We start from the raw sequence: 72,089 nt of genomic DNA, 5'->3' as shown, positions 1-72,089 counted from the left end.
ACACATAAAATAATGTAAATTCGTATCAAAATAAATAAAAAAATACCAATAAAAGAATATGTATTTGTATAAATATAGATATACAAAATACACATAAAATAACGTAAATTTATATAAAACTATATACAAAAATACAGAAGTATTTTAATTTGTATGAAAATAGATATACAAAATAAGGTAAATTCGTTTCAAATTCAATAAACAAAATTCAGATAAAAGAACGTATATTTGTAGAAAAAATAAATATACAAAATACACATAAAATAACGAAAATTTGTATGAAAATATATAAAAAAATAAACCAAAATAATTTCAATTTGTATGTAAATATGTAAATGTAAATGTACATATGAATAAATAAATATATACAAAACACAAAGAGAATAATGAAAAATCGTATCAAAATAAATACACAGAATATTAATAAAACAATGTAAATTTGTATGAAAATAAAGATGCAAAATAACCATTAAATAACGCATTTTTTTTATAAAAATATATATACCAAAATACACATTAAAAAAATAATTTGTATTAAATTAAATATACAAAATACACATACAATAAGGTAAATCTGTATTGATATAGATATGCAAAATACATATAAAACAATGTAAATTTGTTTCAAAATATATATAAGAATACACATAAAATAACGTAGATTTGTATAAAAATATATATACAAAATACACATAAAATGAAGTAAATACGTATAAGAAAATGTATACAAAATACACATAAAATAGTGTAAATTCGTATAAAAATAAATAAACAAAATACCAATAAAAGAACGTGTATTTGTCTAAATATAAATATACAAAATACACATAAAATAACGTAAATTTGTATAAAACTATATACAAAAATACACAGAAGTAATTAAATTCGTATGAAAATAGATATACAAAATACAGATAAAATAAGCTAAATTTGAATTGAAATGTATATACAAAATACATAAAATAATGTAAATTTGTATAAAAATATTTATAAAAATACATATAATAATGTAAATTTGTTTAAAAATATATAAACAAAACACACATTAAGTAATGTAAATACGTATCAAAAATATGTACAAAATACACATATAATCATGTAATTCGTATCAAACTTAATAAACAAAATATCAATAAAATAATGTAAATTTGTATGAGAAAACATATACAAATACATATAAAATAACGCTAATTTCCATAAAAATATATGTCCAAAAATGAACGTAACTTAAAGTAACTTGGGATTAAAATATATATACAAAACACACATTAAATAATGTAAATGGGTACATAAAATAACCTAAATTTGTATAAAACTAAAAACAAAAATACACAAAAATAATTTAAATTTGTATGAAAAGAAATATACAAAATACACATAAGATTAGGTAAATTTGTATTGAAATACATATACAAAATACACATAAAATAATGTAAACTTGAAAGAAAATATATAAACAAATACACATATAATAACGTAAATTTGTATGAAATCTATATTCAAAATACACATTAAATAATGTAAATATGTATAAAAAATATATACAAAACACAAATAGAATAATGTAAAATCGTATAAAAATATATACACAGAATATTAATAAAATAGTGTAAATTTGTATGAAAATTAAGATGCAGAATACCTATAAAATAACGCATTTTTTATAAAATTATTGATACCAAAATTCACATAAAATATTTGAATTTGTATTAAAATAAATATACAAAATGCACATACAATAAGGTAAATTTGTATTGAAATAGATATGCAAAATGCATATAAAATAATGTATATTTGTTTCAAAATATATATACGAATACACAAAAAATAACGTAGATTTCTATAAAAATACATATACAAAAAACACATAATATTAAGTATATACATATAAAAAAACGTATACAAAATACACATAAAAAATATAAATTCGTATAAATGTAAATAAACAATATACCAATAAAAGAATGTGTATTTGTATAAATATAAATATACAAAATGCACATAAAATAACGTAAGTTTATATAAAACTATATACATAAAATAACGCAAATTTCTATAAAAATATATGTAAAAAAATGAACATAAAATTAATTTGCATAAAAATATATATACAAAACACACTTTGGATAATGTAAATGAGTATAAAAATATGTATACAAAATACCTATGAAATAATCTAAATTCGTATCGAATTAAATTAAGAAAATATCAATAAAATAATGTAATTTTTGATAAAAATATCTACACAAAACACACATAAAATAACCTAAATACAAATACAAATATACATATAAAATAATTTAAAATTGAATGAAATAAATATACAAAATAAAAATAAAATAAGGTAAATTTGTAATGAAATATATGAAAAAATACACATAAAATAATATAAATTTGTATGAAAATATATATACAAATACACATTAAATAACATGAATTTGTATAAAATTTGTATCAAAATATATACTTATACACACTATAAAATAACGTAATTTTTTAATGAAAATGTATATACAAAATACACATAAAATAATTTAAATACGTAGAAAAATATATATACAAAAAACTCATAAAATAATGTAAATTTGTATGAAAATATATAAACAAATACACATAAAATAATGTAAATTTGGATAAAATATATATACAAAATGAACATTAAATAATGTAAATATGTATAAAAAAAATATACAAAATACACATAGAATAATGTTAAATCGTATCAAAATAAATAAAGAGAATATCAATAAAATTATGTAGATTTGTATGAAAATAAAGATGCAAAATATCCATATAATAACGCATATTTGCATAAAATATATATACAAAAATACATATAAAATAGTTAAATTTGTATTAAAATATATATACAAAATGCACGTACAATAAAGTAAATTTGTATTGAAATAAATATGCAAAATACACATCAATAATGTAAATTTGTATCAAAATATATTTACGAATACTCATAAAATAGAGTAAATTTCTATGAAAATATACATACAAAATAGATATACAAAATACACATATAATCAGTTAAATTTGTATTTAAATACATGTACAAAAAACACATAAAATAATGTAGATTTGTATGAAATGAAAACAAATACATTTTATATAAAATATATATACAAAATACACATAGAGTAATGTAAATTCATATCAAAATAAATACACAGAATATCAATAAAATAATGTAAATTTGTATGAAAATAAAGTTGCAAAATACAAATAAAATAAAGCATATTTTTATAAAAATACATATACAAAAATACACATAGCATAATCAAATTTGTATTAGAATTAATATACAAAATGCACATACAATAAGGTAAATTTGTATTGAAAAAATATGCAAAATACACATAAAACAATGTAAATTTGTTTCAAAATATATATACGAATACACATAAAATAACGCAGATTTCTATAGAAATATATATACAAAATACACTTGAAATAATGTAAATACGTATAAAAATATATATACAAAATACACATTAAATAATGTTAATTCGTGTCAAAATAAATAAACAAAATATCATGAAAAGAATGTGTATTTGTATGAAAATAGATATACAAAATACACATAAAATACACGTAGATTTGTTTAAAAACATATAAACAAAATACACATTATTATGATACGATTTTACATTATTCTATTTGTGTTTTGTATATATATATTTATACATATTTACATTATTTAATGAGTATTTTGTATATATATTTTATACAAATTTACGTTAATATAAGTGTATTTGTTTTTATATTTTCATTCAAATTTAAATTATTTTATGTGTATTTTGTATATGTATTTCTATACAAAATACACATAAAATAATTTAAATTTGAATGAAAATATATAAACAAATACACTTAAATTAACGTAAATTTGTATAAAATATATATACAAAATACTCATTAAATAATGTAAATATGTATAAAAATATATATATACAAAACACAAATAGAATAATATTTATTTTCATACAAATTTAATTTATTTTTGTGTATTTTTATATATAGTTTTATACAAATTTACGTTATTTTATATGTATTTTGAATATGTATTTTCATACAAATACACATTCTTTTATTGATATTTTCCTTATTTATTTTGACACGAGTTTACATTATTTAATGTGTATTTTGTATATATATTTTTATACGTATTTACATCATTTCATGTGTATTTTGTATATATATTTCTATAGAAATCTACGTTATCTTATATGTATTCGTATATATATTTTGAAAGAAATCTACACTATTTTATATGTATTTTGTATATATATTTCATTACAAATTTGCCTTATTTTATGTTTATTTTTATATCTATTTTCATTCAAATTCAAATCATTTTATGTGGGTATATTTATTTGTATTTACGTTATTTTATGTGTATTTTCTATATATATTTTCATTCAAAATTACATTATTTTATCGGTATTTTGTTCATTTATTTCGATACGAATTTAGATTATTTCATTATATATATATATATATATATATATATATATATATATATATATATATATATCTATATATATATATATATATATATATATATATATATATATATATATATATATATATATATATATATATATATATATATATATATCTATATATATATATATATATATATATATATATATATATATATATATATATATAATCTATATATATATATATATATATATATATATATATATATATATATATATTCCTACGAATATACATTCTTTTATTGGAATTATTTTTATTTATTTTGATACGAATTTACATTATTTTTATGCGTATTTTGTATATATATTTTTCTACGTATTTACATCATTTTATGTGTATTTTGTTTATATATTTTCATAAAAATTTATGTTATTTTATTGTGTGTATTCTTATCATTTTGATACAAATTTACCTTATTTTATTTGTACTTTGCATATCTATTTCAATACAAATTTACCTTATAGTATGTGTATTTTGTATATTTATTTTAATACAAATTTAATTATTTTATGTATATTTTCGTATATATTTTTTTTAAATATGAGTTATTTTATGTGTATTTTCTATATCTATTTTCATACAAATTTAATTACTTTTGTGTATTTTTGTATATACTTTTATATCAATTTACGTTATTTTATGTGTATTTTGTATATTTATATTTATACAAATACACATTTTTTTATTAGTATTTTGTTTATTTATTTCGATACGAGTTTGCATTATTTTATGTGTATTCGTATATATATTTTGAAACAAATTTACATTGTTTTGTATATTTCTTTCAATACAAATTTAAATATTTTATGTGTATTTTGGTATATATATTTTTGTAAAAAATGCGATATTTTTTGGGAATTTTGCATCTTTATTTTCATACAAATTTACATTATTTTATTGATATTCTGTGTATTTTTTTTGATACGATTTTACATTATTCTATTTGTTTTTTGTATATATTTTTTTATACACATTTAGATTATTTAATGTGTATCTTGCATATATATTTTATACAAATTTACGTTATTTTAAGTGTGTTTGTTTATATATTTTCATTCAAATTTACATTATTTGATGTGTATTTTGTATATGTATTTCAATACAAATTTACCTAATTTTACGTGTATTTTGTATATTTCTTTTCATACAAATTTAAATAATTTTTGTGTATTTTTCTATATAGTTTTATACAATATACAAAATACACATGTATTTTGTATTTCTATTTTCACACAAATTTGATTACTTTTGTGTATTTTTGCTTATAGTTTTATATAAATTTACGTTATTTTATTTGTATTTTGTATATTTATATTTATACAATACACATTCTTTTATTAGTATATTGTTTATTTATTTTGATACGAGTTTACATTATTTTATGTGTATTTTGTATACCTTTTTTTTATACGTATTTACTTCATTTTATGTGTATTTTGGATATTTATTTTCATAGAAATCTACGTTATTTTATGTGTATTCGTATATATATTTTGAAAAAAATTTACATGGTTTTATATGTATTTTGCATATCTATTTCAATACAAATTTACCTTATTGTATGTGCATTTTGTATATTTATTTTAATACAAATTCAAATATTTTATGTGTGTCTTGGTATATATATTTTTATAAAAAATGCGTTATTTTATGTGTTTTTTGCATCTTAATATTCATACAAATCTACATTATTTTATTAATATTCTGTGTATTTATTTTGATTCGATTTTAAATTATTCTATTTGTGTTTTGTATATATTTTTTTTATACATATTTACATTATTTAATGTCTATTTTGTATATATATTTTAATACAAATTTACATTATTTTAAGTGTATTTGTTTATATATTTTCATTCAAATTTACATTATTTTATGTGTATTTTGTAAATGTATTTCAATACAAATTTACCAAATTTTATGTGTATTTTGTATATTTATTTTTTTACAAATTAAAATTATTTTTGTATATTTTTTTATATAGTTTTATACAAATTTAGGTGATTTTATGTGTATATTGTATATCTATTTTCATACAAATACTCATTCTTTTATTGATATTTTGTTTATTTATTTTAACGCAAATTTACATTATTTAATATGTATTTTATATATATATATATATATATATATATATATATATATATATATATATATATATATATATATATATATATATATATATATATATCTATATATATATATATATTTATATATATATTGATATGTATTTTGTATATATATTTCTATAGAAATCTACGTTGATTTATGAGTATTCATATATAGATTTTGAAATAAATTTACAATGTTTTATGTGTATTTTGCATATTTTTTCAATACAAATTCACCTTATTGTATATGCATTTTGTATATTAATTTTAATACAAATTTAATTATGCTATATGTATTTTTGTATATGTATTTTTTATAAAAATATGCTTTATTTTATGGGTATTTTGCATTTTTATTTTCATACAAATTTACATTATTTTATTTTTATTCTGTTTATTATTTTTTTTGAAACAATTTTACATTATTCTTTGTGTATTTTGTATATCTATTTTTATACGTATTTACATAATTTTATGTGTATTCTGTATATATATTTTTATAGAAATCTACGTTATTTTATGTGTATTCGTATATATATTTTGAAACAAATTTACATTGTTTTATATGTATTTTTGCATATCTCTTTCAATACAAGTTTACCTTCTTGTATGTGCATTTTGTATATTTATTTCAATACAAATTTAAATATTTTACGTGTATTTTGGTATATATATTTTTTCTAAGAAATGCTATATTTGATGGGAATTTTGCATCTTTATTTTCATACAAATTTACATTATTTTATTAATATTCGGTGTATTTATTTTGATACGATTTCACATTATTCTATTTGTTTTTTGTATATATATTTTTTATACATATTTACATTATTTAATATGTAACTTGCATATATATTTCATACAAATTTATTATCTATTATTTATTTTCATACAAATACACATTCTTTTCATGATATTTTGTTTATTTATTTTGACACGAATTTACCTAGATATGTATTTTGTATATATATTTTTATACGTATTTACATAATTTCATGTGTATTTTGTATATATATTTCTATAGAAATCTACGTTATTTTATGTGTATTCGTATATATATTTTGAAACAAATTTACTTTGTTTTATATGTATTTTTTAATATCTCTTTCAATACATATTTACCTTACTGTATATGCATTTTGTATATTTATTTCAATACAAATTTTAATATTTTATGTGTATTTTGGTATATATATTCTTATAAAAAATGCGCTATTTTATGGGAATTTTGCATCTTTCTTTTCATACAAATTTACATTATTTTATTGATATTCTGTGTATTTATATTGATAGGATTTTACATTATTTTATTTCTTTTTTGTATATATTTTTTATACACTTTTACATTATTTTATACAAATTTACGTTATTTTAAGTGTATTTGTTTATATATTTTCATTCAAATTTACATTATTTTATGTGTATTTTGTATGTGTATTTCAATACAAATTTACCTAATTTTATGTGTATTTTGTATATTTCTTTTCATTCAAATTTTAAATATTTTTGTGTATTTTTGTATATAGTTTTATACAACTTTAGGTTATTCTATGTACGCATTTACGTTATTTAATGTGTGTTTTGTATATATATTTTTATTCAAATTTAATTTATTTTATGTGCATTTTTGTACATATATTTTTTTAAAAATTTGCGTTATTTTATGTGTATTTGTATATGTTTTCTCATACAAATTTACATTATTTCATTGCTATTTTGTTTATTTATTTTGATACGAATGAAAATAGATATACAAAATATACATAAAATAAAAAAAAATTGTATTGAAATATATATACAAAATACATAAAATAATGTAAATTTGTATCAAAATATTTTAACAGATGCGCATAAAATAACGTAAATTTGTTTTAAAATATACAAAATACACATTAAATAATGTAAATATGTATAAAAAAATATATACAAAACACAAATATAATAATATAAAATCGTATCAAAATAAATACACAGAATATTAATAAAGCAATGTAAATTTGTATGAAAATAAAGAAGCAAAATACCCATTAAATAACGCATTTTTTATAAAAATATATATAACAAAATACACATAAAATATTTAAATTTGTATTACAATAAATATACAAAATGCACATACAATAAGGTAAATTTGTATTGAAATAGATATGCAAAAAACACATAAAACAATGTAAATTTGTTTCAAAATATATATACGAATACACATAAAATAACATAGATTTCTATAAAAATATATATACAAAATACAGATATAATTAAGTAAATACGTATAAAAAATGTATACAAAATACACATCAAATAATGTAAACAAAATACCAATAAAAGAATGTGTATTTGTATAAATATAAATATACAAAATGCACATAAAATAACGTAAATTTATAAAACTATATACAAAAGTACACGGAAGTAATTAAATTTGTTTGAAAATAGATAAACAAAATACACACAAAATAAGCAAAATTTGAGTTGAAATATATATACAAAATACATAAAATAAAGTAAAGTTGTATCGAAATATTTTTAACAAATACTCATATAATAACGTAAATTTGTGTAAAAATATTTAAACAAAATACACATTATGTAATGTAAATACGTATAAAAAATATGTAAAAAATACACATATAATCATGTAATTCGTATCAAAATAAATAAAAAAAATAATGTAAATTTGTATGAGAAAACATATACAAAATACACATAAAATAACGCAAATTTCTATAAAAATATACGTACAAAAATGCACATAAAATTAATTTGCATAAAAAAATATATACAAAACACACATTAGATAATGTAAATGAGTATAAAAATATGTATACAAAATACTTATGAAATAATCTAAACTCGTATCGAGTTAAATTAAGAAAATACCAATAAAATAATATAGTTTTGGATGAAAATATATATAGAAAACACACAAAAATAACCTAAATACAAATACCAATATACACATTAAATAATTTAAAATTGAATAAAATAAATATACATAATAAACATAAAATAAGGTAAATTTGTAATGAAATATATGTAAAAATACATATAAAATAATTTAAATGTGTATGAAAAAATATATACAAACACATATAAAATAACATGAATTTGTATAAAATTTGTATCAAAATATATACGAATACACACAATAAAATAACGTAGATTTTTATGAAAATGTATATATAAAATACTCATAAAATAATTTAAATACGTAGAAAAATATATATACAAAATACACATAAAATAATATTAATTCGTAAAAAAAAATACACAAAATTCCAATAAAAGAATGTATATTTGTAGGAAAATATATATACAAAATACAAATAAAATAACTAAAATTTGTATATAAATATATAAAATTACGTAAATACAATACAAAGACACACATAAAATAATTAAAAATTGAATGAAATAAATATACAAAATAATCATAAAATAAGGTAAATTTGTAATGAAAAATATATAAAAATACACATAAAATAATATAAATTTGTATGAAATATATATACAAATACACATAAAATAACATGAATTTGTATAAAATAATGTAATTTTTTTTTAAAAATATATATAAAATAGATAAAATAAATTTGCATGAAAATAAAGATGCAAAATACCCATAAAATAACGCATTTTTTATAAAAATATATATACCAAAACACACATAAAATATTTGAATTTGTATTAAAATAAATATACGAAATGCACGCACAATAAGGTAAATTTGTATTGAAATAGATATTCAAAATACGTATAAATCAATGTAAATCTGTTTCAAAATATATATACAAATACACATAAAAAGACGCAGATTTAACTAATTATATGTGTATTTTGTATATCTATTTTCAACAAAATTGAAATTATTTTTGTTATTTTTTTTGTATAATTATTTATACAAATTTTCGCTATTTTATGTATATTTTGTAATAATATTGTATATATAATATTGTAATAAGTTAGAATTGTATTGAAATACATATACAAAATACACATAAAATAATGTAAATTTGTATGAAATTAAAACAAATTCACATAAAATAACGTACATTTGTATAAAATATATATACAAAATATACATAGAATAATGTAAAATCGTATCAAAATAATTACACAGAATATCAATAAAATAATGCAAATTTGCATAAAAATATATATACAAAATTAAATAACGTACATGCGTACAAAAATATGTATGCAAAATACCAATGAAATAATCAAAATTCGTATCGAATCAAATTAACAAAATTACAAAAAAATAATGGAGTTTTGGATGAAAATATATATAGAAAATACACATAAAATAACCTAAATACAAATACAAATATACACATAAAATAATTTAAAATTGAATGAAATAAATATACAAAATAAACATAAATAAGGTAAATTTGTAATGAAATATATGTACAAAATACACATAAAATAATATAAATTTGTATGAAAATATAAATACAAATACACATAAAATAACATGAATTAGTATAAAAATATATATACATAATAAACATTAAATAATGTATAAAAATATATATACACAATAGAGTAAATTTGTTTTGAAATAGATATGCAAAATACACATAAATAATGTAAATTTGTATCAAAATATATATACAAATACACCTAAAATAGAGTAAATTTCTATGAAAATATACATACACACAAAATATCAAATCATTTAAATAACTATATTATATATATATATATATATATATATATATATATATATATATATATATATATATATATATATATATATATATATATATATATATATATATATATATATATATATATATATATATATATATATATATATATATATATATATATATATATATATATATATATATATATATATATATATATATATATATATATATATATATATATATATATATATATATATATATATATATATATATATATCAAAATAAATAAACAAAATTCCGATAAAAAACGTATATTTGTAGGAAAATAAATACCCAAAATACACATAAATTTTTGGGAATTTTGCATCTTTATTTTCATGCAAATTTACATTATTTTATTGATATTCTGTGTATTTATTTTGATACGATTTTACATTATTCTATTTGTTTTTTGTATATATATTTTTTATACACATTTATATTATTTAATGTGTATCTTGCATATATATTTTATACAAATTTACGTTATTTTAAGTGTATATGCATTTTGTATATTTATTTCAATACAAATTTAAATATTTTATGTGTATTTTGGTATATATATTTTTATAAGAAATGCGCTATTTGATGGGAATTTTGCATCTTAATTTTCATACAAATTTACATTATTTTATTAATATTCGGTGTATATATTTTATATCTATTTACATTATTTAATGTGTATTTTGTTTATATATTTTTATACAAATCTACGTTATTATATGTGTATTTGAATATATATTTTGATACAAATTTGCATTATTTTATGTATTTTCTATATTTATTTCAATTCTAATTTAGCTTATTTTATGTGTCTTTTGTATATCTATTTTCATACAAATTTAATTATTTTTGTTTATTTTTGTATTAGTTTTATACAATTTTACGTTATTTTATGTGTATTTTGTATATTTATATTTATACAAGTACACATTCTTTTATTGGCATTTTGTTTATTTATTTTGATACGAATTACATGATTATATGTCTATTTTGTACACATTTTTTTTATACGTATTTACATTATTTAATGTGTATTTTGTTTATATATTTTCATACAAATTTACGTTATTATAAGTGTATTTGTATAAATATTTTGATACAAATTTACTTTATTTCATGTATTTTGTATATATATTTCAATTCAAATTTAGCTTATTTTGTGTGTATTTTGTATATATTTTCATACAAATTTAATTACTTCTGAGTATTTTTGTATATGGTTCTATATAAATTTACGTTATTTTATGTGTATTTTGTATATTTATATTTATATAAATATTTTTGTATATATATTTTTATGCAAATATCCGTTATTATATGGGTATTTTGCATCTTTATTTTCATACAAATCTACATTATTTAATTGATATTCTCTTTATTTATTTTGATACGATTGAACATTATTCTATGTGTATTTTGTATATATATTTTTATACATATTTACATTATTTAATGTATATTTTGTATATATATTTTATTCAAATTTACGTTAATTTATGTGTATTTGTTTATATATTTTCATACAAATTTACATAGTTTTATTCAAATTTACGTTATTTTTTGTGTATTTTGTATAAGTATTTTCATACAAATACACATTCTTTTATTGATATTTTGTTTATTTATTTTGACACGAATTAACATTATTTAATGTCTATTTTGTATATATATATATTTATACGTATTTACAGCATCTCAAGTGCATTTTGTTTATATATTTCTATAGAAATCTACGTTATTTTAGGTGTATTCGTATGTATATTTTGAAACAAATTTACATTGTCTTATGTGTTTTGCATATTTAAAAAAAAATAATTACCTTATTGTATGTGCATTTTGTATATTACTTTTAATACAAATTTAATTATTGAATGTGTATTTTTGAATATATATTTTTTAAAAAAATATGCTTAATTTTATGGGTATTTTGCACCTTTAATTTAATACAAATTTACGTTATTTTATTGATATTCTGTGTATTTATTTTGATACGATTTTACATTATTCTTTGTGTATTTTTTATATATATTTTATACAAATGTACGTTATTTTATGTGTATTTGTTTTAATTTCTTATTTTATGTGTATTTTGTACATGTATTTAAAGACAAATTTAACTAATTATATGTGTATTTTGAATACCTATTTTCATACAAATTGAAAATATTTTTGTTTATTTTTGTATATATTTTCATACAAATTCTCGTTATTTTATGTGTATTTTGTATATTTATTTTTCTACAAATATACGTTCTTTTATCTGAATTTTGTTTATTGAGTTTGATACGAGTTTACCTTATTTTGTATATCTATTTTCATACAAATTTAATTACTTCTGTGTATTTTTGTATATAGTTTTATATAAATTTACGTTATTTTATGTGTATTTTGTATATTTATATTTATACAAATACACATTCTTTGATTGGTATTTTGTTTATTTTTTTATACGAATTTACATTATTTTATGTGTATTTTGTATACATTTTTTTATACGAATTTACTTCATTTTATGTGTATTTTGTATATATATATTTTTTTTAGAAATCTACGTTATTTTATGTGTATTCGTATACATATTTTAAAACAAACTTACATTGTTTTATATGTATTTTGCATATCTATTTCAATACAAATTTACCTTATTGTATGTGTTTTTTATATATTTATTTTAATACAAATTTAATTTTTTATGTGTATTTTGGTATACATATTTTTATAAATAAAAAAAAAATGCGTTATTTTATGGGTATTTTGCCTCTTTATTTTCATACTAATTTACATTATTTTATTAATATTCTGTATATTTATTTTGATACGATTTTACATTATTCTTTTTGTGTTTTGTATATATTTTTTTACACAAATTTACGTTATTTTAAGTGTATTTATTTATGTATTTTCATTCAAATTTACATTATTTTATGTATATTTTGTATATGTATTTCCATACAAATTTACCTAATTTTATGTGTATTTTTTATATTTATTTTCATACAAATTTAAAATATTTTTGTGTATTTTTGTATATAGTTTGATAAAAATTTAGGTTATTTTATGTGTATTTTGAATATCTATTTTCATACAAATACACATTCTTTTATTGATATTTTGATTATTTATTTTGACGCGAATTTATATTATTTAATGTGTATTTTGTAGATATATTTTTATACGTATTTACATCATTTCATGTGTATTTTGTATATATATTCCTTTACAAATCAACGTTATTTTATGTGTATTCGTATATATATTTTGAAACAAATTTACACTGTTTTATGTGTATTTTTTCAATACAAATTTACCTTATTGTATGTGCACTTTGTATATTAATTTTAATACAAATTTAATTATTCTATGTGTATTTTTGTATATGTATTTTTTTTTTAAATATGCTTTATTTTATGGGTATTTTGCATCTTTGTTTTCATACAAATTTAAATTATTTTATTGATATTCTGTGTACTTATTTTGATACGGTTTTACATTATTCTATATGTATTTTGTATATATATTCTATACAAATGTACGTTATTTTATGTGTATTTGTTTTCATTTCATACAAATTTACATAATTTTATGTGTATTTTGTACATGTATTAAAATACAAATTTAACTAATTATATGTGTATTTTGTATATCTATTTTCATACAAATTGATATTATTTTTTTTGTAAATATTTTTATACAAATTTTCGTTATTTTATGTGTATTTTTGGTATTTATTTTCCTACAAATATACGTTTTTTATAGGAATTCTGTTTATTTATTTTGATACAAATTTTGATACAAATACACATTAAATAACATGAATTTGTATAAAATTTGTATCAAAATATATACTTATACACACAATAAAATAACGTATTTTTTTTATGAAAATGTATATACAAAATACACATAAAATAATTTAAATACGTAGAAAAATATTTATACAAAAAACACATAAAATAGTGTAAATTTGTATGAAAATATATTAACAAATAGAAATAAAATAATGTAAATTTGGATAAAATATATATACAAAATAAACATTAAATATTGTAAATGTGTATAAAAAAAATATATACAAAATGCACATAGAATAATGTTAAATCGTATCAAAATAAATAAACAGAATATCAATAAAATAATGTAAATTTGTATGAAAATAAAGATGCAAAATATCCATATAATAACGCATATTTGCATAAAAATATATATACAAAAATACATATAAAATAATTAAATTTGTATTAAAATAAATATACAAAATGCACATACAATAAAGTAAATTTGTATTGAAATAGATATGCAAAATACACATCAATAATGTAAATTTGTATCAAAATATATATAGGAATACTCATAAAATAGAGTAAATTTCTATGAAGTATACATACAAAATAGATATACAAAATACACATATAACTAGTTAAATTTGCATTTAAATACATGTACAAAAACACATAAAATAATGTAGATTTGTATGAAATGAAAACAAATACATTTCATATAAAATATATATACAAAATACACATAGAATAATGTAAAATCATATAAAAATAAATACACAGAATATCAAAAAAATAATGTAAATTTGTATGAAAATAAAGATGCAAAATACCCATTAAAATAAAGCATATTTTTATAAAAATACATATACAAAAATACATATAGATTAATCAAATTTGTATTAAAATAAATATACAAAATGCACATACAATAAGGTAAATTTGTATTGAAAAAATATGCAAAATACACATAAAACAATGTAAATTTGTTTTGTACATATTTTTTTATACGTATTTACATTATTTAATGTGTATTTTATTTATATATTTTCAAACAAATTTACGTTATTATATGTGTATTTGTATAAATATTTTGATACAGATTTACTGTATTTCATGTATTTTGTATATATATTTCAATTCAAATTTAGCTTATTTTGTGTGTATTTTGTATATATATTCATTCAAATTTAATTACTTCTGTGTATTTTTGTATATAGTTTTATATAAATTTACGTTATTTTATGTGTATTTTGTATATTTATATTTATACAAATACACATTCTTTTATTGGTATTTTGTTTATTTATTTTGATACGAATTTACATTATTTTACTTGTATTTTGTATACATTTTTTTTATACGTATTTACTTCATTTTATGTGTATTTTGTATATATATTATTATAGAAATCTTTTTTATGTGTATTCGTATATATATTTTGAAAAAAATTTACATTGTTTTATATGTATTTTGCATATCTATTTCAATACAAATTTACCTTATTGTATGTGATTTTTGTATATTTATTTTAATACAAATTTAATTTTTTGATGTGTATTTTGGTAAATATATTTTTATAAATAAAAAAATTAGTTATTTTATGCGTATTTTGCTTCTTTATATTCATACAAATTTGCATTATTTTATTAATATTCTGTGTATTTATTTTGATACGATTTTACATTATTCTATTTGTGTTTTGTACATATTTTTTTATACAAATTTACGTTATTTTAAGTGTATTTGTTTATGTATTTTCATTCAAATTTACATTATTTTATGTGGATTTTGTGTATGTATCTCAATACAAATTTACCTAATTTTATGTGTATTTTGTATATTTATTTTCATACAAATTTAAAATATTTTTGTGTATTTTTGTATATAGTTTGATACAAATTTAGGTTATTTTATGTGTATTTTGTATATCTATTTTCATATAAATACAGATTCTTTTATTGATATTTTGTTTATTTATTTTGATGCGAATTTACATTATTTAATGTGTATTTTGTATATATATTTTTATATGTATTTACATCATTTCATGTGTATTTTGTATAGTTTTAAACAAATTCATATTATTTAATGTGTATTTTGTATATATATATATATATATATATATATATATATATATATATATATATATATATATATATATATATATATATATATATATATATATATATATATATATATATATATATATATATATATATTTATACACATTCTTTTATTGGTATTTTGTTTATTTATTTTGATACTAATTTACATTATTTTATGTGTATTTTGTATACATTTTTTATACGTATTTACTTAATTTTATGTGTATTTTGTATGTATATTTTTATAGAAATCTACCTTATTTCATGTGTATTCGTATTTATATTTTGAAACAAATTTACATTGTTTATATGTATTTTGCATATCTATTTTTGTGTATTCTGTATTTATTTTTGTTATTCATAGAATAATGTAAAATCGTATCAAAATAAGTACACAGAATATCAATAAAATAATTTAAATTTGTATGAAAATAAAGTTGCAAAATACCCATAAGATAAAGCATATTTTTTTTAAAAAATACATATACAAAAATACACATAGAATAATTAAATTCGTATTTAAATTAATATACAAAATGCACACATACAATAAGGTAAATTTGTATTGAAAAAAAAACGCAAAATACAAATAAAACAGTGTAAATTTGTTTCAAAATATATATACGAATACACATAAAATAACGTAGATTTCTATAGCAATATATATACAAAATACACATGAAATTATGTAAATACGTATAAAAATATATATACAAAATACATATTAAGTAATGTAAATTCGTGTCAAAATAAATAAACAAAATATCATGAAAAGAATGTGTATTAGTATGAAAATAAATAATAGATAATAAATTTGTATGAAATATATATGCAAGATACACATTAAATAATGTAAATATATATATAAAAAAATATATATATATATATATATATATATATATATATATATATATATATATATATATATATATATATATATATATATATATATATATATACAAAAAACAAATAGAATAATGTAAAATCATATCAAAATAAATACACCGAATATTAATAAAATAATGTAAATTTGTATGAAAATAAAGATGCAAAATTCCCATCAAATAGCGCATTTCTTATAAAAATATAAATACCAAAATACACATAAAATATTTAAATTTGTATTGAAATAAATATACAAAATGCAGATACAATAAGGTAAACTTCTATTGAAAGAGATATGCAAAAATACATATAAAACAATGTAAATTTGTTTCAAAATATATATACGAATACACTTAAATAACGTAGATTTCTATAAAAATATATATACAAAATACACATAAAATTAGGATTTGTTTTAAAATATACAAAATACACAATAAATAATGTAAATATGTATAAAAAAATATATACAAAACACAAATAGAATAATGTAAAATCGTATGAAAATAAATACACAGAATATTAATAAAACAATGTAAATTTGTATGAAAATAAAGATGCAAAATACCCATTAAATAACGCAATTTTTTATAAAAATATATATACCAAAATACACATAAAATATTTAATTTTTTATTATAATAAATATACAAAATGCACATACAATAAGGTAAATTTGTATTGAAATAGATATGCAAAACACACATAAAACAATGTAAATTTGTTCAAAATATATCTACGAATACACATAAAATAACGTAGATTTCTATAAAAATATATATACAAAATACACATAAAATTAAGTAAATACGTATAAAAAATGTATACAAAATACACATATAATAATGTAAACAAAATACCAATAAAAGAATGTGTATTTGTATAAATATAAGTATAAAAAATGCACTTAAAATAACGTAAATTTATATAAAACTATATCAAAAATACACAGAAGTAATTAAATTTGTTTGAAAATAGATAAACAAAATACACACAAAATAAGCTAAATTTGAGTTGAAATATATATACAAAATACATAAAATAAAGTAAATTTATATCGAAATATTTTTAACAAATACTCATGTAATAACGTAAATTTGTATAAAAATATATAAACAAAATACACATTAAGTAATGTAAATACGTATAAAAAAATGTGTAAAAAATACACATATAATCATGTAATTCGTATAAAAAAAAACAATAAAATAATGAAAATTGGTATGAGAAAACATATACAAAATACACATAAAATAACGCAAATTTCTATAAAAATATATGTACAAAAATGCACATAAAACTAATTTGCATAAAAAAATATATACAAAACACATTAGATAATGTAAATGAGTATAAAAATATGTATACAAAATACCTATGAAATAATCTAAACTCGTATCGAGTTAAATTAAGAAAATACCAATAAAATAATATAGTTTTGGATGAAAATATATATAGAAAACACACAAAAATAACCTAAATACAAATACAAATATACACATTAAATAATTTAAAATTGAATAAAATAAATATACAAAATAAACATAAAATAAGGTAAATTTGTAATGAAATATTACGTTGTTGCCTATTGCGCCGGTAGGCATCTTCCCGGTGGGGCCTGATGGTCGGCCCAAGGCTTCTTCCAGGTGGGGCCTGATGGTCGCCCCAGCCCGTTCTGGCGCAGGCGAGTGTTTATAGTGTCGCCATCCTGCATTGGCTCACGCTGCCCCCCGGAACAGGTTCTTGATACGCTTGGACGTCTTCCTCTAGAGTCCGGGTTGATGGATGGTCTTCAGGACAGCATGTGGGTAGTTTTAATCCACTAGGCGGTGACTGAAAAATACGAGTGGTAGCGTGAGGATTCGAACCCGCGTCGTCCATCACGCGGCGAATATTGGTCCAGTACGCTACCAGTTCGGCCACCGCCTACCCATAATTAATTTAAATTTGTATGAAAATATATATACAAACACACATAAAATAACATGAATTTGTATAAAATTTGTATCAAAATATATACGAATACACACAATAAAATAACGTAATTTTTTATGAAAATGTATATATAAAATACACAAAATAATTTAAATACGTAGAAAAATATATATACAAAATACACATAAAATAATGTAAATTCGTAAAAAAATAAATACAGAAAATTAAAATAAAAGAATGTATATTTGTAGGAAAATATATATACAAAATACAAATAAAATAACTAAAATTTGTATAAAAATATATAAAATTACGTAAATACAAATACAAATATACATATAAAATAATTTAAAATTAAATGAAATAAATATTAAAAATAATCATAAAATAAGGTAAATTTGTAATGAAAAATATATAAAAATACACATAAAATAATATATATTTGTATGAAAATATGTATACAAATACACATAAAATAATATGAATTTGTATTAGATTTGTATCAAAATAAATACGAATACACACAATAAAATAAAGTAGATTTTTATTAAAATATATATAAAATAAATAAAATAAATTTGCATGAAAATAAAGATGCAAAATACCCATAAAATAACGCATTTTTTATAAAAATATATATACCAAAACACACATAAAATATTTGAATTTGTATTAAAATAAATATACGAAATGCACACACAATAAGGTAAATTTGTATTAAAATAGATATGCAAAATACATATAAATCAATGTAAATCTGTTTCAAAATATATATACGAATACACATAAAATAACGCAGATTTAACTAATTATATGTGTATTTTGTATATCTATTTTCAAACATATTGAAATTACTTTTGTGTTTTTTTGTATAAATTTTTATACAAATTTTCGTTATTTTATGTATATTTTGTAATAATATTGTATATATAATATTGTAATAAGTTAAAATTGTATTGAAATACATATACAAAATACACATAAAATAATGTAAATTTGTATGAAATTAAAACAAATTCACATAAAATAACGTACATTTGTATAAAATATATATACAAAATATACATAGAATAATGTAAAATCGTATCAAAATAAATACACAGAATATCAATAAAATAATGTAAATTTGCATAAAAATATATATACAAAACACACATTAAATAATGTACATGCGTATAAAAATATGTATACAAAATACCAATGAAATAATCTAAATTCGTATCGAATCAAATTAACGAAATACCAAAAAAATAATGGATTTTTGGATGAAAATATATATAGAAAATACACATAAAATAACCTAAATACAAATACAAATATACACATAAAATAATTTAAAATTGAATGAAATAAATATACAAAATAAACATAAATAAGGTAAATTTGTAATGAAATATATGTACAAAATACACATAAAATAATATAAATTTGTATGAAAATATAAATACAAATACACATAAAATAACATGAATTAGTTTAAAAATCTATATTCAAAATAAACATTAAATAATGTATAAAAATATATATACAAAATAAAGTAAATTTGTATTGAAATAGATATGCAAAATACACATAAATAATGTAAATTTGTATCAAAATATATATACGAATACACCTAAAATAGAGTAAATTTTTATGAAAATATACATACACGATACATATCAAATGATGTAAATAAGTATAAATATATATATATATATATATATATATATATATATATATATATATATATATATATATATATATATATATATATATATATATATATATATATATATATATATATATATAAAATCGTATCAAAATAAATAAACAGAATTCCAGTAAAAGAAAGTGTATTCGTATAAATATAAATATACAAAATACACATAATATATCGTAAATTTGTATAAAACTATATACAAAAATACACAGAAGTTATTAAATTTGTATGAAAATATATATACAAAATACAGCTAAAATAAGCTAAATTTGAATTGAAATGTACATACAAAATACATAAAATAATGTAAATCTGTATCAAAATATTTATACAAATACATATAATAACGTAGATTTCTTTAAAAATATATAAACAAAATACACATTAAGTAATGTATATACGTATAAAAAATATGTACAAAATACATATATAATCATGTAATTCGTATCAAAATAAATAAACAAAATAGCAATAAAATAATGTAAATTTGTATGAGAAAACATATACTAATAACGCATATTTCTATAAAAATATATGTACAAAAATGCACATAAAATAAAGTAAATTTGCATAAAAATATATATACAAAACACACACTAAATAATGTAAATGCGTACATAAAATAACCTAGATTTGTATAAAACTATATACAAAAATACACAAAAATAATTTAAATTTGTTTGTAAAGAAATATACAAAATACACATAAAATTAGGTAAATTTATATTGAAATACATATACAAAATACACATCAAATAATGTAAATTTGAATGAAAATATATAAACAAATACACTTAAAATAATGTAAATTTGAATAAAATATATATGCAAGATACACATTAAATAATGTAAATGTGTATAAAAAAATATATACAAAAAACAAATAGAATAATGTAAAATCGTATCAAATTAAATACACAGAATATCAATAAAATAATATAAATTTCTATGAAAATAAAGATGCAAAATTCCCAAAAATTATCGCAGTTTTTAAAAAAATATATATACCAAAATACACATAAAATATTTAAATTTGTATTGAAATAAATATACAAAATGCATATACAGTAAGGTAAATTTGTGTTGAAAGAGATACTCAAAAATACATATAAAACAATGTAAATTTGTTTCAAAATATATATACGAATACACATAAAATAAAGTAGATTTCTATAGAAATATATATACAAAATACATATGAAATTATGTAAATACGTATAAAAATATATATACAAAATACATATCAAATAATGTAAATTCTTGTCAAAATAAATAAACAAAATATCATGAAAAGAATGTGTATTTGTATGAAAATAGATAATAGATAATAAATTTGTATATATATATATATGCATATATATATATATATATATATATATATATATATATATATATATACAAAAAACAAATAGAATAATGTAAAATCATATCAAAATAAATAAACAATATTAATAAAATAATGTAAATTTGTAGGAAAATAAAGATGCAAAATTCACATAAAATAACGAAAATTTCTTATAAAATATATATACCAAAATACACATAAAATTTTTAAATTTGTATTGAAATATATATACAAAATGCACATAAAATAAGTTAAATTTGTATTGATATAGATATACAAAATATATATAAAACAATGTAAATTTGTTTCAAAATATATATATTCAAAATACACATAAAATAATGTAAATTTCTATAAAATATATATACAAAATACACATTAAATAATGTCAATACGTATAAAAATAAGTATACAAAATAAACATAAAATAATTCAAATTTGTGTCAAAATATATAAAAAAAATACCAATCAAATAATGTGTATTTGGATAAATATAAATATACAAAATACACATACAAAATAAACATAAAATAAGGTAGATTTGTATTAAAATATATATACAAAATGCACATACAATAATGTTAATTTATATGAAAATATATATGCAAAATACCTATAAAATATATAAATTTGTATAAAATATATATTCAAAATAAATATTAAATAATATAAAATCGTATAAAATATATATACAAAGTACATATAAAATGAAAACTAAGATGCAAAATACCTATAAAATAATGCATTTTTTAAAAAAATTATATATACCAAAATACACATAAAATATTTGAATTTGTATTAAAATAAATATACAAAATGCACATACAATAAGGTAAATTTGTATTGAAATAGATATGCAAAATACATATAAAACAATGTAAATTTGTTTCAAAATATATATACGAATACACATAAAATAACGCAGATTTCTATAAATATATATATATATACAAAATACAAATAAAATTAAGTAAATACGAATCAAAAATGTATACAAAATACACATAAAATAATGTAAATTCGTATAAATATAAATAAACAAAATACCAATAAGAGAATGTGTATTTGTATAAATATAAATATACAAAATGCACATAAAATAACGTAAATTTGTATAAAACTAAATACAAAAATATACAGAAATAATTAAATTTGTATGAAAATAGATATACAAAATACACACAAAATTAGCTAAATTTGAATTGAAATATATATACAAAATACCTAAAATAAAGTAAATTCGTTTCAAAATATTTTTAACAAATACACATATAATAACGTAAGTTTGTAAAAAAATATATAAACAAAATACACATTAAGTAATGTAAATACGTATAAAAAAATATTTACAAAATACACAAATAATCAAGTCATTCGTATCAAAATAAATAAACAAAAAACTAATTAAATAATGTAAATTTGTATGAGAAAACATATACAAAATACACATAAAATAACGTTTTAAGTTTCTATAAAAATATAAGTACAAAATGCAAATAAAATTAGCTAGCATAAAAAAATATATACAAAACACACATTAGATAATGTAAATGAGTATAAAAATATGTATACAAAATACCTATGAAATAATCTAAATTCGTATCGGGTTAAATTAAGAAAATAACAATAAAATAATGTAATTTTGGATGAAAATATATATAGAAAACACACATAAAATAACCTAAATACAAATACAAATATACACATTAAATAATTTAAAATTGAATGAAATAAATATACAAAATAAACATAAAATAAGGTAAATTTGAAATAAAATATATGTAAGAATCACATAAAATAATATAAATTTGTATGAAAATATATATACAAATACACATAAAATAACATGAATTTGTATAAAATTTCTTTCAAAATATATACGAATATACACAATAAAATAACGTAAATTTTTATGAAAATGTATATATAAAATTCACATAAAATAGTTTAAATACGTAGAAAAATATATATACAAAATACACATAAAATAATGTAAATTCGTAAAAAAATAAATACACAAAATTCCAATAACAGAATGTATATTTGTAGGAAAATATATATACAAAAAACAAATAAAATAAGTAAAATTTGTATAAAAATATATACAAAAATATACAAAAATAATTTAAATTTGTTTGAAAATAGATATGCAAAATACACATCAAGTTAGGCAAATTTGTATTGAAATACATATACAAAACTCACATAAAATAATGTAAATTTGTATGAAAATATATAAACAAATACATATAAAATAACGTAAATTTGGATAAAATATATATACAAAATATACATTAAATATTTTAAATATGTATAAAAATATATTATATTTTACATATTTTTATTGATATTTGCGTTATTTATGTGTATTTTGTTTATGATTTCTCATAGAAATTTACATTATTTTATTGGTATTTTGTCTATTTATTTTGATACGTGTTACATGATTATTTGTGTATTTTGTACATTTTTTTTATACGTATTTACATTATTTAATGTGTATTTTGTTTATATATTTTTATACAAATTTACGTTATTATATGTGTATTTGTATAAGGATTTTGATACAAATTTATATTATTTTATGTATTTTGTTTATATATTTCAATTCAAATTTAGCTTATTTTCTGTGTATTTTGTATATCTATTTATTTTAATACAAAATCAAATATTTTGTTTTTTCGTATATATATTTTTATAAAAAATGCGTTATTTTATGGGTATTTTACATCTTAATTTTCATACAAATTTACATTATTTTATTAATATTTTCTGTATTTATTTTGATACGATTTTACATTATTTTATTTGTGTTTTGTATATATTTTTTTATACATATTTACATTATTTAATGTGTTTTTTGTATATATATTTGATACATATTTACGTTATTTTAAGTTATTTTATGTGTATTTGTTTATATATTTTGACACAAATTTACAATATTTTATGGGTATTTTGTATATATATTTCAAAAGAAATTTACCTAGTTTTATGTGTATTTTGAATATCTATTTTCATACAAACTCAAATTATTTTTATGTATTTTTGCATATATTTCAATACAAATTTTAGTTATGTAATGTGTATTTTGTAAATCTATTTTCATTCAAATATATATTATATTATTGGTATTTTGTTGATTTATATTGATACGAATTTACATTATTTTATATGTACTTTGTATATATATTTTTATACGCATTTACATTATTTAATATTTATTTTGAATATATAATTTTATACATATTCATGGTATTTTATGTGTATTTGTATATATATTTTCATATAAATTTACATTATTTTATGTGTATTTTGTACATATATTTCATTACAAATTTACCTTATTTTATGTTTATTTTGTATGTGTATTTTGTACATTTATATTTATACAAATACACATTCTTTTATTGGTATTTTGTTTATTTATTTTGATTCGAATTTACATTATTTTATGTGTATTTTGTTTACATTTTTTTATACGTATTTACTTAATTTTATTTGTATTTTCTATATATATTTTTATAGAAATCTACGTTATTTTATGTGTATTCGTATATATATTTTGAAACAAATTTACATTGTTTTATATGTATTTTTGCATATCTCTCAATAGAAGTTTACCTTATTGTATGTGCATTTTGTATATTTATTTCAATACAAATTTAAATATTTTATGTGTTTTTTGGTATATATATTTTTATAAGAAATGCGCTATTTGATGGGAATTTTGCATCTTTATTTTCATAAAAATTTACATTATTTTATTAATATTCGGTGTATTTATTTTGATACGATTTTACATCATCCTATTTGTTTTTTGTATATATATTTTTGTGTATTTTTGTATATAGTTTTATACAAATTTAGGTTATTTTATGTACGCATTTACACTATTTAATGAATGTTTTGTACATATATTTTTATGCAAATTTACTTTATTTTATGTGCATTTTTGTACATATATTTTTTTAGAAATTTGCGTCATTTTATGTGTATTTGTATATGTTTTCTCATACAAATTTACATTATTTTATTGCTATTTTGTTTACTTATTTTGATACGAAAGAAAATAGATATACAAAATATACATAAAATAAACTAAATTTGTATTGAAATATATATACAAAATACATAAAATAATGTAAATTTGTATCAAAATATTTTAACAGATGCGCATAAAATAACGTAAATTTGTTTTAAAATATACAAAATACACATTAAATAATGTAAATATGTATAAAAATATATATACAAAACACTAATAGAATAATGTAAAATCGTATCAAAATAAATGCACAGAATATTAATAAAACAATGTAAATTTGTATGAAAATAAAGATGCAAAATACACATTAAATAACGCATTTTTTATAAAAATATATATACCAAAATACACATGAAAAAATTAATTTGTATTAAAATAAATATACAAAATACACATACAATAAGGTAAATCTGTATTGAAATAGATATGCAAAATACATATAAAACAATGTAAATTTGTATCAAAATATATATACAAATACACATAAAATATCGTAGATTTGTATAAAAATATGTATACAAAATACACATAAAATGAAGTAAATACGTATAAGAAAATGTATACAAAATACACATAAAATAATGTAAATTCGTATCAAAATAAATAAACAAAATACCAATAAAAGAGTGTGTATTTGTATTAATATAAATATACAAAATACACATAAAATAACGTAAATTTGTATAAAACTATATACAAAAATACATATATATATATATATATATATATATATATATATATATATATATATATATATATATATATATATATATATATATATATATATATATATATGTATAGAAAATACACATGAAATAATCTAAATTCGTATCGAAATAAATTAACAAAATACCTATAAAATAATGTAATTTTGAATGAAAATATATATAGAAAATACACATAAAATAACGTAAATACAAATAAATATATACACATAAAATGATTTGAATTTGAATGAAAATAGATATAAAAATAAACATAAAATAAGGCAAATTTGTAATGAAATATATATACAAAATACACATAAAATAAAGTAGATTTGTTTCAAAATATATATACACATAAAATAACGTAGATTTCTATAGAAATATATTTACAAAATACACATAAAATATTATAAATTTGTAAAAAACTATATACAAAAATACACAGAACAAATACACATTCTTTTATTGGTATTTTGTTTTTTTATTTTGTTTCGAATTTATATTATTTTATGTGTATTTTATTTACATTTTTTTATACGTATATACCTAATTTTATGTGTATTTTGTATATATATTTTTATAGAAATCAACGTTATTTTATGTGTATTCGTATATATATTTTGAAACAAATTTACATTGTTTTATATGTATTTTTGCATATCTCTTTCAATAGAAGTTTACGTTATTGTATGTGCATTTTGTATATTTATTTCAATACAAATTTAAATATTTTATATGTATTTTTGTATATATATTTTTATAAGAAATGCGCTATTTGATGGGAATTTTGCATCTTTATTTTCATATAAATTTACATTATTTTATTAATATTCGGTGTATTTATTTTGATACGATTTTACATTATTCTATTTGTTTTTTGTATATATATTTTTTTTATACATATTTACATTATTTAATGTGTATCTTGAATATATATTTCATACAATTATATTATCTATTATTTATTTTCATACAAATACACATTCTTTTCATGATATTTTGTTTATTTATTTTGACACGAATTTACATTACTTAATATGTATTTTATATATATTTTTTTATACATATTTACATAATTTCATGTGTATTTTGTATATATATTTCTATAGAAATCTACGTTATTTTATGTGTATTTGTATATATATTTTGAAACAAATTTACACTGTTTTATTTGTATTTTGCGTTTTTTTCAATACAAATTTACCTTATTGTATGTGTGCATTTTGTATATTAATTTTAATACAAATTTAATTATTCTATGTGTATTTTTGTATATGTATTTAAAAAAAAATATGCTTTATCTTATGGGTATTTTCCATCTTTTTTTTCATACAAATTTAAATTATTTTATTGATATTCTGTGTACTTATTTTGATACGACTTTACATTATTCTATGTATAACAAAAATAAATACAGAATACACAAAAATAGATATGCAAAATACATATAAGCAATGTAAATTTGTTTCAAAATATATATACGAATACACATGAAATAAGGTAGATTTCTATAAAAATATATATACAAAATACACATAAAATTAAGTAAATACGTATAAAAAATGTATACAAAATACACATAAAATAATGTAAATTAGTATCAAAATAAATAAACAAAATACCAATAAAAGAATGTGTATTTGTATAAATATATATATATATATATATATATATATATATATATATATATATATATATATATATATATATATATATATATATATATATATATATATATATATATATATATATATATATATACAAAATACACATTAAATAATATAAATTTGTTTAAAACTATACAAAATACACATGAAATGTTGTAAATAGGTATAAAAATATATATACAAAATACACATTAAATAATGTAAATTCGCGTCAAAATAAATAAACAAAATATCAATAAAAGAATGTGTATTTGTATGAAAATAGATATACAAAATAAACATAAAATAACCTAAATTTGTATCAAACTATATACAAAAATACACAAAAATATTTTAAATTTGTATGAAAATAAATATACAAAATACACATAAAATAAGGTAAATTTGTATTGAAATACATACACAAAATAGACATAAAATATTGTAAATTTGAATGAAAATACATAAACAAATACACTTAAAATAACGTAAATTTGTATAAAAAATTATGTACAAAACACAAATAGAATAATGTAAAATCGTATCAAAATAAATACACAGAATATTAATAAAATAATGTAAATTTGTATGAAAATAAAGAAGCAAAATACCCATAAAATAACGCATTTTTTTTATTTATAAAAATATATATACCAAAATACACATCAAAAAATTAAGTTTGTATTAAAATAAATATAAAAAAACACATACAATAAGGTAAATTTGTATTGAAATAGATATGCAAAATACATATAAAACAATGTAAATTTGTTTCAAAATATATATACGAGTACACATAAAATAACGTAGATTTCTATAAAAATATATATACAAAATACACATAAAATGAAGTAAATACATATACAAAAAATGTATACAAAATACACATAAAATAATGTAAACTCGTATCAAAATAAATAAACAAAATACCAATAAAAGAATGTGTATTTGTATAAATTTAAATATACAAAATATACATAAAATAACGTAAATTTATATGAAACTATATACAAAAATATACAGAAGTAATTAAATCTGTATGAAAATATATACAAAATACACACAAAATAAGCTAAATTTGAATTGAAATATATATACAAAATACATGAAATAAAGTAAATTTGTATCAAAATATTTATACAAATACACAAATAATATCGTAAATTTGTATGAAAATATATAAACAAAATACACTTTAAATAATGTAAATACGTATAAAAAAAATATGTACAAAATACACATATAATCATGTAATTCGTATCAAAATAAATAAACAAAATACCAATAAAATAATATAAATTTGTATGAGCAAACGTGTATGTTGCATATTTTTTCAATACAAATTTAATTATTCGATGTGTATTTTTGTATCTGTATTTTTATAAACATATGCTTTATTTTTTGGGTATTTTGCATCTTTATTTTCATACAAATTTACATTATTTTATTGATATTCTGCTCATTCATTTTTATACGAATTGACATTATTCTATGTGTATTTTGTATATATTTTTCATACAAATTTACGTTATTTTATGTGTATTTGTTTATATATTTTGACACAAATTTACAATATTTTATGGGTATTTTGTAAATACATTTCAAAAGAAATTTACCTAGTTTTATGTGTATTTTATATATATATTTTCATACAAACTCAAATTATTTCTATGTATTTTTGTACATATTTTAATACAAATTTTTGTTATGTTATGTGTATTTTGTAAATTTATTTTCATTCAAATATATATTATTTTATTGGTGTTTTGTTGATTTATATTGATACGAATTTACATTATTTTATATGTACTTTGTATATATATTTTTATACGCTTTTACATTATTTAATATTTATTTTGAATATATATTTTTATACAAATTCATGGTATTTTATATGTATTTGTATATATATTTTCATATAAATTTACATTATTTTATGTGTATTTTGTACATATATTTTATTACAAATCTACCTTATTTTATGTTTATTTTGTATGTGTATTTTGTATATTTATATTTATCCAAATACACATTCTTTTATTGGTATTTTGTTTATTTATTTTAATTCGAATTTACATTATCTTATGTGTATTTTGTATACATTTTTTTATACGTATTTACTTAATTTTATGTGTATTTTGTGTATATATTTTTATAGAAATCTACGTTTTTTTTATTTGTATTCGTATATATATTTTGAAACAAATTTACATTGTTTTATATGTATTTTTGCATATCTCTTTCAATACAAATTTACCTTATTGTATGTGCTTTTTGTATATTTATTTCAATGCAAATTAAAATATTTTATGTGTATTTTGGTATATATATTTTTATAAGAAATGCGCTATTTTATGGGAATTTTGCATCTTTATTTTCATACAAATTTACATTATTTTATTAATATTCGGTGTATTTATTTTGATACGATGTTACATTATTCTATTTTTTTCTTGTATATACTTTTTTATACATATTTACATCATTTAATGTGTATCTTGCATATATATTTTATACAAATTTATTATCTATTATCTATATTCATACAAATACACATTCTTTTCATGATATTTTGTTTATTTATTTTGACACGAATTTACATTATTTGATATGTATTTTGTATATATATTTTTATACGTATTTACATAATTTCATATATGTTTTGTATATATATTTCTATGGAAATCTACGTTATTTTATGTGTATTCGTATATATATTTTGAAACAAATTTACATTGCTTATATGTATTTTTGAATATCTCTTTTAATACAAATTTACCTTACTGTATATGCATTTTGTATATTTATTTCAATACAAATTTAAATATTTTATGTGTATTTTTGGTATATATATTTTTATAAAAAATGCGATAATTTTTGGGAATTTTGCATCTTTATTTTCATACAAATTTACATTATTTTATTGATATTCTGTGTATTTATTTTGATACGATTTTACATTATTCTATTTGTTTTTTTATATATTTTTTTATACACATTTACATTATATAATGTGTATCTTGCATATATATTTTATACAAATTTACGTTATTTTAAGTGTATTTGTTTACATATTTTCATTCAAATTTACATTTATTTTAATTCGAATTTACATTATTTTATGTGTATTTTGTATACATTTTTTATACGTATTTACTTAATTTTATGTGTATTTTATATATATATATTTTTATAGAAATCTACGTTTTTTTATTTGTATTCGTATATATATTTTGAAACAAATTTACATTGTTTTATATGTATTTTTGCATATCTCTTTCAATACAAATATACCTTATTGTATGTGCATTTTGTATATTTATGTCAATGCAAATTTAAATATTTTATGTGTATTTTGGTATATATATTTTTATAAGAAATGCGCTATTTTATGGGAATTTTGCATCTTTATTTTCATACAAATTTACATTATTTTATTAATATTCGGTGTATTTATTTTGATACGATGTTACATTATTCTATTTGTTTTTTGTATATACTTTTTTATACATATTTACATTATTTAATGTGTATCTTGCATATATATTTTATACAAATTTATTATCTATTATTTATTTTCATACAAATACACATTCTTTTCATGATATTTTGTTTATTTATTTTGACACGAATTTACATTATTTGATATGTATTTTGTATATATATTTTTATACGTATTTACATAATTTCATATGTATTTTGTATATATATATATATATATATATATATATATATATATATATATATATATATATATATATATATATATATATATATATATATATATATATATATATATATATATATATATATATATATATATATATATACATAAATATATATTTTTATTTGTATCAAACTATATACAAAAATACACAAAAATATTTTAAATTTGTATGAAAATAAATATACAAAATACACATAAAATTAGGTAAATTTGTATGGAAATACATATACAAAATTCACATAAAATAATGTAAATTTGAATGAAAATACATAAGCAAATACACTTAAAATAACGTAAATTTGTATAAAAAAATATATACAAAACATAAATAGAATAATGTAAAATCGTATCAAAATAAATACACAGAATATTAATAAAATAATGTAAATTTGTATGAAAATAAAGAGGCAAAATACCCATAAAATAACGCATTTTTTTTATTTACAAAAATATATATACCAAAATACAAATGAAAAAATTAGATTTGTATTACAAAAAATATATAAAAAACACATACAATAAGGTAAATTTGTATTGAAATAGATATGTAAAATACATATAAAGCAATGTAAATTTGTTTCAAAATATGTATACGAATACACATAAAATAACGTAGATTTCTATAAAAATATATATACAAAATACACATAAAATGAAATAAATACGTATAAAAAAATGTATACAAAATACACATAAAATAATGTAAATTCGTATCAAAATAAATAAACAAAATACCAATAAAAGAATGTGTATTTGTATAAATATAAATATACAAAATATACATAAAATAACGTAAATTTATATAAAACTATATACAAAAATACACAGAAGTAATTAAATTTGTATGAAAATATATACAAAATACACACAAAATAAGCTAAATTTGAACTGAAATATATATACAAAATACATGAAATAAAGTAAATTTGTATCAAAATATTTATACAAATACACATATAATAACGTAAATTTGTATGAAAATATATAAACAAAATACACATTAAATAATGTAAATACGTATAAAAAAATGTGTACAAAATATATATATAATCATGTATTTTGTATCAAAATAAATAAACAAAATACCAATAAAATAATATAAATTTGTATGAGTAAACGTGTATGTTGCATATTTTTTCAATACAAATCTACCTTATTATATACGTATTTTGTATATTAATTTTAATACAAATTTAATTATTCGATGTGTATTTTTGTATCTGTATTTTTATAAACATATGCTTTATTTTTTGTTTTTTTTGCATTTTTATTTTCATACAAATTTACATTATTTTATTGATATTCTGCTCATTCATTTTGATACGAATTGACATTATTCTATGTGTATTTTGTATATATTTTTCATACAAATTTACGTTATTTTATGTGTATTTGTTTATATATTTTGACACAAATTTACAATATTTTATGGGTATTTTGTAAATACATTTCAAAAGAAATTTACCTAGTTTTATGTGTATTTTGAATATCTATTTTCATACAAACTCAAATTATTTCTATGTATTTTTGTATATATTTTAATACAAATTTTAGTTATGTTATGTGTATTTTGTAAATTTATTTTCATTCAAATATATATTATTTTATGGGTGTTTTGTTGATTTATATTGATACGAATTTACATTATTTTATATGTACTTTGTATATATATTTTTATACGCTTTTACATTATTTAATATTTATTTTGAGTATATATTTTTTATACAAATTCATGGTATCTTATGTGTATTTGTATATATATTTTCATATAAATTTACATTATTTTATGTGTATTTTGTACATATATTTTATTACAAATGTACCTTATTTTATGTTTATTTTGTATAGGTATTTTGTATATTTATATTTATCCAAATACACATTCTTTTATTGGTATATTGTTTATTTATTTTAAATCGAATTTACATTATTTTATGTGTATTTTGTATACATTTTTTTATACGTATTTACTTAATTTTATGTGTATTTTGTATATATATTTTTATAGAAATCTATGTTTTTTTTATTTGTATTCGTATATATATTTTGAAACAAATTTACATTGTTTGATATGTATTTTTGCATATCTCTTTCAATACAAATTTACCTTATTGAATGTGCATTTTGTATATTTATTTCAATACAAATTTAAATATTTTATGTGTATTCTGGTATATATATTTTTATAAGAAATGCTCTATTTTATGGGAATTTTGCATCTTTATTTTCATACAAATTTACATTATTTTATTAATATTCGGTGTATTTATTTTGATACGAATTTACATTATTCTATTTTTTCTTTGTATATACTTTTTTATGCATATTTACATTATTTAATGTGTATCTTGCATATATATTTTATACATATTTATTATCTATTATCTATTTTCATACAAATACACATTCTTTTCATGATATTTTGTTTATTTATTTTGACACGAATTTACATTATTTGATATGTATTTTGTATATATATTTTTATACGTATTTACATAATTTCATATGTATTTTGTATATATATTTCTATAGAAATGTACTTTATTTTATGTGTATTCGTATATATATTTTGAACCAAATTTACATTGTTTGATATGTATTTTTGAATATCTCTTTTAATACAAATTTACCTTACTGTATATGCATTTTGTATATTTATTTCAATACAAATTTAAATACTTTATGTGTATTTTGGTATATATATTTTTATAAAAAATGCGAGAATTTTTGGGAATTTTGCATCTTTATTTTCATACAAATTTACAACATTTTATTGATATTCTGTGTATATATTCTGATACGATTTTACATTATTTTATTTGTTTTTTGTATATATTTTTTTATACACATTTACATTATTTAATGTGTATCTTGTATATATATTTTATACAAATTTACCTTATTTTAAGTGTATTTGTTTATATATTTTCATTCAAATTTACATTTATTTTAATTCGAAATTACATTATTTTATGTGTATTTTGTATACATTTTTTTATACGTATTTACCTAATTTTATGTGTATTTTGTATACATATTTTTATAGAAATCTACGTTTTTTTATTTGTATTCGTATATATATTTTGAAACAAATTTACATTGTTTTATATGTATTTTTGCATATCTCTTTCAATACAAATTTACCTTATTGTATGTGCATTTTGTATATTTATTTCAATGCAAATTTAAATATTTTATGTGTATTTTGGTATATATATTTTTATAAGAAATGCGCTATTTTATGGGAATTTTGCATCTTTATTTTCATACAAATTTACATTATTTTATTAATATTCGGTGTATTTATTTTGATACGATGTTACATTATTCTATTTGTTTTTTGTATATACTTTTTTATACATATTTACATTATTTAATGTGTATCTTGCATATATATTTTATTCAAATTTATTATCTATTATCTTTTTTCATACAAATACACATTCTTTTCATAATATTCTCTTTATCTATTTTGATACGATTTAACATTATTCTATGTGTATTTTGTATATTTTTTTTATACATATTTACATTATTTAATGTTCATTTTGTATATATATTTTAAGCAAATTTACATTATTTTATGTGTATTTGTTTATATATTTTCATACAAATTTACATTATTTTATGAGTTTTTTGTATATATATTTTTCTACGTATTCAAATTATTTTATGTGTATTTTGTATATACATTTTCATAAAAAAATTACGTTATTTTATGGTGTGTATAAGTATATATTTTGATACAAATTTTATACAAATTCATGTTATTTAATGTGTATTTATATATATATTTTCATACAAATTTATATTATTTTATGTGTATTTTTTCATACATTTCATTACAAATTTACCTTATTTTATGTTTATTTTGTATATCTATTTCATTCAATTTTAAATTATTTTATGTGTATATTTGTATTTGTATTTATGTTATTTTATGTGTATTTTGTAGATATATTTTCATCCAAAATTACATTATTTTATTGATATTTTCTTAATTTAATTCGATACGAATTTAGATTATTTCATAGGTATTTTGTATACATATTTTTATACTCATTTACATTATCTAAAGTGTGTTTTGTATATATATTTTTATGCAAATTTATTTTATGTTCATTTTTGTACATATATTTTTATAGAAATTTGCGTTATTTTATGTATATAGTTTTATATAAATTTACGTTATTTTATGTGCATTTTGTATATTTATATTTATACAAATACACATTCTTTTAGTGGTATATTGTTTATTTACATTTATACGAATTTACATTATTTTATGTGTATTTTGTACACATTTTTTTTACGTATTTACTTAATATTATTTGTGTTTTGTATATGTATTTTTATATAAAACTACATTATTTTTTGTGTATTCGTATATATATTTTGAAACAAATATACATTATTTTATATGTATTTTGCATATCTATTTCAATACAAATTTACCTTATTGTATGTGCATTTTGTATATTTATTTTAATACAAATTCAAATATTTTATGTGTATTTTGGTATCAATAATTTTATAAAAAATGCGTTATTTTAAAGGTATTTTGCATCTTAATTTTCATACAAATTTACATTATTTTATTAATATTCTGTGTATATATTTTGGTACGATTTTACATTATTCTATTTCTGTTTTGTATATATTTTTTTATACATATTTACATTATTTAATGTGTATTTTGAATATAGATTTCATACAAATTTACGTTATTATATGTGTATTTGTTTATATATTTTCTTTCAAATTTACATTATTTTATGTGTATTTTGTATATGTATTTCAATACAAATTAACCAAATCTTATGTGTATTTTGTATATTTCTTTTCATACAAATTTAAATTATTTTTGTGTATTTTTGTAAATAGTTTTATACAAATTTAGGTTATTTTATGTACGCATTTACATTATTTAATGTGTGTTTTGTATAAATATTTTTATCCAAAGTTACTTTATTTTACGTTCATTTTTGGACATATATTTTTATGGAAATTAGCGTTATTTTATATGTATTTGTATATGTTTTCTCATACAAATTTACATTATTTTATTGATATTTTGTTTATTTAGTTTGATACGAATTTTATGATTATATGTGTATTTTGTACATATTTTTTATACGTATTTACATTACTTAATGTGTGTTTTGTTTATATATTTTTAAACAAATTTACGTTATTATATGTATTTTTATAAATATTTTGATACAAATTTACATTATTGTATGTATTTTGAATATACATTTCCATTCAAATTTACCTTATATTATCTGTATTTTGTATATCTATTTTCATACGAATTTAATTACTTCTGTGTATTTTTGTATATAGTTTTATACAAATTTACGTTATTTTATGTGTATTTCGTATATTTATATTTATACAAATACACGTTCTTTTATTGGTATTTTGTTTATTTATTTTTATACGAATTTACATTATTTTATGTGTATTTGGTATACATTTTCTTATACGTATTTACTTCATTTTATGTGTATTTTGTAAATATATTTTTATACAAATGTACGTTATTTTATGTGTATTCTTATATATATTTTGAAACAAATTTACATTGTTTTATATGTATTTTGCATATCTATTTCAATACAGATTTACCTTATTGTATGTGTATTTTGTATATTTAATTTAATACAAATTATTTTTTTGATGTGTATTTTGGTATTTATATTTTTATAAAAAAAATGCGTTATTTAATGGGTATTTTGCATCTTTATTTTCATACAAATTTACATTGTTTTATTAATATTCTGTGTATTTATTTTGATACGATTTTACATTATTCTCTTTGTGTTTTGTATATATTTTTTTATACATATTTACATTATTTAATGTGTATTTTGTATATTTTAAAACAAATTTACGTTATTTTATGCTCATCTGTTAAAATATTTTGATACAAATTTACATTATTTTATGTATTTTGTATATATATTTCAATACAAATTTAGTTTATTATATGTATATTTTGTATATCTATTTTCATTCGTATCAAAATAAATAAACAAAATAGCAAAATAAAATAATGTAAATTTGTATGAGAAAACATATACAAATACACATAAAATAACGCACATTTCTAAAAAAATATATGTACAAAGATGCACATAAAATAAAGTAAATTTGCATAAAAATATATATACAAAACACACATTAAATAATGTAAATGCGTACATAAAATAACCTAAATTTGTATAAAACTATATACAAAAATACACAAAAATATTTAAAATTTGTACTGAAATACATATACAAAATACACATAAAATAATGTAAATTTGAATGAAAATATATAAACAAATACACTTAAAATAACGTAAATTTGTATAAAATATATATGCAAGATACACATTAAATAATGTAAATGTGTATAAAAAAATATATACAAAAAAGACATAGAATAATGTAAAATCATATCAATATAAATACACAGAATATCAATAAAATAATGTAAATTAGTATGAAAAGAAAGATGCAAAGTTCCCATCAAATAGCGCATTTTTTATAAAAATATATATACCAAAATACACATAAAATATTTAAATTTGTATTGAAATAAATATACAAAATGCATATACAGTAAGGTAAATATGTATTGAAAGAGATATTAAAAAATACATATAAAACAAAGTTAATTTGTTTCAAAATATATATACGAATACACATAAAATAACGTAGATTTCTATAGAAATATATATACAAAATACACATGAAATTATGTAAATACGTATAAAAATATATATACAAAATACATATCTAGGAAAATTAGTGTCAAAATAAATAAACAAAATATCATGAAAAGAATGTGTATTTGCATGAAAATAAATAATAGATAATAAATTTGTATGAAATATATATGCAAGATATACATTAAATAATGTAAATATGTATATAAAAAAGTATATACAAAAAACAAATAGAATAATGTGAAATCGTAACATAATAAATACACCGAATATTAATCAAATAATGTAAATTTGTATGAAAATAAAGATGCAAAATTCCCATCAAATAGCGCATTTCTTATAAAAATATATATACCAAAATACACATAAAATATTTAAATTTGTATTGAAATAAATATACAAAATGCACTTACAATAAGGTAAACTTGTATTGAAAGAGATGTGCAAAAATACATATAAAAGAATGTAAATTTGTTTCAAAATATATATACGAATACACATAAAATAACGTAGATTTCTATAAAAATATATATACAAAATATACATAAAATTAAGTAAATACGTATAAAAATAGATATACAAAATACACATAGAATAATGTAAAATTGTTTAAAAAAAAATAAACAGAATATAAATACAATAATGTAAATTTGAATGAAAATAAAAATGCAAAATACCCATAAAATAAAGCATATTTTTATAAAAATACATATACAAAAATACACATAGCATAATTAAATTTGTATTAAAATAAATATACAAAATGCATATACAATAAGGTAAATTTGTATTGAAAAAATATGCAAAATACACATAAAACAGTGTAAATTTATTTCAAAATCTATTTACGAATACTCATAAATCAACGTAGATTTCTATAGAAATATATATACAAATTACACATCAAATGATGTAAACACGTATAAAAAAAATATATATATATATATATATATATATATATATATATATATATATATATATATATATATATATATATATATATATATATATATATATATATATATATATATATATATATATATATATATATATATATATATATATAAAATACACATTAAATAATGAAAATTCGCGTCAAAATAAATAAACAAAATATCAATAAAAGAATGTGTATTTGTATGAAAATAGATATACAATATACACATAAAATCACCTAAATTTGTATAAAACTATATACAAAAATACACAAAAATAATTTTAATTTGTATGAAAATAAATATACAAAATACACATAAAATTAGGTAAATTTGTATTGAAATACATTTACAAAATACACATAAAATAATGTAAATTTGAATGAAAATATATAAACAAATGCACTTAAAATAACGTAAATTTGTATAAAATATATATAAAAAAACCACATTAAATAATGTAAATATATATAAAAAAAATATATGCAAAACACAAATAGAATAATATAAAATTGTATCAAAATAAATACACAGAATATTAATAAAATAATGAAAATTTGTATGAAAATTAAGATGCAAAATACCCATAAAATAACGCATTTTTTTTATAAAAATAGATATACCAAGACACACATAAAATATTTGAATTTGTATTAAAATAAATATACAAAATGCACATACAATAAGGTAAATTTGTATTGAAATAGATATGCAAAATACATATAAAACCATGTAAGTTTTTTTCAAAATATATATACGAATACACATAAAATAGCATAGATTTCTATGAAAATAAATATACAAAATACACATAAAATGAAGTAAATACGTATAAAAAAAGGTATATAAAATACACATAAAATAATGTAAACTCGTATCAAAATAAATAAACAAAATACTAATAAAAGAATGTGTATTGTATAAATATAAATATACAAAATACAAATAAAATAACGTAAATTTATATAAAACTATATGCAAAAATACACAAAAGTAACTAAATTTGTGTGAAAATAGATATACAAAATACATGTGTATTTTGTATATTTATTTTCATACAAATTGAAATTATTTTTGTTTATTTTTTTATATATTTTCATACAAATTTTCGTTATTTTATGTGTATTTTGTATATTTATTTTTTCTACAAATATACGTTCTTTTATCTGAATTTTGTTTATTGAATTTGAAACGAATTTACCTTATTTTGTATATCTATTTTCATACAAATTAAAATACTTCTGTGTATTTTTGTATATAGTTTTATATAAATTTACGTTATTTTATGTGTATTTTGTATATTTATATTTATACAAATACACATTCTTTTATTGGTATTTTGTATATTTATTTTGATGCGAATTTACATTATTTTATGTGTATTTTGTATACATTTTTTTATACGTATTTACTTCATTTTATGTGTATTTTGTATATATATTTTTATAGAAATCTAAGTTATTTTATGTGTATTCATATATATATTTTGAAACAAATTTTCATTGTTTTATATGCATTTTGCATATCTATTTCAATACAAATTTACCTTATTGTATGTGTTTTTTATATATTTATTTTAATACAAATTTAATTTTTTTATGTGTATTTTGGTATATATGGTAAGGTAAATTTGTATTGAAAGAGATATTCAAAAATACATATAAAACAATGTAAATTTGTTTCAAAATATATATACGAATACACATAAAATAATGTAAACTCGTATCGAAATAAATAAACAAAATACTAATAAAAGAATGTGTATTTCTATAAATAAAAATATACAAAAAACACATAAAATAACGTAAATTGATATAAAAGTATATACAAAAATACACAGAAGTAATTAAATTTGTATGAAAATAGATATACAAAATACACATAAAATAGCTCATATTTAAAAAATATATACGAAAATACACATAAAATAATCAAATTTGTATTAAAATAAATATACAAAATACACATACTATAAGGTAAATTTGTATTGAAATAGATATGCAAAATACACATAAAATAATGTAAATTTGTATCAAAATAGATACGAACACACACAATAAAATAACGTAAATTTTATGAAATATATAAACAAAATACAGATAAAATATTGTAAATTCGTAGAAATATATATATTCAAAATACACATATAATAATGTAAATTCGTATCAAAATAAATAAACAAAATTCCAATGAAAGAATGTATATATATATATATATATATATATATATATATATATATATATATATATATATATATATATATATATATATATATATATATATATATATATATATATATATATATATATATATATATATATATATATATATATATATATATATATATATATATATATATATATATATATATATATATATATATATATATATATATATATATATATTGATACCCTCCTCTTGAAAGAGTTCAAGTCGTAGGCAGGAGGAAATACAGATGAAGGAAGATTGTTCCAGAGTTTACCAGCGTGAGGGATGAAAGAGTGAAGATGCTGGTTATTTGGACAGTATAGGGATGAGCATGTGGAAATATCGATAGAAGATAGAAAGAGAATTTAAGAGGTAGAAGACTATCAGTATGAGAGTATATATATATATATATATATATATATATATATATATATATATATATATATATATATATATATATATATATATATATATATATATATATATATATATATATATATATATATATATATATATATATATATATATATATATATATATGTGCATTTTGAATATTTATTTCAATACAAATTTAAATATTTTATGTGTATTTTGGTATATATATTTTATGGGTATTTTGTATCTTTATTTTCATACAAATTTACGTTATTTTATTGATATTCTGCTCATTCATTTTGATACGATTTGACATTATTCTATGTATTTTGTATATATTTTTCATACAAATTTACGTTGTTTTATGTGTATTTGTTTATATATTTTGACACAAATTTACAATATTTTATGGTTATTTTGTATATATATTTCAAAAGAAATTTACCTAGTTTAATGTGTATTTTGAATATCTATTTTCATACAAACTCAAATTATTTTATGTATTTTTGTATATATTTCAATACAAATTTTAGTTATGTTATGTGTATTTTGTAAATCTATTTTCATTCAAATATATATTATTTTATTGTTATTTTGTTGATTTATATTGATACGAATTCACATTATTTTATATGTACTTTTTATAAGTATTTTTATACGCATTTACATTATTTAATATTTATTTTGAATATATAATTTTATACAAATTCATGGTATTTTATGTGTATTTGTATATATATTTTCATATAAATTTACATTATTTTATGTGTATTTTGTACATATATTTCATTACAAATTTACCTTATTTTATGTTTATTTTGTTTGTGTATTTTGTACATTTATATTTATACAAATACACATTCTTTTATTGATATTTTGTTTATTTATTTTGTTTCGAATTTATATTATTTTATGTGTATTTTGTTTACATTTTTTTATACGTATTTAACTAATTTTATATGTATTTTGTACAAATTTACATTATTTTATTGATATTCTGCTCATTCATTTTGATACGAATTGACATTATTCTATGTGTATTTTGTATATATTTTTCATACAAATTTACGCTATTTTATGTGTATTTGTTTATGTATTTTGACACAAATTTACAATATTTTATGGGTATTTTGTATATACATTTCAAAAGAAATTTACCTAGTTTTATGTGTATTTTGTATATCTATTTTCATACAAACTCAAATTATTTCTATGTATTTTTGTATATATTTTAATACAAATTTTCGTTATGTTATGTGTATTTTGTAAATTTATTTTCATTCAAATATATATTATTTTATTGGTGTTTTGTTGATTTATATTGATACGAATTTACATTATTTTATATGTACTTTGTGTATATATTTTTATACGCATTTACATTATTTAATATTTATTTTGAATATATAATTTTATACAAATTCATGGTATTTTATGTGTATTTGTATATATATTTTCATGTAAATTTACATTATTTTATGTGTATTTTGTACAAATATTTCATTACAAATTTACCTTATGTGTATTTTGTATATTTATTTTCATACAAATTTAAATTATTTTTGTGTATTTTTGTATATAGTTTTATACAAACTTAGGTTATTTTACGAGTATTTTGTATATCTATTTTCATACAAATACACATTCTTTTATTGATATTTTGTTTATTTATTTTGACGAGAATTTAAATTATTTAATGTGTATTTTGTATATATATTTTTATACGTATTTACATCATTTCATGTGTATTTTGTATATATATTTCTATAGAAATCTACGTTATATTATGTGTATTCGTATATAGATTTTTAAACAAATTTTCACTTTTATGTGTATTTTGCATATTTTTTCAATACAAATTTGCCTTATTGTATATGCATATTGTATATTAATTTTAATACAAATTTAATTATTCTAAGTGTATTTTTGTATATGTATTTTTATAAAAATATCCTTTATTTTATGGGTATTTTGCATCTTTATTTTCATACAAATTTAAATTATTTTATTGATATTATGAGTACTTATTTTGATACGATTTTACATAATTCTATGTATAACATAAATACAGAATACACATAAAATAGATATGCAAAATAAATAAACAAATACTGTAAATTTGTTTCAAAATATATATACGAATACACATGAAATAAGGCAGATTTCTATAAAAATATATATACAAAATACATATAAAATTAAGTAAATACGTATAAAAAATATATACAAAATACACATAGAATAATGTAAATTAGTATCAAAATAAATAAACAATATACCAATAAAAGAATGTGTATTTGTATAAATATATATATATATATATATATATATATATATATATATATATATATATATATATATATATATATATATATATATATATATATATATATATATATATATATATACAAAATACACATTAAATAATATAAATTTGTTTAAAACTATATAAAATACACATGAAATGATGTAAATACGTATAAAAATATATATACAAAATACACATTAAATAACGTAAATTCGCGTCAAAATAGTTAAACAAAATATCAATAAAAGAATGTGTATTTGTATGAAAATAGATATACAAAATACACATAAAATAACCTAAATTTGTATCAAACTATATACAAAAATACACAAAAATATTTAAAATTTGTATGAAAATAAATATACAAAATACACATAAAATTAGGAAAATTTGTATTGAAATACATACACAAAATTCACATAAAATAATGTAAATTTGAATGAAAATACATAAACAAATACATTTAAAATAACATAAATTTGTATAAAAAAATATGTACAAAACACAAATAGAATAATGTAAAATCGTATCAAAATAAATACACAGAATATTAATAAAATAATGTAAATTTGTATGAAAATAAAGATGCAAAATACCCATAAAATAACGCATTTTTTTATTTATAAAAATATATATACCAAAATACACATCAAAAAATTAAATTTGTATTAAAATAAATATACAAAACACATACAATAAGGTAAATTTATATAAATATATATATATATATATATATATATATATATATATATATATATATATATATATATATATATATATATATATATATATATATATATATATATATATATATATATATATATATATATATATATATATATATATATATATATATATATATATATATATATATATATATATATATATATATATATATATATATATATATATATATATATATATATATATATATATATATATATATACATTCTTTCATTGGAATTTTGTTTATTTATTTTGATACGAATTTACATTATTTTATGTGAACATATATTTTCTACGTATTTACATTATTTTATGTGTATTTTGTTTATATTTTCATAAAATTTACGTTATTTTATTGTGTGTTCATCTATTTTGATACAAATTTACATTATTTTATGTATTTTGCATATCTATTTCAATACAAATTTACCTTATAGTATGTGTATTTTGTATATTTATTTTAATACAAATTTGATTATTTTATGTGTATTTTCGTATATATTTTTTTTAAATATGAGCTATTTTATGTGTATTTTGTATATCTATTTTCATACAAATTTAATTACTTCTGTGTATTTTTGTATATACTTTTATATCAATTTACGTTATTTTATGTGTTTTTTGTATATTTTTATTTATAGAAATACACATTCTTTTATTAGTATTTTGTTTATTTATTTCGATACGAGTTTACATTATTTTATGTGTATTCGTATATATATTTTGAAACAAATTTACATTGTTTTATATGTATTTTTGAATATCTCTTTCAATACAAATTTACCTTACCATATATACCAAAATACACATAAAAAAATTAAATTTGTATTAAAATAAATATATAAAAAACACATACAATAAGGTAAATTTGTATTGAAATAGATATGCAAAATGCATATAAAACAATGAAAATTTGTTTCAAAATATATATATGAATACACATAAAATAACTTAGATTTCTATAAAAATATATATACAAAATACACATAAAATGAAGTAAATACGTATAAAAAAATGTATACAAAATACACATAAAATAATGTAAATTCGCATCAAAATAAATATACAAAATACCAATAAAAGAATGTGTATTTGTATAAATATAAATATACAAAATACACATAAAATAACGTAAATTTATATAAAACTATATACAAAAATACACAGAAGTATTTTAATTTGTATGAAAATAGATATACAAAATAAGGTAAATTCGTTTCAAATTCAATAAACAAAATTCAGATAAAAGAACGTATATTTGTAGAAAAAATAAATATACAAAATACACATAAAATAACGAAAATTTGTATGAAAATATATAAAAAAATAAACAAAAATAATTTCAATTTGTATGAAAATAAATATACAAAATACACATGTATTTTGTATATCTATTTTCACACAAATTTAGTTACTTTTGTGTATTTTTGCATATAGTTTTATATAAATTTACGTTATTTTATTTGTATTTTGTATATTTATATTTATACAATACACATTCTTTTATTAGTATTTTGTTTATTTATTTTGATACGAGTTTACATTATTTTATGTGTATTTTATATACCTTTTTTTATACGTATTTACTTCATTTTATGTGTATTTTGTATATTTATTTTCATAGAAATCTATGCTATTTTATGTGTATTCGTATATATATTTTGAAAAAACTTATGGTTTTATATGTATTTTGCATATCTATTTCAATACAAATTTACCTTATTGTATGTGCATTTTGTATATTTATTTTAATACAAATTCAAATATTTTATGTGTGTCTTGGTATATCTATTTTTATAAAAAAATGCGTTATTTTATGGGTATTTTGCATCTTAATTTTCATACAAATTTTCATTATTTTATTAATATTCTGTGTATTTATTTTGATACAATTTTATATTATTCTATTTGTGTTTTGCATATATTTTTTTTATATATATTTACATTATTTAATGTGGTTTTTTTATATATATTTTATACAAATTTACGTTATTTTAAGTGCATTTGTTTATATATTTTCATTCAAATTTACATTATTTTATGTGTATTTTGTAAATGTATTTCAATACAAATTTACCTAATTTTATGTGTATTTTGTATATTTATTTTCATACAAATTAAAATTATTTTTGTGTATTTTTGTATATAGTTTTATACAAATTTAGGTGATTTTATGTGTATATTGTATATCTATTTTCATACAAATACACATTCTTTTATTGATATTTTGTTTATTTATTTTGACGAATTTTCATTATTTAATGTATATTTATATATATATATATATATATATATATATATATATATATATATATATATATATATATATATATATTTTTATACGTGTTTACATCATTTGATGTAATTTGTATATATATTTCTATAGAAATCTACGTTGATTTATGAGTATTCGTAAATATATTTTGAAATAAATTTACACTGTTTTATGTGTATTTTGCATATTTTTTCATTACAAATTTACCTTATTGTATATGCATTTTGTATATTTATTTTAATACAAATTTAATTATGCTATGTGTATTGTTGTTTATGTATTTTATAAAAATATGCTTTATTTTATGGGTATTTTGCATTTTTATTTTCATTCAAATTTACATTATTGTATTTATATTCTGTTTATTTTTTTTTAAACAATTTTACATTATTCTATGTGTATTTTGTATATCTATTTTTATACGTATTTACTTAATTTTATGTATATTTTGTATATATATTTTTATAGAAATCTACGTTATTTTATGTGTATTCGTATATATATTTTGAAACAAATTTACATTCTCTTATATGTATTTTTGCACATCTCTTTCAATACAAGTTTACCTTATTGTAAGTGCATTTTGTATATTTATTTCAATACAAATTTAAATATTTTATGTGTATTTGGTATATATATTTTTATAAAAAATGCGCTATTTGATGGGAACTTTGCATCTTTCTTTTCATACTAATTTACATTATTTTATTGATATTCTGTGTATTTATATTGATATGATTTTACATTATTCTATGTCTTTTTTGTATATATTTTTTTATACACATTTACATTATTTAATGTGTATCTTGCATATATATTTTATACAAATTTACGTTATTTTAAGTGTATTTGTTTATATATTTTCATTCAAATTTACATTATTTTATGTGTATTTTGTATATGTTTTTCAGTACAAATTTTAAATATTTTTGTGTATTTTTGTATATAGTTTTATACAAATATAGGTTATTTTATGTACGCATTTACATTATTTAATGTGTGTTTTGTATATATATTTTTATGCAAATTTACTTTATTTTATGTGCATCTTTGTACATATATTTTTTTAGAAATGTGCGTTATTTTATGTGTATTTGTATGTGTTTTCTCATACAAATTTACATTATTTTATTTTGCTATTTTGTTTATTTATTTTGATACGAATGAAAATAGATATACAAAATATACATATAATAAACTAAATTTGAATTGAAATATATATACAAAATACATAAAATAATGTAAATTTGTATCAAAATATTTTAACAGATGAGCATAAAATAACGTAAATTTGTTTTAAAATATACAAAATACACATTAAATAATGTAAATATGTATAAAAAAATATATTCAAAACACAAAGAGAATAATGTAAAATCGTATCAAAATAAATACACAGAATATTAATAAAACAATGTAAATTTGTATGAAAATAAAGATGCAAAATACCCATTAAATAACGCATTTTTTTTATAAAAATATAAATACCAAAATACACATCAAAAAAATAATTTGTATTAAATTAAATATACAAAATACACATACAATAAGGTAAATCTGTATTGAAATAGATATGCAAAATACATATAAAACAATGTAAATTTTTTTCAAAATATATATAAGAATACACATAAAATAACGTACATTTGTATAAAAATATATTTACAAAATACACATAAAATGAAGTAAATACGTATAAGAAAATGTATACCAAATACACATAAAATAATGTAAATTTGTATAAAAATAAATAAACAAAATACCAATAAAAGAACGTGTATTTGTATAAATATAAAAATACGAAATACACATAAAATAACGTAAATTTGTATAAAACTATATACAAAAATACACAGAAGTAATTAAATTCGTATGAAAATAGATATTCAAAATACAGATAATATAAGGTAAATTTGAATGGAAATGTATATTCAAAATACATACAATAATGTAAATTTGTATAAAAATATTTATAAAGATACATATAATAACGTAAATTTGTTTAAAAATATATAAACAAAACACACATTAAGTAATGTAAATACGTATAAAAAATATGTACAAAATACACATATAATCATAAAATTCGTATCAAACTAAATAAACAAAATATCAATAAAATAATGTAAATTTGTATGAGAAAACATATACAAATACATATAAAATAACGCTAATTTCCATAAAAATATATGTCCAAAAATGAACGTAAAATAAAGTAACTTTGGATAAAAATATTTATACAAAACACACATTAAATAATGTAAATGCGTACATAAAATAACCTAAATTTGTATAAAACTATTTACAAAAATACACAAAAATAATTTAAATTTGTATGAAAAGAAATATACAAAATACACATAAGATTTGGTTAATTTGTATTGAAATACATATACAAAATACACATAAAATAATGTAAATTTGAAAGAAAATATATAAACAAATACACATATAATAACGTAAATTTGTATGAAATCTATATTCAAAATACACATTAAATAATGTAAATATGTATAAAAAAAATATATACAAAACAGAAATAGAATAATGTAAAATCGTACCAAAATATATACACAGAATATTAATAAAATAATGTAAATTTGTATGAAAATTAAGATGCAAAATACCTTTAAAATAACGCATTTTTTATAAAATTATTGATACCAAAATACACATAAAATATTTGAGTTTGTATTAAAATAAATATACAAAATGCACATACAATAAGGTAAATTTGTATTGAAATAGATATGCAAAATACATATAAAATAATGTATATTTGTTTCAAAATATATATACGAATACACAAAAAATAACGTAGATTTCTATAAAAATACATATACAAAATACAAATAATATTAAGTAAATACGTATAAAAAATGTGTACAAAATACACATAAAATAATGTAAATTCTTATAAATGTAAATAAACAATATACCACTAAAAGAATGTGTATTTGTATAAATATAAATATACAAAATGCACATAAAATAACGTAAATTTATATAAAACTATATACATAAAATAACGCAAATTTCTATAAAAATATATGTACAAAAATGAACATAAAATAAATTTGCATAAAAATATATATACAAAACACACTTTAGATAATGTAAATGAGTATAAAAATATGTATACAAAATACCTATGAAATAATCTAAATTCGTATCGAATTAAATTAAGAAAATATCAATAAAATAATGTAATTTTGGATGAAAATATATCTACAAAATACACATAAAATAACATAAATACAAATACAAATATACACATAAAATAATTTAAAATTGAATGAAATAGATATACAAAATAAACATAAAATAAGGTAAATTTGTAATGAAATGTATGAAAAAATACATAAAATAATATAAATTTGTATGAAAATATATATAAATACACATTAAATAACATGAGTTTGTATAAAATTTGTATCAAAATATATACTTATAAACACCATAAAATAACGTAATTTTTTTATGAAAATGTATATACAAAATACACATAAAATAATTTGAATACGTAGAAAAATATATATACAAAAAACTCATAAAATAATGTAAATTTGTATGAAAATATATAAACAAATACACATAAAATAATGTAAATTTGCTTAAAATGTATATACAAAATGAACATTAAATAATGTAAATATGTATAAAAAAAATATACAAAATACACATAGAATAATGTTAAATCGTATCAAAATAGATAAAGAGAATATTATGAAAAGAATGTGTATTTGTATGAAAAAAGATAATAGATAATAAATTTGAATAAAATATATATGCAAGATACACATTAAATAATGTAAATATGTATAAAAAAGTATATACAAAAAACAAATAGAATAATGTAACATCGTATCAAAATAAATACACCGAATATTAATAAAATAATGTAAATTTGTATGAAAATAAAGATGCAAAATTCCCATAAAATAGCGCATTTCTTATAAAAATATATATACCAAAATACACATAAAATATTTAAATTTGCATTGAAATAAATATACAAAATGCACATACAATAAGGTAAATTTGTATTGAAAGAGATATGCAAAAATACATATAAAACAATGTAAATTTGTTTCAAAATATATATACGAATACAAATAAAAAAACGTAGATTTCTATAAAAATATGTATACAAAATACACATAAAATTAGGTAAATACGTATAAAAAAATGTATACAAAATACACATAAAATAATGTAATTTCGAATTAAAATAAATGTAAATTTGAATGAAAATATATAAACAAATACACTTAAAATAAGGTAAATTTGTATAAAATATATATACAAGATACACATTAAATAATGTAAATGTGTATAAAAAAATATATACAAAAAACAAATAAAATAATGTAAAATCGTATCAGAATATATACACAGAATATCAATAAAATGTTGTAAATTTGTATGAAAATAAAGATGCAAAATTCCCAAAAATTCTCGCATTTTTTATAAAAATATATATACCAAAATACACATAAAGTATTTAAATTTGTATTGAAATAAATATACAAAATGCATATACAGTAAGGTAAATTTGTATTAAAAGAGATATTCAAAAATACATATCAAACAATGTAAATTTGGTTCAAAATATATATACGAATACACATAAAATAAAGTACATTTCTATAGAAATATATATACAAAATACATATGAAATTATGTAAATACGTATAAAAATATATATACAAAATACATATCAAATAATGTAAATTCGTGTCAAAATAAATAAACAAAATATCATGAAAAGAATGTGTATTTGTATGAAAATAGATAATAGATAATAAATATGTATAAAATATATATGCAAGATACACATTAAATAATGTAAATATGCATAAAAAAGTATATACAAAGAAAAAATAGAATAATGTAAATTCGTATAAAAATAAATACACCGAATATTAATAAAATAATGTAAATTTGTATGAAAATAAAGATGCAAAATTCCCATAAAATAGAGCATTTCTTATAAAAATATATATAACAGAATACACATAAAATATTTAAATTTGTATTGAAATAAATATACAAAATGCACATTCAATAAGGTAAATTTGTATTGAAAGAGATATGCAAAAATACATATCAAACAATGTAAATTTTTTTCAAAATATATATACGAATACAAATAAAAAAACATAGATTTCTATAAAAATATATATACAAAATACACATAAAATTAAGTAAATACGTATAAAAAAATGTATACAAAATACACATAAAATAATGTAAATTCGATTTAAAATAAATAAACAATATACCAATAAAAGAATGTGTATTTGGATAAATATAAATATACAAAATACACATACAAAATAAACATAAAATAAGGTAGATTTGTAATAAAATATATGTACAAAATACACATAAAATAATGTAAATTTATATGAAAATATATATACAAATACACATAAGATACCATGAATTTGTATAAAAAATATATACTCAAAATAAATATTAAATAATGTAAAAGCGTATAAAAATATATATACAAAGTACATATAAAATAATGTAAATTCGTATCAATATAAATCAACAAAACACCCATAAAATAATATATATTTGAATGAAAATAAATTTACAAAATACACATAACATAACTAAAATTTGTATTAAAATATATACAAAAATACATAGAAATAATTTGAGTTTGTATGAAAATAGATATTCAAAATACACATAAAACTAGGTAAATTTCTTTTGAAATGTATTTACAAAATACCCATAAAATATTGTAAATTTGTGTCAAAATATATAAACAAATACACATAAAATAACGTAAATTTGTATGAAAAATATATACGAAATACACATAAAATAATGTCAATTCGTATCAAAATGAATGAGCAGAATATCAATAAAATAATGTAAATTTGTATGAAAATAAAAATGCAAAAAAAACAAAAAATAAAGCATATGTTTATAAAAATACAGATACAAAAATACACATCGAATAATTAAATTTGTATTAAAATTAATATACAAAATACGTATATAATAAGGTAGATTTGTATTGAAAAAATATGCAACATACACGTTTACTCATACAAATTTATATTATTTTATTGGTATTTTGTTTATTTATTTTGATACAAAATACATGATTATATATATATTTTGTACACATTTTTTTATACGTATTTACATTATTTAATGTGTATTTTGTTTATATATTTTCATACAAATTTACGTTATTATATGTGTATTTGTATAAATATTTTGATACAAATTTACTTTATTTCATGTATTTTGTATATATATTTCAGTTCAAATTTAGCTTATTTTGTGTGTATTTTGTATATATTTTCATACAAATTTAATTACTTCTGTGCATTTTTGTATATAGTTTTATATAAATTTACGTTATTTTATGTATATTTTGTATATTTATATTTTCACAAATACACATTCTTTTATTGGTATTTTGTTTATTTATTTTGATACGAATTTACATTATTTTATGTGTATTTTGTATACATTTTTTTATACGTATTTATTTCATTTTATGTGTATTTTGTATATATATTTTTATAGAAATCTACGTTATTTTATGTGTATTCGTATACATATTTTGAAACAAATTTACATTGCTTTATATGTATTTTACATATCTATTTCAATACAAATTTACCTTATTGTATGTGTTTTTTATATATTTTTTGTAATACAAATCTAATTTTTTCATTTGTATTTTGGTATATATATTTTTGTAAATAAAAAAAATGCCTTATTTTATGGGTATTTTGCCTCTTTATTTTCATACAAATTTACATTATTTTATTAATATTCTGTGTATTTATTTTGATACGATTTTACATTATTCTATTTATGTTTTGTATATATTTTTTTATTCAAATTTACGTTATTTTAAGTGTATTTGCTTATGTATTTTCATTCAAATTTACATTATTTTATGTGAATTTTGTATACGTATTTCCATACAAATTTACCTAATTTTATGTGTATTTTGTATATTTATTTTCATACAAATTTAAAATATTTTTGTGTATTTTTGTATATAGTTTGATACAAATTTAGGTTATTTTATGTGTATTTTGAATATCTATTAAATATATATATATATATATATATATATATATATATATATATATATATATATATATATATATATATATATATATATATATATATATATATATATATATACATATATTATGTAAATACGTATAAAAATATATATACAAAATACAAATCAAATAATGTAAATTCGTGTCAAAATAAATAAACAAAATATCATGAAAAGAATGAGTATTTGTATGAAAATAAATAATAGATAATAAATTTGTATAAAATATATATGCAAGATACACATTAAATAATGTAAATATATATAAAAAAAGTATATACAAAAAACAAATAGAATAATGTAACATCGTATCAAAATAAATACACCGAATATTAATAAAATAATGTAAATTTGTATGAAAATAAAGATGCAAAATTCCAATAAAATAGCGCATTTCTTATAAAAATATATATACCAAAATACAATATAAATCAACAAAACACCAATAAAATAATATATATTTGAATGAAAATAAATTTACAAAATACACATAACATAACAAAAATTTGTATTAAAATATGTACAAAAATACATAGAAATAATTTGAGTTTGTATGAAAATATATATATAAAATACACATAAAACTAGGTAAATTTCTTTTGAAATGTATTTACAAAATACCCATAAAATATTGTAAATTTGTGTCAAAATATGAAAAATATATACAAAATACACATAGAATAATGTCAATTCGTATAAAAATGAATGAGCAGAATATCAATAAAATAATGTAAATTTGTATGAAAATAAAGATGCAAAATACCCAAAAAATAAAGCATATGTTTATAAAAATACAGATACAAAAAAACACATCGAATAATTAAATTTGTATTGAAAAAATATGCAACATACACGTTTGCTCATACAAATTTATATTATTTTATTGGTATTTTGTTTATTTATTTTGATACGAATTACATGATTATATATGTATATTTGTATTGTACATATTTTTACGTAATGCATTTACATTATTTAAAGTGTATTTTGTTTATATATTTTCATACAAATTTACGATATTATTTGTGTATTTGTATAAATATTTTGATACAAATTTACTTTATTGCATGTATTTTGTATATATATTTCAATTCAAATTTAGCTTATTTTGTGTGTATTTTGTATATATTTTCATACAGATTTAATTACTTCTGTATATTTTTGTATATAGTTTCATATAAATTTACGTTATTTTATGTATATTTTGTATATTTAAATTTATACAAATACACATTCTTTAATTGTTATTTTGTTTATATATTTTGATACGAGTATACATTATTTTATGTATATATATTTTATAAATTTACGTTATTTTATGTACTGTATATATATTTTGAAACAAATTTACATTGTTTTATATGTATTTTGCATATCTATTTCAATACAAATTTACCTTATTGTATGTGTTTTTTATATTTATTTTAATACAAACTTAATTTTTTGATGTGTATTTTGGAATATATATTAAAAAAATGAAAAAAATGCGTTATTTTATGGGTATTTTGCTTCTTTATTTTCATACAAATTTACATTATTTTATTAATATTCTGTGTATTTATTTTGATACGATTTTACATTATTCTATTTGTGTTTTGTACATAATTTTTTATACAAATTTACGTTATTTTAAGTGTATTTGTTTATGTATTTTCATTCAAATTTACAATATTTTATGTCTATTTTGTGTATGTATTTCAATACAAATTTACCTTATTTTATGTGTATTTTGTATATTTATTTTCATACAAATTTAAAATATTTTTGTGTATTTTTGTATATAGTTTGATATAAATTTAGGTTATTTTATGTGTATTTTGTATATCTATTTTCATACAAATACACATTCTTTTATTGATATTTTGTTTATTTATTTTGACGCGAATTTACATTATTTAATGTGTATTTTGTATATATATTTTTATACCTATTTACAACATTTCATGTGTATTTTGTATAGTTTTAAACAAATTTATATTATTTAATGTGTATTTTGTATATATATATATATATATATATATATATATATATATATATATATATATATATATATATATATATATATATATATATATATATATATATATATATATATATATATATATATTTATTTTGATACTAATTTACATTATTTTATGTGAATTTTGTATACATTTTTTATAAGTATTTACTTAATTTTATGTGTATTTTGTATATATATTTTTATAGAAATCTACCTTATTTCATGTGTATTCGTATATATATTTAGAAACAAATTTACATTGCTTATATGTATTTTGCAAATCTATTTTTGTGTATTCTGTATTTATTTTTGTTATACATAGAATAATGTAAAGTCGTATCAAAATAAGTACACAGAATATCAATAAAATAATTTAAATTTGTATGAAAAAAAAGATGGAAAATACCCATAAGATAAAGCATATTTTTCTTTTAAATACATATACAAAAATACACATAGAATAATTAAATTTGTATTAAAATTAATATACAAAATGCACACATACAATAAGGTAAATTTATATTGAAAAAAACGCAAAATACAAATAAAACAGTGTAAATTTGTTTCAAAATATATATACAAATACACATAAAATAACTTAGATTTCTATAGAAATATATATACAAAATACACATGAAATTATGTAAATATGTATAAAAATATATATATATAAAATACATATTAAGTAATGTAAATTCGTGTCAAAATAAATAAACAAAATATCATGAAAAGAATGTGTATTTGTATGAAAATAAATAATAGATAATATAATTGTATGAAATATATATTCAAGATACACATTAAATAATGTAAATATGTATAAAAAAAATATATATACAAAAAACAAATAGAATAATGTAAAATCGTATCAAAATAAATACACCGAATATTAATAAAATAATGTAAATTTATATGAAAATAAAGATGCAAAATTCCCATCAAATAGCGCATTTCTTATAAAAATATATATACAAAAATACATATAAAATATTTAAATTTGTATTGAAATAAATATACAAAATGCACATACAATAACGTAAACTTCTATTGAAAGAGATATGCAAAAATACATATAAAACAATGTAAATTTGTTTCAAAATATATATACGAATACACATAAAATAACGTTGATTTCTATAAAAATATATATACAAAATACACATAAAATTAGGTATATACGTATAAAAAAATGTAAATAAAATACACATAAAATAATATAAATTCGAAACAAAATAAAAAAACAAAATACCAATAAAAGAATGTGTATTTGTTCTGTGTATTTTTGTATATAGTTTTTTACAAATTTATAATATTTTATGTGTATTTTGTAAATATATTTCTATAGAAATCTACGTTATTTTACGTGTATATATATTTTGAAACAAATCTACTTTATTTTATGTGTATTTTGTATATATATTTCATTACAATTTTGCCTTATTTTATGTTTATTTTTATATCTATTTTCATTCAAATTCAAATCATTTTATGTGTATATATTTATTTGTATTTGCGTTATTTTATGTGTATTTTCTATATATATTTTCATTCAAAATTACATTATTTTATAGGTATTTTGTTAATTTATTTCGATACGAATTTAGATTATTTCATGTGTATTTTCTATACATATATATATATATATATATATATATATATATATATATATATATATATATATATATATATATATATATATATATATATATATATATATATATATATATATATATATATATATATATATATATATATATATATATTTTATACAAATTTACGTTATTTTATGTGTATTTTGTATATTTATATTTATACAAATACACTCTTTTATTGGTATTTTGTTTATTTATTTTGATACGAATTTACATTATTTTATGTGTATTTTGTATACATTTTCTTATACGTATTTACTTCATTTTATGTGTATTTTGTATACATATTTTTATACAAATCTACGATATTTTATGTGTATTTGTATATATATTTTGATACAAATTTACATTGTTTTATATGTATTTTGCATATCTATTTCAATACAGATTTACCTTATTGTATGTGTATTTTGTATATTTATTTTAATACAAATTAATTTTTTCATGTGTATTTTGGTATATATATTTTTATAAAAAATGCGTTATTTAATGTGTATTTTGCATCTTTATTTTCATACAAATTTACATTGTTTTATTAATATTCTGTGCATTTATTTTGATACGATTTTACATTATTCTATTAGTGTTTTGTATATATATTTTTATACATATTTACATTATTTAATGTGTATTTTGTATATTTTAAAACAAATTTACGTTATTTTATGCGCATCTGTTAAAATATTTTGATACAAATTTACATTATTTTATGTATTTTGTATATATATTTCAATACAAATTTAGTTTATTTTATGTATATTTTGTATATCTATTTTCTTTCGTATCAAAATAAGTAAACAAAATAGCAATAAAATAATGTAAATTTGTATGAGAAAACATATACAAATACACATAAAATGACGCAAATTTCTAAAAAAATATATGTACAAAAATGCACATAAAATAAAGTAAATTTGCATAAAAATATATATACAAAACATTCATTAAATAGTGTAAATGCGTACATAAAATAACCTAAATTTGTATAAAATTATATACAAAAATACACAAATATATATATACAAAAAACAAATAGGATGATGTAAAATCGTATCAAAATAAATACACCGAATATTAATAAAATAATGTAAATTTTTATGAAAATAAAGATGCAAAATTCCCATCAAATAGCGCATTTCTTATAAAAATATATATACCAAAAAACACATAAAATATTTAAATTTGTATTGAAATAAATATACAAAATGCACATACAATAAGGTAACCTATTGAGAGATATGCAAAAATACATATAAAACAATGTAAATTTGTTTCAAAATATATATACGAATACACATAAAATAACGTAGATTTCTATAAAAATATATATAGAAAATACAAATAAAATTAAGTAAATACGTATAAAATAATGTAAACAAAATACACATAAAATAATGTAAATTCGAATCAAAATAAATAAACAAAATACCAATAAAAGAATGTGTATTTGTATAAATATAAATGTACAAAATACACATACAAAATAAACATATAATAAGGTAAATTTGTAATGAAATATATGTACAAAATACACATAAAATATTGTAAATTTATATGAAAATATATATACAAATACACATAAAATACCATGAATATGTATAAAATTATATATTCAAAATAAATATTAAATAATGTAAATGCGTATAAAAATATATACAAAGTACATATAAAATAATGTAAATTCGTATCAATATAAATCAACAAAATACCAATAATATAATATATATTTGAATGAAAATAGATTTACAAAATACACATTACATAACTAAAATTTGTATTGAAATATATGCAAAAATACATAAAAATAATTTGAGTTTGTATGAAAATAGATATTCAAAATACACATAAAACTAGGTAAATTTCTTTTGAAATATATATACAAAATACCCATAAAATATTGTAAATTTGTGTCAAAATATATAAACAAATACACATAAAATAACTTAAAATAACGTAAATATGTATCAAATATATATACAAAAAACACATTAAATAATGTAAATATGTATAAAAAAAATATATACAAAACACAAATAAAATAATGTAAAATCGTATCAAAATAAATACAGAAAATATTAATAAAATAATGTAAATTTGTATGAAAATTAAGATGTAAAATACCCATAAAATAACGCATTTTTTATAAAAATATATATACGAAAAAACATAAAATATTTGATTTTGTATTAAAATAAATAGATATACAAAATACACAGAAAATAAGCTAAATTTGAATTGAAATATATAAACAAAATACATAAAATAATATAAATTTGTATCAAAATCCTTATACAAATACACATATAATAACGTAAATTTGTATAAAAATATATAAACAAAATACACATTAAATAATGTAAATACGTATAAAAAAAATGTACAAAATACACAAATAATCATGTAACACGTATCAAAATAAATAGACAAAATACCAATAAAATAATGTAAATTTCTATGAGAAATCATAAACAAAATACACATAAATAACGCAAATATCAATAAAAATATGTAAAATATAATATATTTTTATACATATTTAAAATATTTAATGTATATTTTGTATATATATTTTATCCAAATTTACGTTATTTTATATGTATTTGTTTATATATTTTCATACAAATTTACATTATTTTATGTGAGTTTTGTATATGTATTTCAATACAAATTTGCCTAACTTGATGTGTATTTTGCATATCTATTTTCAAACAAATCTAAATTATTTTTGTATATTTTTGTATATATTTTTATACAAATTTTACTTATTTTATTTGTTTTTTGCATATATATTTTCCTACAAATATACATTCTGTTATTGGAATTTTGTGTATTTATTTTTTTACGAATTTACATTATTTTATGTGTATTTTGTATATATATTTTTCTACGTATTTAAACTATTTTATGTGAATTTTATATATACATTTTCATAAAAATTTACGTTATTTTATTGTGTGTATTCGTATATATTTTGAAAGAAATTTTATACAAATTCATGTTATTTTATGTGTATTTGTATATATATTTTCATACAAATTTATATTATTTTATGTGATTCTTACATATATTTTATTTCAAATTTACCTTATTTTATGTTTATTTTGTATATTTATTTCATTCAATTTTAAATTATTTAATGTGTATATTTGTATTTGTATTTAGGTTATTTTATGTGTGTTTTCTATATATATTTTCATCCAAAATTACATTATTTTATTGTTATTTTCTTAATTTAACCCGATACGAATTTAGATTATTTCATAGGTATTTTGTATACATATTTTTATACTCATTTACATTATCTAATGTGTGTTTTGTATATATTTTTTTATGCTAGCTAATTTTATGTGCATTTTTGTACATATATTTTTATAGAAACTTAAAACGTTATTTTATGTGTATTTTGTATATGTTTTCTCATACAAATTTACATTATTTAATTAGTTTTTTGTTTATTTATTTTGATACGAATGACTTGATTATTTGTGTATTTTGTAAATATTTTTTTATACGTATTTACATTACTTAATGTGTATTTTGTTTATATATTTTTTTTACAAACTTACGTTATTATATGTGTATTTGTTAAAAATATTTTGAAACGAATTTACTTTATTTTAGGTATTTTGTATATATATTTCAATTCAAATTTAGCTAATTTTGTGTGTATTTTGTATATCTATTTTCATACAAATTTAATTATTTCTGTATATTTTTGTATTTAGTTTTATACAAATTTACGTTATTTTATGTGCATTTTGTATATTTATATTTATACAAATACACATTCTCTTATTGGTATTTTGTTTATTTATATTTATACGAATTTACATTATTTTATGTGTATTTTGTATACATTTTTGATTCGTATTTACTTAATTTTATTTGTATTTTGTATATATATATATATATATATATATATATATATATATATATATATATATATATATATATATATATATATATATATATATATATATATATATATATATATATATTTATAGAAATCTGCGTTATTTTATGTGTATTCGTATATATATTTTGAAACAAATTTACATTGTTTTATATGTATTTTGCATATCTATTTCAATACAAATTTACCTTATTGTATGTGCATTTTGTATATTTATTTTAATACAAATTCAAATATTTTATGTGTATTTTGGTATATATAATTTTTTAAAAAATGCGTTATTTTATAGGTATTTTGCATCTTAGTTTTCATACAAATGTACATTATTTTATTAATATTCTGTGTATATATTTTGATACGATTTTATATTATACTATTTGTGTTTTGTATATATTTTTTTATACATATATATTGTATTTTGCGTATTTTTTCAATAGAAATTAACCTTATTGTATGTGCATTTTGTATATTAATTTTAATACAAATTTAATTATTATATGTGTATTTTTGTATATGTATTTTTTAAAAAAATATGCTTTATTTGATGGGTATTTTGCATCTTTATTTTCATACAAATTTAAATTATTTTATTGATATTCTGTGTACTTATTTTGATACGATTTTACATTATTCTATGTGTTTTTAGTATATATATTTTATACGAATGTACGTTATTTTATGTGTATTTGTTTTCATTTCATACAAATTTACATAATTCTACGTGTATTTTGTATATGTATTTAAATACAAATTTAACTAATTTTATGTGTATTTTGTATATCTATTTTCATACAAATTGATATTATTTTTGTTTGTTTTTTGTATATATTTTTATACAAATTTTCGTTATTTTATGTGTATTTTGGGTATTTATTTTCCTACAAATATACGGTTTTTTTTTCGGAATTTTGTTTATTTATTTTGATACGAATTTACATTATTTTAGGTGTATTTGATATATATATATATATATATATATATATATATATATATATATATATATATATATATATATATATATATATATATATATATATATATATATATATATATATATATATATATTTTACTTATTTACATCATTTGATATGTATTGTGTATGTATATTTTCATAGAAATTTACTCTATTTTAGGTGTATTCGTATATATATTTTGATGCAAATTTACATTATTTATGTGTATTTTGCATATCTATTTCAATACAAATTTACATTATTGTGTATATATATTTTTATACATTATTTAATGTTTATTTTGTATATATATTTTTACACTAATTCATTTTATTTTATGTGTATTTGTATTTATATTTTCATACAAATTTATATTATTTTATGTGTATTTTGTACATATATTTCATTACAAATTTACCTTATTTATGTTTATTTTGTATATTTATTTCATTCAATTTTAAATTATTTTATGTGTATATTTGTATTTGTATTTAGGTTATTTTATGTGTATTTTCTATATATATTTTCATCCAAATTCCATTATTTTTTTTCTAATTTTGTTAATTTGATTCGATACGAGTTTAGATTATTTCATTGGTATTTTGTATACATATTTTTATACGCATGTACATTATTTAATTTGTGTTTTGTATATATATTTATATGCAAATTTACATTATTTTATTGATATTCTGTGTATTTATTTTGATACGATTTTACATTATTCTATGTATATTTTGTATATATATTTCATTCAAATGTACGTTATTTTATGTGAATTTCTTTTAATTTCATACAAATTTACATTATTTTATGTGTATTTTGTATATGTATTTCAATACAATTTTAACTTATTAAAATATTATATATACAATATTATTATAAAATATACTTAAAATAACGAAAATTTGTATAAAAATTTATACAAAAAAAAACACAAAAATAATTTCAATTTGTTTGAAAATAGATATACAAAATACACATATAATTAGTTAAATCTGCGTTATTTTATGAGTATTTGTATATATATTTTGAAACAGATTTACATTGATTTATATGTATTTTGAATATCTATTTCAATACAAATTTACCTTATTGTGTGTGCATTTCGTATATTTATTTTAATACAAATTCAAATATTTTATGTGTGTTTTGGTTTATATATTTTTATAGAAAATGCGTTATTTTATGGGTATTTTGCATCTTTATTTTCATGCAAATTTATTTTGTTTATTTTATATATATTTTAATAAAAATTTACATTATATTATTGTGTGTATTCGTATTTATTTTGATACAAATTTTATACTAATTCATGTTATTTTATGTGTATTTGTATATATATTTTCATACAAATTTATATTATTTTGCATTTTGTATATTTATATTTATACAAATACACATTCTTTTATTGGTATTTTGTTTACATTATTTGATGTGTATTTTGTATACATTTTTTATACGTATTTACTTAATTTTATGTGTATTTTGTATATATATTTTTATAGAAATCTACGTTATTTTATGTGTATTCGTATATATATATTTTGAAACAAATTTACATTGTTTTATGTGTTTTTTGCATATCTATTTCAACACAAATTTACCTTATTGTATGTGCATTTTGTATATTTATTGTAATACAAATTTAAATATTTTATGTGTATTTTGGTATATATATTTAAAAAAATGCGTTATTTAATGGGTATTTTGCATCTTTATTTTCATACAAATTTACATTGTTTTAATAATATTCTGTGTATTTATTTTGATACGATTTTACATTATTCTATTTGTGTTTTGTATATATTTTTTTATACATATTTACATTATTTAATGTGTATTTTGTATATTTTAAAACAAATTTACGTTATTTTATGCGCATCTGTTAAAATATTTTGATACAAATTTACATTATTTTATGTATTTTGTATATATATATTTCAAAACAAATTTTGTTTATTTTATTTATATTTTGTATATCTATTTTCATTCGTATCAAAATAAATAAACAAAATAGCAATGAAATAATGTAAATTTGTATGAGAAAACATATACAAATACACATAAAATACCGCAAATTTCTAAAAAAAATATATGTACAAAAATGCACATAAAATAAATTAAATTTGAATAAAAATATATATACAAAACACACATTAAATAATGTAAATGCGTACATAAAATAACCTAAATTTGTATAAAACTATATACAGAAATACACAAAAATAATCAAAATTTGTATGAAAAGAAATATACAAAATACACATAAAATTAAAATTTAATTGAAAAACATACAAAATACACATAAAATAATGTAAATTTGAATGAAAATATATAAACAAATACACTTAAAATAACGTAAATTTCTATAAAATATATATGCAGGATACACATTAAATAATGTAAATATGTATAAAAAATATATACAAAAAAGAAATAGAATAATGTAAAATCCCATCAATATAAATACACAGAATATCAATAAAATAATGTAAATTTGTATGAAAAGAAAGATGCAAAATTCCCATAAAATAGCGCATTTTTTATAAAAATATATACCAAAATACACATAAAATATTTAAATTTTATTGAAATAAATATACAAAAGCATATACAGTAAGGTAAATTTGTATTAAAGAGATTCAAAAATACATATAAAACAATGTAAATTTGTTTCAAAATATATATACGAATACACATAAAGTAGATTTCTATAGAAATATATAAACAAAATACATATGAAATTATGTAAATACGTATAAAAATATATATACAAAATAAATAAACAAAATATCATGAAAAGAATGTGTATTTGTATGAAAATAGATAATAGATAATAAATTTGTATAAAATATATATGCAAGATACACATTAAATAATGTAAATATGTATAAAAAAGTATATAGAAAAAACAAATAGAATAATGTAAAATCGTTTCAAAATAAATACAACGAACATTAATAAAATAATGTAGATTTGTATGAAAATAAAGATGCAAAATTCCTATAAAATAGCGCATTTCTTATAAAAATATATATACCAAAATACACATAAAATATTTAAATTTGTATTGAAATAAATATACAAAATGCACATACAATAAGATAAATTTGTATTGAAAGAGATATGCAAAAATACATATAAAACAATGTAAATTTGTTTCAAAATATATATACGAATACAAATAAAAAAAAACTAGATTTCTATAAAAATATATATACAAAATACACATAAAATTAAGTAAATACGTATAAATGTAAATAAACAATATACCTATAAAAGAATGTGTATTTGTATAAATATAAATATACAAAATGCACATAAAATAACGTAAATTTAAATAAAACTATATACATAAAATAAAGCAAATTTCTATAAAAAAAATATCTACAAAAATTAACATAAAATAAATTTGCATAAAAATATATATACAAAACACAAATTAGATAATGTAAATGAGTATAAAAATATGTATAGAAAATACCTAAGAAATAATCTAAATTCGTATCGAACTAAATTAAGAAAATACCAATAAAATAATGTAATTTTGGATGAAAATATATATACAAAATACACATAAAATAACCTAAATACAAATACAAATATACACATAAAATATTGTATTTTATATATACATTTCAATTCAAATTAAGCTTATTTTATCTGTATTTTGTCTATCTATTTTCATACGAATTTAATTACTTCTCTGTATTTTTGTATAGTTTTATACAAATTTACGTTATTTTATGTGTATTTTGTATATTTATATTTATACAAATACACATTCTTTATTAGTATTTTCTTTATTTATTTTGATACAATTTACATTATTTTATGTGTATTTTGTATACATTTTCTTATACGTATTTACTTCATTTAAGTGTATTTTGTATATATATTTTATACAAATCTACGTTATTTTATGTGTATTCGTATATATATTTTGAAACAAATTTACATTCTTTTATATGTATTTTGCATATATATTTCAATACAAATTTACCTTATTGTATGTATTTGTATATTTATTTTAATACAAATTAATTTTTCATGTGTATTTTGGTATATATATTTTATAAAAAATGCGTTATTTAATGGGTATTTTGCATCTTTATTTTCATACAAATTTACATTGTTTTATTAATATCCTGTGTATTTATTTTGATACGATTTTACATTACTCTATTTGTGTTTTGTATATATTTTTTTATACATATTTACATAATTTAATGTGTATTTTGTATATTTTAAAACAAATTTACGTTATTTTATGCCCATCTGTTAAAATATTTTGATACAAATTTACATTATTTTATGTATTTTGTATATATATTTCAAAACAAATTTAGTTTATTTTATGTATATTTTGTATATCTATTTTCATTCGTATCAAAATAAATAAACAAAATAGCAATAAAATAATCTAAATTTGTGTGAGAAAACATATACAAATACACATAAAATTATGCAAATTTCTAAAAAAATATATGTACAAAAATGCACATAAAATAAAGTAAATTTGCATAAAAATTTATATACAAAACACACATTAAATAATGTAAATGCGTACATAAAATAACCTAAATTTGTATAAACTATATACAAAAATACACAAAAATATTTAAAATTTGTATGAAAAGAATTATACAAAATACACATAAAGTAAGGTAAATTTGTATTGAAATACATATACAAAATACACATAAAATAATGTAAATTTGAATGAAAATATATAAACAAATACACTTAAAATAACGTAAATGTGTATAAAATATATATGCAAGATACACATTAAATAAATAAATGTGTATAAAAAATAAATACAAAAAAGAAATAGAATAATGTAAAATCTATCAATATAAATACACATAATATCAATAAAATATTGTAATTTTTTATTAAAATAAATATGCAAAATTCCCATAAAAAAGCGCATTTTTTATAAAAATATATATACCAAAATACACATAAAATATTTAAATTTGCATTGAAATAAATATACAAAATACATATACAGTAAGGTAAATAAGTATTGAAAGAGATATTCAAAAATACATATACAAAAGTAAATTTGTTTCAAAATATATATACGAATACACATAAAATAACGTAGATTTTTATAGAAATATATATACAAAATACACATGAAATTATATAAATACGTATAAAAATATATATACAAAATACATATCTAGGTAAATTCGTGTCAAAATAAATAAACAAAATATCATGAAAAGAATGTGTATTTGTATGAAAATAAATAATAGATAATAAATTTGTATGAAATATATATGCAAGATACACATTAAATAATGTAAATATGTATAAAAAATATATACAAAAAACAAATAGAATAATGTGAAATCGTATCAAAATAAATACACCGAATATTAATAAAATAATGTAAATTTGTATGAAAATAAAGATGCAAAATTCCCATCAAATAGCGCATTTCTTATAAAAATATATATACCATATACTATTTTCATACAAATTCACATTCTTTTATTGATATTTTGTTTATTTATTTTGACACGAATTTACATTATTTAATGTGTATTGTGTATATATATTTTTATACGTATTTACGTCATTTGATCTATTTTTTGTATATATATTTTTATAGAAATCTACGTTATTTTATGTTTATTCGTATATATATTTTGAAACAAATATATATTGTTTTATTTGTATTTTGCATATTCTTACAATACAAATTTACCATACTATATATATATATATATATATATATATATATATATATATATATATATATATATATATATATATATATATATATATATATATATATATATATATATATATATATATATATATATATATATATATATATATATATATATATATATATATATATATATATATATATATATATATATATAAAAATATAGATTGTGTTTTTGGATTTTTGTTTTTTTATTTTCTACGTATTTACATTATTTTATGTGTATTATTTGTATCTATTTTGATACAAATTTACATTATTTTATGTGTATTTTGCATTTCTATTTCAATACAAATTTAATTATTTTATGTGTTTTTTGTATATATTTTTTTTAAATATGAGTTATTTTATGTGTATTTTGTATATCTATTTTCATACAAATTTAATTACTTTTGTGTATTTTTGTATATACTTTTATATCAATTTACGTTATTTTATGTGTATTTTGTATATTTATATTTATACAAATACACATTCTTTTATTAGTATTTTCTTTATTTATTTCGATATGAGTTTACATTATTTTATGTGTATTTTGTACACATTTTTTTATACGTATTTACTTCATTTTATGTGTATTTTGTATATATATCTTTATAGAAATCTGCGTTATTTTATGTGTTTTCGTATATATATTTTGAAACAAATTTACATTGTTTTATATGAATTTTGCAAATCTATTTCAATACAAATATACTTTATTGTGTGTGCATTTCGTATATTTATTTTAATACAAATTCAAATATTTTATGTGTGTTTTGGTATATATATTTTTATAAAAAATGCGTTATTTTATGGGTATTTTGCATCTTTATTTTCATGCAAATTTATATTATTTTATTAATATTCTGTGTATTTATTTTGATACGATTTTACATTATTCAATTTGTGTTTTGTATATATATTTTTATACATATTTACATTATTTAATGTGTATTTTGTATATATATTTCATACAATTTTACGTTATTTTAAGTATATTTGTTTATATATTTTCTTTCAAACTTACATTATTTGATGTGAATTTTGTATATGTATTTCAATACAAATTTGCCTAATTTTATGGGTATTTTGCATATCTATTTTCAAACAAGTTTAAATAATTTTTGTGTGTTTTTGTATATATTTTTTTAACAAATTTTAGATATTTTACTTGTATTTTCTATATATATTTTCCTACAAATATACATTCTTTTATTGGAATTTTATCCATTTATTCTGATACGAGTTTACTTTATTTTATGTGTATTTTGTATATATATTTTTCTACGTATTTACATTATTTTATGTGTATTTTGTATATATATTTTCATAAATATTTACTTTATTTTATTGTGTGTATTCGTATATAATTTTATAAAAATTTTATACAAATTCATGTTATTTGATGTGTATTTGTATATATATTTTCATACAAATCTACATTATTTTATGTGCATTTTTACATATATTTCATTACAAATTTACCTTTTTTTATGTTTATTTTGAATATTTATTTCCTTCAATTTTAAATATTTTATGTGTATATATGTATTTGTATTTAGGTTATTTTATGTGTATTTTCTATATATATATTTTCATCAAAAATTACATTATTTCATAGGTATTTTGTATACATATTTTTATACGCATTTACATTATTTAATGTGTGTTTTGTATATTTATTTTTATGCAAATTTACTTTATTTTATGTGTATTTGTATAAATATAAATATACAAAATGCACATAAAATAAGGTAAATTTATATAAAACAATATATAAAGATACACAAAAATAATTAAATTTGTATGAAAATAGATATACAAAATACACACAAAATAAGCTTAATTTGAATTGAAATATATGTACAAAATACATAAAATAAAGTAAATTTGTATCAAAATATTTTTACAAATACACATATAATTACGTAAATTTTATATAAAAATATATAAACAAAATACACATTAAATAATGTAATTACGTA

This window comes from Eriocheir sinensis, unplaced genomic scaffold (genome assembly GCF_024679095.1).
Source record: "Eriocheir sinensis breed Jianghai 21 unplaced genomic scaffold, ASM2467909v1 Scaffold237, whole genome shotgun sequence".
NCBI classification, from domain to species: Eukaryota; Metazoa; Arthropoda; class Malacostraca; order Decapoda; family Varunidae; genus Eriocheir; species Eriocheir sinensis.
Note: the sequence above shows the minus strand (reverse complement) of the source record.